Source organism: Primulina tabacum, chromosome 5 (genome assembly GCF_025594145.1).
Source record: "Primulina tabacum isolate GXHZ01 chromosome 5, ASM2559414v2, whole genome shotgun sequence".
NCBI classification, from domain to species: Eukaryota; Viridiplantae; Streptophyta; class Magnoliopsida; order Lamiales; family Gesneriaceae; genus Primulina; species Primulina tabacum.
In genome coordinates, this window is record NC_134554.1 from 24,494,609 (window position 1) to 24,566,697 (window position 72,089).

The 72,089-nt window shown below is 36.8% G+C and overlaps 2 protein-coding genes and 1 pseudogene across 3 annotated transcripts; 2 read left to right on the forward strand and 1 right to left on the reverse strand.

Moving 5' to 3' along the window:
• The first annotated feature begins 8,955 nt into the window (after nt 1–8,955).
• Nucleotides 8,956–18,795, forward strand: LOC142547353 (monosaccharide-sensing protein 2-like; annotated as a pseudogene).
• Nucleotides 18,796–18,902: 107 nt separating this feature from the next.
• On the reverse strand, nt 18,903–27,616 carry LOC142547356 (protein MULTIPLE CHLOROPLAST DIVISION SITE 1-like). The gene is made up of 5 exons (XM_075655611.1): nt 27,431–27,616; nt 27,088–27,339; nt 20,509–20,675; nt 19,529–19,916; nt 18,903–19,410 (listed from the first exon to the last, which is right to left on the reverse strand). Exons 1-5 carry the CDS (start codon nt 27,473–27,475, stop codon nt 19,234–19,236), a joined length of 1,029 nt encoding a protein of 342 aa, XP_075511726.1. The 5' UTR covers nt 27,476–27,616; the 3' UTR covers nt 18,903–19,233.
• On the forward strand, nt 20,900–23,222 carry LOC142547355 (uncharacterized). Of its 2 annotated transcripts, none has more exons than XM_075655610.1 (2): nt 20,900–22,824; nt 22,923–23,222. In XM_075655610.1, the coding sequence occupies exon 1, from the start codon at nt 21,267–21,269 to the stop codon at nt 22,467–22,469; it is 1,203 nt and encodes a 400-aa protein (XP_075511725.1). In that variant the 5' UTR covers nt 20,900–21,266; the 3' UTR covers nt 22,470–22,824; nt 22,923–23,222. The 2 variants fall into 2 exon arrangements, with proteins under 2 accessions (XP_075511725.1, XP_075511724.1); XM_075655609.1 differs by having other exon boundaries at nt 20,900–22,769; nt 22,868–23,222.
• Nucleotides 27,617–72,089: the final 44,473 nt, after the last annotated feature.

A 72,089-nucleotide genomic window follows, 5' to 3' on the forward strand; every position in this document is an offset into this window, starting at 1 on the left:
AGGATTTGCGTGAAGGGAAAGAAAATAATTGGTGAATGAATGGTGGAAGTCAAAATGAGCTTAAAAAATCAATTTTCACATCTTTTAGCGCCGCAACGCCACTTTCTAGTGCCTCCCTCAGTGCCAAATTTTCGTAACTCTAGCGCCGCAACACGTGAATAATAACCTCATGAACAGTATTTTTTTTAAAAAAAAATTTGGGCATTACATTTCATGAATTTATGGAATTAAAAGAAAGATTTGAAAATATAAGGGAAGTTATACTTCCGACCGCCCGTGATAAATGGAATACGTTAGATTCGAAAATTTTAAGAAAGTCAGTGATTACAATTCGGCGATGTATCGAATAATCTCGCAATTAAAATTTTGTGGACATGAGGTTACGGAATCGAAAATGCTTGAGAAAATATTTTCCACTTTTCACGCCAAATATAACTCTAAAGCAACAATATAAAATACGTAGATTTGCGAGATACTCTGAACTTATCGCACGTCTTCTTGTGGCGGAAAAGAACAACGATCTGCTAATGAGAAATCATCAGTCCCGACCCACTGGATCAACAGCATTTCCAGAAGTAAATGTTGTAAGTAAAAATGAATTTAAACCTGGAAACCAAAATCAAATTCAGAGACAAGGTTTTTGTCGAGGTCGTGGACGTGGACGTGGAAGTGGACGTGGTCGTGGTCGCGACCGTGGTTTTAAAACAATCGAGATAGTTACTTCTATAACTCATCTCAAAAGGGCGTCACGAACCACTTACTGAAAAGACATAATGAGAACACGAGTGTTAATGAAAATCACTCAAAATGATTTGAAAGTTCTTGTTTTAGATGCGGCACTCCAGGATATTGGTCTCGTATCTGTCAAGCCCTCGAGCACCTTTGTAAGCTCTATGAAGAATCGATAAAGGAAAAAGAAAAATAGACCAACTTCACTGAACACCTGTGGCCGTTTGAGTTATTCAACTTATTTTGATGCTGCAGATTTTCTGAATGATTTCTCTGAAAATGATCAATATATTGGTGGAACTGAAATGTAAAATATTTTATTTTTCATGTGCTCATATGCTAATGTTTTATTGTATAATTATGATATGCCTTATTTCTCAATAAATTACATATGTATTGTAAGTAATTTTTTTCATTGCTTATTTTTTTGAAGTTCAAATATGGAAACTGCTATGAACAAATCTAAACAAGGAACTAATCCAATGGAAGTTTGCATACCTGATAGTCGTACAACGCACACTGTTCTCCGAGATAAAAGATATTTCTAGGAACTAAAACCAACAAAAAAATGGTGAATACAATATCAGGTCTTGTAGACTTGATAAAAGATTGTGGTAAACCACATTTTTTGTTACCTAATAGTACAAAATTTCTGATAAATGATGATTTTTATTTACCCAATCGAAAAAAAAATTGTTGAGTTTTAATGACATATATTCCCATTGGTATGATACTCAGACAATAAATGAAGGAAATGAGAATTATATATTTCTTACCACATATAAATCAGGAAAGAAATATATAGTTGAAAAACTATCAATGCTCCTACTGGATTGCTTTATACATATATAAGTCCAATTGAATCAAACACGTAGTTGATCATTTTTCAATACTGATTAATTGACATTATCGATTATGACATCCTGGTTCAACGATGATGCGAAGAATTATAGAAAATACACATGGTTATCCGCTGAAAGACATGAAGATCTTTCAAATAATAAGTTTCAATGCAAAACATGTTCTATTGGAAAACTTATTATAAGACCATCACCAGCTAAAATCCAAACTGAATCACATATGTTTCTGGAACGTATTCAGGGTAATATTTGTGGGTCAATTCATCCGCCATGTGAACTATTCAGATATTTTATGGTATTGATCGATGCCTTCAGCATATGGTCACATGTATGTTTATTATCAACTCAGAATGTGGCATTTGCAAGATTACTTGCTCAAATAATAAAATTGCGGAATCAATTTCCCGATCATACAATCAAGAAAATTAGACTTGATAATGATGGTGAATTTATTTCCCAGACTTTCAATGATTATTGTATGTCGATGAGAATCAATGTTGAGCATCATGTTGATCATGTACATAAACAAAATGGATTAGTTGAATAATTGATTAAATATCTACAACTGATTTCTAGACCAATGATTATGAAAACAAAACTCTCTGTTTCTATATGGGGACATGCAATTTTACATGCTGCTGCATTAATTCGCATCAGACCAAGTACATATCATAAATACTCGCCATTGCAGCTTGCCTTTAGTAAAGAACCAGACATTTCTCATCTGAGAATTTTCGGATGTATGGTATATGTGCCTATTGCACAGTCTCAACGAACAAAAATGGGACCTCAAAGAAAGATCGAAATTTATGTTGGTTATGATAGCCCATCAATCATTCAATATCTTGAGCTTCGGACAGACGACGTGTTTACAGCACGTTTTGCTGATTGTCATTTTAATGAGGAAAAATCTTCCCAATGTTAGGGGTAAAAAAGAAACATATCGAAAAGAAAATTACATTGTATACATTATCATTGTTACATCTGAATCCAGGAACTAAACAATGTAAAAAAGATATACAGCAAATTGTGCACTTGCAAATAATAGCAAATCAAATGTCAGATGCATTTTCAGATACAAAATGGGTTATTAAATCATATATACATGTTGTAAATGCCCTTACTCTAATTGAAATTCCAAATAAACAAATTGAAGACACTCATGATGTCATTAAATGCTTGAAGTGTGGAAGGCTAATCGGTTCCAAGGATAAAAATCCTCGAAAAAGAAAAAGCATAGAGAAACACGATGATCACAAAATAGAGAATGATATTCTGGCAGAAATACAAGCTGATGAAAATGTTCCGTCAGAACCATAAACTGATGAGAATCGTGAAATCTCTATCAATTATAGTAATACTGAAAAATATGGAATCGAAAAGATATAAAAGAAATTGATGAGATATTTTCTTACAATGTGGCATTTGACATCATAAATGACAATGAAAATCATGAACCAAAATCTTTTGGTGAATGTAAAAATCGACATGACTGAATAAAATGGAAAGATGTCATCCAGGTTGAATTATATTTGCTAAATAAACGTAACGTTTTTGGGCCTATAGTCCTTACACCTGAAGGTGTAAAACCTGTTGGGTACAAATGGGTCTTTATTCGAAAGCGAAATGAGAAAAATGAAATAGTAAGATATAAAACTCGACTTGTTGCACAAAGTTTTTCTCAAAGGCCTGGAATTGATTACGAAGAAACGTATTCTCCTGTTATGAATGCAATTACGTTTCGGTATTTTATTAGTTTGGCGGTATCTGAAAATTTTAAAATATGTCCTATGGGTTATGTCACAGCTTACTTATACGGATCACTCGATAGTAATATATATATATATGGAAATCCCTGAAGGATTTAAGATGCCTGAAGCACAAAGTTCAAAACTCAGAGAATGTTATTCTTTGAAATTGAAAAGATCATTATATGGTTTAAAGCAATTCGGCCGAATGTACTATAATCGGCTAAGTGAACACTTAATGAAAAAAGGGATATGTAAACAATTCAATATGCCCTTGCGTTTTCATTAAGAAAACAACATCCGGATGTGTAATTATTGTTGTATATGTTGATGATTTAACTATCATTGGAAAGAACAATGAAATTCAAGAAGTTGTGTCGTACTTGAAGGAAGAATTTGAAATGAAGGGCCTTGGAAAAACAAAGTATTATCTGTGTTTGCAAATTGAGCAAAACGAATGTGAAATATTTGTTCACCAGTCAAATTAATACAGAAAAGATCCTTAAACGTTTTAATATAGATAAATCAAATCCTTTAAGTACTCTAATGGTTGTTAGATCATTAAACATAGAAAAGGATCCACACCGTCCATGTGAAGATGATAAGTTATTCTTGATCCAGAAGTACCATGTCTAAGTGCTATTGGTGAAACGACCTCGATATTTTTTTCTAACCTTAAATCATAAATTCTAAATTTCTAAATAAAATAATTTAACATAATCATGGATCATAATAATTTAACAACTTAAAACTTAATTGCATAAAATAAAATCTTAAATCATCAACGAACTAAAACTTCCTAAATTGACCTTTATAAAGATCAACAAACAAATAAATAAAGTATAAAAGTATCTTTAATAAAATCATTAACATAATCTAAAAAATCATAAATCCATCTAGCTAATGCGGAAACATAAAGGTCCCTCGGGTGTGTACTGTTGCACTCGATCCACTCAAATCGTTAGCACCTCCCATAAATCATCAAATCTTGCATCATACAAACCTAATGAGTCTAAAGACTCATCACGTTCTAAACATGGATAGCCAATAATACTTATACAATCACATGCCTTAAAATCATACTTTTATTTAAAATAGCTTTTAAACATAAATAAATCATTTAAAATCATTTAAGCATAATTAAATCATAAATCGTAAAATCATTTTAAATAACTTTAAGCATAAATAAATCCTTCAAAAATCATTTAAAATAAGCTTTGAGCATAAATAAATCATTTTAAAAATTGCTTTAACCCTCATCATGAATCATATATATTAAAATCATTTTAATCACAAGCTTTCAATCATATATCATTTTAGGGTGAATTTTGATCCTTGAAAGTGATTACTTTTATCCTCAGTCGACTGATCAGTCTTCAGCTCCACATGGCCCATGGGGGTGTGCACTAGGCTCCACCATGAAAATACGATCGTCGAAGCTCCCTCGGGGGCCTTCTCCCATAGACGGGCTCCCTTTGAGGCCTTTTTCCCCTCACGACATTCCCATAAAATTGTAAGTTCACCGTCCTCAACATAAACGAATCTCCCACAAATCATATATCATATGTCACAGTCAATTCGCATTCCTCAAAATATTTTTTCTTTTCTTTAAAAATCATAAAATAGCATAACTTCCAAAAATAGCATTTTAAACAGTAAAAATTGCACAGCTTTACCATAAATCATAAAAATATATATTATCATCAAAATCATAATTTTAAATCATATTATATCATTTAACATACATTATGATCCTTCGGGACGCTGCCAAGCGTTTACATATTTTCCGAAGTGTAAAATTACCGTTTTGCCCGTGGACGTAAAAATTCTTGATTTTATATTTTTCTCACTTTTAATGACATGGGCATATTCTAAATAAGTTTAAACATAATTTTCCATAATTTTATAAAGTTTAAAACTAGGCTTTTCAATTAATTCTTTAATTAACGTTTCGTGCGGCGATTAAATCCCGGATAAATCAAAAACTCATTATTTTGATCCTAATATTTTTATTATTTATTATACCCTTGGGAGCCATGAACCACACCCGTGGACCCATGGTTCCAATTTTCTTTTTAATTTTCAAAATAATGACCCTCACTCGAACACACCGAGTCATCTCCCAATTTACTCGAGCCATGCCCGATCCTCTTCGAGCCAAATCCTAGCCAACCCACCTAGGCACCCAACTAACCAAGCCCAGCCCAAAGAACCAGCCCCTGAGTCGCTCAAACTCACCTGAAACTTGGCCCCAAACCTGCATGTGTGTGTGTGTGAGTCTCCCATGAACAATTGGACTCCCACCTAGTCTAGGACTCTTCCAGACCTTAACCACTTGACCCCTCATGACCTTAGGCAATCCCTGGACAATGCCCAGACCCAGCCCAGACCAGCCTAGCCCATGGAACCCAAGCTGCAAACCCCTGAAACCAACAGAAGCTACGCGCGTCACCTTGCAGCTACAAACTCGCGCTTCCCACGTTTTGCTCGAGCCACAGCGCACCCACTTGCACCAACCCTTGGCCCGACCCATACCCATAACCCTATGACCCTGATGTACCACCTAGCCCATCCCACACCGAGCCGCAGCCCCTGGAATTCTCGGCCACACCAGAACCTACGCATGAAAAGTCCCTTCACGCAAGGACCCTTCCTTAGCCTCCTCTCTCGACCCTAGGACCCTACCTAGCTTTCTAACCTGACCCTGGCCAAGCCCCCAACCAGCCCTGGCCAGCCCCGTGACCCCATGCAAAACCACCGAACCCTTGAACCCCAACAAGCATACACACACTTTTTTAAAGAAACTCTCGGCCCTTCTTTTCTTTTCTTTCACGGTTGTCCCAGCTTGTTAATTACTTCTCTTTTATCATGTTTTGGCCAATAATCAATCATATTTTATCATGTTTTGGCAGCGTACTCGTTGGATTCAAAACGTTTTTCAAAACAAGCGTAAAATCAACGTATTTTTGAACATAAACGTTCTACCGTAAAAGTGATCAAACACCTATATTTTTCCTGCATCAACAATTAAATCATGCATAATATGATTTGTATGATGTTAAAAGAGTTTAGGAAACGTGCCTTTGCGTTTATAACGCTTGAATTTTAATCGTGGGGAGGAGGGAGGAACGGGCGACGAAGAACACAAGTTTTCCTTCTCCTTATTTTTTCGAAAATATTGAATGTGTGCAAGGGTGATTCACGGCTGCTTTGGAGTGTTTTTAGAGGTTTAGAAGACCTAAGTAACTTATTTATAATTAATTAACATGTTAATCGGGCTTTGGTTTTGGGCTTCCATGTTTAAGGGTAATTAGACCTACTTAAATTAATTAAATTGGGCCCAATAAAACTTAATTGATTAAATAATAAAAGTTTATAAAACTAGTTTTCATAAAATAATATTTTTGATCTTCTAAAATTCATTATTTGCCCAAAACCGGCTTTCAGGGAAAAATCGAGCTCGACTCGGTAAAATAATTCGAACTCCAATATTTTTAGAAAAATTAAATCATTTTTAATCATAATAGGAAGCATTGTCATTATTTAAATAAAAATACATATTCTTGTCTTGGTCGTCCCCGGTCTCCTTTTCCATGCCTATTATCGAATATTCGCGGTAAAATTCTTAATTTCATGTAAACATGACATATTATCATTTAATCATGCAATCATACATTTTATCATATAATAGATATCATGCTAGCATTTAAAATCAATTAAATAAAACAATTAAGCAATTAAAATAATTTGCATGCATGCAGTTTACGTAGGTTGGTTTTCGGGCGTTACAATTGGTGCCCTTATGTATGTTGCAAATTTCTCAAGACCTGATGTATCTTTTGCTGTAAATTTATTGGTAAGATTTAGCTCATATCCAACAAAAAGATACTGGAATGGAATTAAACATATATTCTGTTATCTACGAGAAACGACAGACTTGGGACTTTTGTATTCAAACGATACCAATCAAAGTATAATTGGTTATGCTGATGCTGGGTATTTATCTGATCCACACAAGACACGTTCTCAAACCGGATATTGATTTACTCGTGAAGCCACTGCAATTTCTTGGCGTTCACATAAACAAACACTTGTAACAACTTCATCAAATCACGTCGAGATTATTGCACTACATAAAGCAAGTCATGAATGTGTGTGGCTAAAATCAATGGAACATATCCAAATCTCATGCGGATTACCATTCGACAAGAAACCTGTGATACTATATGAAGATAATATTGCATGTGTTACTCAAATGAAAGAGGGATACATAAAAAGCGACGGAACTAAACATATTCCCCTTAAGTTCTTCGCATTCACCCAAGAGCTTAAGAAAAATAAAGATATTGATATTCGTTACATATATATCAAGTAAAAACTCATCAGATCTCTTCACAAAGTCACTTTCTACGACAATATTCAGAAAATATATATGTAACATTGGGACGCACAATCTACGAAATTTGTAAGAATCGTTCGCCATAACATGAGGGGGAGTTTACGTGACTACACTCTTTTTCCCTTAATATGGTTTTTATTTCAAGGTTTTTCCTAGTAAGGTTTTTAACGAGGCAGTATAAAAACACATAATGAAGACAATCATTATATCATGATCATCATCACAAGAAAGAGTGTTGAAAATAAAGAGTTTGTTGAAAATAAAGAGTTGAAATTATTGAATGTTGAAAATAAGAGTTGTAAATAGTGAAAATTAGTGTGTGATGATGTATGTAATAATGTATTTATTTTTGGATTATTTCCAAAGAAATTCTATAAATAGGTCTCTCAATTTGTGAAGAAGAACACAATTGAGTGGACAAAATTTTATAAAAGTGTGTAGTTTAATATATTTTATGAGTTTGAGATTTTTTACTTTTTAACGTAAACTTTTACTTTTAACAAAAATCATGGTCAACCCTACCGATATTTACAATAAAAAATAATACCCTTAGCATAAAAAGTAAGACAAAAACTTGTGTGAGACGATCTTACAGGTCGTATTTTGTGAGAAAGATCTCTTATTTGGATCATTCATGAAAAAGTATTACTTTTTATGCAAAAAATATTACTTTTTATTGTGAATATCGATAGGATTGACTCGTTTCACAGATAAAATTCGTGAGACCGTCTCATAAGATACCTACTCGAAAAGTAATATTTTTTTATGGATGACTCAAATAAGAGTTCTGTGTCATAAAATACGACGTGAGACCATCTCGTACAAATTTTTGCCACTTATTTTATTTTATATATTAAAATGGTGATCGTGTGTCATTCTACTAGGGGTGGGAAAAAATACCGAAAAAATACCGAACTTACCGAAAAAATCGGTATATCGAACATTTCGGTACGGTATCATACCATACCGAAATGTTCGGTATCGGTATCGGTATGAAATATTTTTTTTTTCGGTATTTCGGTATATACCGAAAATAATTTTTTATTATTATTTTTTTTTAAATTTAAGTTCGGTATACCGAAAAAATGTCGGTATACCGAAAACATTTTCGGTATACATGTTTTCGGTATACCGACAAAATTTTCTGTGTCGGTACAGGTACCGGTATGAACTTTTTCCATACCGAAATTTCGGTATCCGTATCGGTATGGAATTAACTTGAAAAGGTCCACGTATAGTTTTTGCTCTCGTCTGCTTCCTACGTACTCACTACTCGGGAATGGAAACGCCGTTTTTAATTCTCAAGATTTCTTTTTCCTATTATCCCTTTATTTCCATTCACAGAATTCACCTCTCGATGTTACTCTTAGGCTCTAAAGATTCAATCTTTGTTACAGTTCACGATCCTTTGTCGGTATTAAGCTTGTGGGCACTTCAGAATTTCCGCTATTGTTTTAAATCTCTGTGACCATGTTCGATAGTTAATGAAGATTAATCTGTATTCTGTAGGAAAGAGTTTCTTGAACTCAACGGTGTGTGGTTTTTTGTGTTTTTATTTGTTGGTAAAGTTTGTTGAGGCTTCGGTTTTTGAGGCATTAATTTGTCCTTTGGCAGTTCAAATTTTATTCGGGAGATTCAAGTCAGATTTGCAGTGATTCGGTGGCAAAGTTGTCAAATGTTGGATTCAGGGAATTGTTTCTTTTACGCTTCGCTTCTCTCTGTTTCTAAGTGAATATATATACTGGGTATATTCATTCACCACTCGTTTTTCGCCCTTACATTCTGCTTCTCAAAAGGTATGAAAATTCTTTCCACTTATAGAAATCTGAATGTTCTCCCTTTTGAACTTTCTTTTGGTGTGTTGATTTTTTCTAGTCGTTTGATACCTTTTTTTTCCTCTTTGAATAGCTTGTTGTGTATTAGGATTTCATGAGTTTTAGTTTCTTGTCGTGAGCAGTGTGTTGAAGAAATTGAATTATAATTCATCGGTGAAAAAAGATGAAGGGGGCAGCACTGGTAGCCCTTACCGCTACAATTGGCAACTTTTTGAAGGGTTGGGATAATGCCATCATTGCAGGTAACTGTGCGTTCTCTTCTCCTCAATGTATTGAGGTGTATGCTTGGTTTTGAAACTCCAAGATAATCCATTGAATGTTTAGTTTTTGTGTTGGTTGGTATGAAGGTATCTATCTCGTGATACCACTTGGGCCGTCTTCAAGATATTTTCTCAGACACCTTTATGGAATTTTGTGCCAGAATTCTATTGATTAATGTATCTTCTCTACAGCATCTTCTGAATGTTTATAATGTTAGAGTAGATGTCCTGCAAGCCAACGGTTGGCTAGTGAATTTATTGACTCAAGTGTAATAAACAATTTTTATTTTAATATAATTTATTATTTCATGGTTTGTTATTTATTTATCTGTATATCCATGTTATCAAACATAGTTAAAGACCTTGATTATACTTTAATACAAATGAATCGTAATTCGATGTTGAAACTCATTTGTAAACACTGTATGATCTAAATTATTTCCTAATCGATTCAGCCACCTAAAACATGGATAAATGTCGCTTGAACTCGAGACTAGCATGTGTGATGTTGTATACTGCGTTTCTTAGTAAGGATATAGAGATGTCCAAACATGCAGATGGGTAGTCATATGATGATTATACCGAACAACCCTCCCTCGGACTTTCCAAGTGGTTATCATTCATCGAGAAGATAAGTCCGTGGTTATGATTGTACACCATTAGTCCTTACGACCGCGGACAACACTGAGGCTCTATATGCTAGGGCTGTTCTTTGACTCGTTTACCGGCTCCAGGAGAGTCATCAGGTGGTGAGATTGGGTACAGTTGCGACACATCTAGGAGACAGTGCATTGTAGTCGGAAATTCACCGCTCACCTATGAGTGTGGATATCCTATGTGATCTGATGAAATAATAGTGCGTGGAATCTCTGGCCAGAGTATGAGATGTACGTTAGAGAAGGATTTCTCCAATAGTACATGCGACGCCACTATTTATATGTATCACATAGTTATCGAATTATTATGCAACCCTCGATGAACCAATGGTTGCAGATTCGATCGGGATATATGAGATGAAGGGATCGTACTGTACGTTAATCATAATCGACTGGTTCTTGCATGCACTATCAGTGATACCTAGGGAATCATGGGGCGATGCTACTAGACGCTCTTACCATGATTCGATAGGTTTAATCAAAAATATGATTTCTGACATTCTCATGATCAATTGTTGATGCATAGAATGGGGCAAATTAGGGTAAGCCCGAATAAAAGATTATGTCCTGAATCACAAAGAGTTGTGAACCCAAGCCTAGCTGTATCCCTGAACCATTGAGGGCCACACAAGCACTGGATCATTTGTTCCCGTTGAGAGAATAAATTCAAGGAGTTTAATTTATATTATGATATAGTAAATTCAAGGAGTTGAATTTATGATAATTAAATTTTGAGAAAATAAATTTAAGGAGTTGAATTTATAAGATAGTAAATTCAAGAAGTTGAATTTATTAATTTATAAAATTTGGAGAGAATAAATTCAAGGAGTTGAATTTATAAAATTTGAGAATTTAATTTATTAAACTCAAAAATTGGGTGTATTAAATATTAAATTTTGGAGGTTATAAATTCAAGAGTTGAGTTTATAATTTAAATATTAAATTCAAATGTTGAATTTATAATTGATTTAATTTATTAAACTCAAAAGTTGAGTTTATTAAATATTAAATTAAATATAGTGAGAAGTGTGTTTAATGGGCTTGTAAGAGTACAAAGTCCAACATACTAAATAATTAAAGTTTTAATGGACTTTGATTAATTAATTAAACTAGTTGGACTAGTCCAATTAATTAATCAAGTCCATTATTGTTAATTAAATAGGCTCAATTATTATATTATGGTAATTAGGTCATGGAGGTTTTATTTAAGTAGGAGATTTAACCCTAGCCTCCATAACACATTGGAATTTCGAAATTCCTTCTCCTCCTCCTCTCCAAATTTCGTCCACTTCTTTTTGGAGAAAAGTTTGAGCCGTCTCTTATACTTTGATCTCCAACGTTGAAACTTCTTCCAAATTTTCTAGTGCAATTTGGATGAGGATCAAATCTTCTAGTCGTGGACCTGATTAGAAGAATAAAGAAAGGATTATGAATATCGTTCGTAGGGATTCATCAAGAGCTAGATCCGCCTATACTGGATTAGTTGGAGCCAAGTGATTTAATTCACCAAAAGTATAAAATTCTAACGTCCTATGAATGTTAGATCTTAAAGCCATACGAGTGCCCAAAACAAATATATTTTGATTGTCAAAATAAAATGGAGAAAACCGAGATCTAACATATAGATATTATGTTTTATATCTAGTATTTCTAGATTTAAGTAGGGAGATCCAGACTTAAACTTGATGTGGATTTCTGGTGCCATGCCAGAATGTTTTCGGTTTCTGATATTTTCAGGGTCTGTTGTTTATATTAAGAAAGAGCTTCAATTGGGAAGCTGCAGTAGAAGGTCTTATTGTGGCAATGTCACTCATTGGGGCCACGGTCATAACAACTTGCTCTGGAACGATATCTGACTGGATTGGTCGACGTCCGATGCTTATTTTGTCATCCTTGTTCTATTTTCTCATCGGCCTGATAATGCTATGGTCACCAAACGTATATGTTCTTCTTCTGGCAAGGCTGTTAGATGGGTTTGGTATTGGACTTGCTGTTACTCTAGTTCCCCTCTATATATCTGAGACGGCTCCATCTGAGATACGAGGCTTGTTAAATACTCTTCCTCAGTTCACAGGCTCTGGTGGGATGTTTCTGGCTTATTGTATGATTTTTGGTATGTCCTTGACGTCATCACCTAGCTGGCGACTGATGCTTGGAGTTCTTTCTACTCCCTCTCTTTTATACTTTGTGTTGACCGTATTGTTTTTACCCGAATCTCCTCGATGGCTAGTAAGTAAAGGAAAAATGCTTGAGGCTAAAAGTGTTCTGCAGAAACTGCGTGGCAGAGAGGACGTATCTGATACATTTCTGTCTCTAGTTCCATGTGTTACATTCGTTTGTTGCCAAGCTAATGGTTACCAAATTGTTCAATTTTAGCACTAATCGCCTGCATGTCATTAATTTAAGATAAACCGTGTCTTGTGATTAACAGATTGCACGAGTGTGATATAGTTATAAATGCTTACCTAAGCTAGTTTAGCATAAATATCCCAAACTGTGTTGAACTCAAAAGTTCCTTATGGCATCCAGATGAAGCAGTGATCTTTACTACCTCCATGAGGGTGAGCCGCCAAACAACATTTTGTTGGTGGTTTGCAGATAGTCCTAACGAATCTAAAGGTTGAAAATTATATGCGGGCAGTGGTTTCTGAAAAGCCTAGAATTTATTTTTCATCATGATCTGTTTATTTGAATGCTTTTTCATTTATGATGAACCTAAGGAGAAATTGCAGGAAGTGTCTTGTAGTGAGATTTATTTATTTATGACAAGTAATAAACTTGAATGAAGTGGAAGAGAAAATCCAGGTGAAAGAGCGGTGCCAAGAAATTACTTTACATTTCTCTTGTGTTTACTGAAGTATAGTTAGTAGTTTTTGAATTTCATGTCAAAATCATGATGGTTTGTGCTAGGTCACTATGTTTGTTGTGATCAGTGGATTGGATGCCTATGATGTAATGATGAGGTTTAAGATCTACCATGGAATGCTAACATGATCTGGTGGCTTTAAGAGGTTGGTGCCTTGTCAAAACTCACTAGTTCCGCCAATGAAATCAAACTCCAAAGTCTGAGTTTCTCTTTTGTCTTGTTCAGAAAGATCATGGTCATTCTTAGTTCTCATTTATCTGAACTAGTGCCATAATGGCATATGGACGTTGTTCATATATTAAAAGGTACCTGCATATCTGGCAAGGACTTTGATTTACTATTGGTTTTTATTTTTATTGTCTTTTCTGGTAGCTGGGACATCATCACATGTGATACACTACAAATTAATGACAGAGATCAAACTACCTTACTTTCTCTATTGCTTTTGTTCCTGGTGGGGATGGGGGAATGGAGCAGTAGGGTGTTATTGCCTTTTCATTTAGTTTTGGTGCATTTCACATTATTGCAGTCCCAAGTCTTGCCCAGCAGCTATAATGATAAAAAAATATTTGTCACGTCTTTATCAGCAAATTTCTAGAGGATATTATTTGATTGAGATTATTAAATTTCTGAAAAAAGGAAGTATAGTTGTGATGAAATATTATATAGAAGTTTATCACTGTTCATACTTAATTTTCCATTGTCATTATGATTGCTGCGCTGTGATGGAGGCTGAAAAGTTATTTGGCTGTCATTTAGGGTGTGGAAAGGATCCAAGTGATTAAAGAATACATTTAATATTGTGTCTAACGATGTTTTAATGATATTCTTTTGTTTTTGCCTTCAAAAATAATTAATAGACAAGTGTACTTTGTTTCCCTTCCCAGCTCAACAAGTCAAGATCAGATATATATAGTCTTCTTTTAATTAGGTGGATACATGTATCCATTAAAATCACCTCTGATTCATTCCCAAAAAACATGGAAAATTATTTTGATACATGAAAAATAAGGTCGGAACACCATTTAGAATGTGAAATCTGGAATGATTCCAAAGTATTTAATGTTCTGTTACCAATATGATTTTATCCCTTGCATTCCATTTGATAATGAGGTGTGACTGATGGTTTAAAGACAGATTGATGTGTCCATGCAAAAATATTTCACTTTTTGGTTTCCATATAAGACTTGTTCAATTGATAGGACCATTATTAGTTAGTGACAACTTTTTAAACTTTATGCCAATCCTAATAAATTCAAATATTTTGCCCAGAATATTTATTGATTGAAAATCAAATATGTTACCCAGAATATTTATGATTGAAGCTTCCTTGAATGTCAATTGGATCTACATATTTTCTACACTCGAATTTGGCTCAGCATAAACTAAAATATAGCAGAGCATGTATTTGTCAGCGACGCAGAATTTTTAAAAAAACAGTGATTGTTATATCCATAAGGCATGTACAAATCAAACTCTTATATTTATTATGCGAAACTAGTGATAATATCATTGAGTTTATGTGTCTTGTGCAATAGTTAATTTTGCATCTTGTCTCTGATGTTTGAGGGATTGTTGAAAGCTTGATCCAAAAGTGCCAGTAAGGACCACACTTGCAAATGCCTTCTTTCTTAATTTATTAATGTAGGCCAGCTTTGGTCACAAATTTTTTAAGTCCATGTTTTTGGGACTTCTACTGGCTCAGATTCTTATAATTGGATGATCTTTTCGTGTCGATATTAGTATCTTTTCATTTCCTACTGCATCTGTATCACTAATCACCAACTTACTTACCTTCTTTTTTACCACAAAATATTAGCATAAAAAACTTGTAATAAATTTGAGATGTTAACGAATAGAATCTTCTTAGATATCATTGATGAGATTCAAATTGGTCATGGTTGAACAATTGTTCCGCTCTCTTTGAATGGAAACACTTGATATGCATCTTGGTCTTTCTTTTTGAGCTATTTATGTGCAGACACATGCTCGTTTTTGAAGCATTGTTTATACTTAGTAGTCACCCATACTTTCCGAAACATTTGTAATCTAGATTATTTTGACGAAGTTTGTGAAATTTCAAGTTCATGACACAGCTTGAGCTGATCTTACTTTCATATACAGGTGAGATGGCTTTACTAGTTGAAGGTTTGGTAGTTGGTGGTGAAACTTCCATAGAAGAGTATATCATTGGTCCAGCAAATGAGCTTGATGAGAATCAAGACCCATCAGTTGATAAAGACCGTATCAAATTGTATGGCCCCGAGGAAGGCCTCTCATGGGTTGCCCGTCCAGTCACAGGTCAGACTTCAGAGTCGTCTTAGCCTTGTCTCCCACCAAGGAAGCATGGTAAATCAAAGCATCCCGCTAATGGATCCTCTCGTAACGCTCTTCGGCAGTATTCATGAGAAACTCCCTGAGACAGAAAGTATGCGAAGCATGTTATTCCCAAATTTTGGCAGCATGTTCAGCACTGCTGAACCTCATATTAAAAATGAAGAGTGGGATGAAGAGAGATTGCAAAGAGAAGGTGAGGGTTACACATCCGAGGTCGGTGATGGAGATTCAGATGTACAATTTGCAGAGTCCATTGATTTCACGTCAAAATACGAGCATGGAGAAGGACATGGTCAATCCTCAGTCCCATGGCAGCATTTTAAGCATGAGGAGGCATCATAGTACTCTAAATGCAGGAGAAGCAGTTAGTGGTATGGGCATTGGTGGTGGTTGGCAGTTAGCATGGAAATGGTCTGAAAGAGAAGGTGAAGATGGAGCAAAAGAAGGAGGGCTTAAAAGGATTTATCTACACCAAGAGGGTACCCATGGCTCAAGACAGTGGCTCTCTTGTTTCAATCCTTGGAGGCGATGCTCCTGTAGATGGTGAGTTTATCCAAGCTGCTGCTCTGGTCAGCCAGTCAGCACTTTATTCGAAGTAACTTATGGATCAGAGTCCAATTGGTCCTGCAATGGTGCATCCATCAGAAGCTGCTTCAAAAGCACCATGCTTAGCTGCTCTTCTTGAACCAGGTGTTAAACGAGCATTGATGGTTGGGATTGGGATCCAAATACTGCAGCAGGCATTGCTTAAATCTTTTGGTGTAATTATGTGAAGAAAGATGTTCATAGATGGCATGCACCATCATGTCCTTAATCTGTTTTTATTTCCTATTAGATGGACTATTCCTTGGAGTGCCGAGCAACATAACTTCAATTTCCATCAATGTATGCATTATGTGTTTCTTTGAGATCTCTTAACATTCCTTCATCCACTAGGAATATGGTTTAGGGAGATGGTTGACTTTTTTTTGGGCATCGAGAATCATAGTTTTGAAAAATTACACATGAAATGATATTATTTCCATATGATATATACAATTGTTTGTCTTACTCTCCCATGGGTGTACCCTTAATTCCGTTGAGGATTGGTTGGGTATGCATCTTTCTATTTTCTTGTACTAGTGTGACCTCTCTCGACTCTCATCAGAAAAATGTTTTTGGACTTGTCACCTCTTCCATTTATGGGAGAGGCTGTTCGCTCATGGGATAAATGGATTATGTAACCAATCAAGCATCCCAATAATAGAGTTGTTGATTTTGAAGCACATAGGTTTTTGTTCGAATCACACCAGGTGCTAGAGGCAGTGGGTTGGTGTCATTGACTTGTTAGTTGAGGCTTATGTTTTACCATTTCTGAAAGTTTGCCATCTTGGAAAGCATTCATCTCTAAGTGGCAGTTGTCAACATTTTTATGGTTGCTTCTTGTGGAGTGCGAGTGTGCAGCTTGCTTATGTGCACATGCCTTTCATCAATGCTGACTCACAATATTATTTCTACAATTACTATATTTAAAAAAATTGACTCAAATTTCATTTTTCTTATGTTTTTTGCAGTTTTCTGGTATCAATGGAGTTTTGTACTACACTCCTCAAATTCTTCAGCAGGCAGGCGTTGGAGTTCTACTAATCAAACTGAATTCGATACCCTTTCATTGCTTTGTATTTGATTTCCTATTCGATTTTCTAATCTTGGCTCAGACTCTGCATCTTTCCTTATTAGTGCCTTCACCAATTTTTTGATGCTCCCTAGTATTGCTATTGCTATGAGGTTCATGGACATAGCTGGTAGAAGGTAAATTTTGTCCCTTTTGCCGCTTCTCTTGCAATGTTTCTCACATTTTTTTCGACATCGTATATGATTTTTATTAAGAAAAGGGTTATATTTATGAGTCTATCGTTGTTAATCTTGGAATTTGTATGAAAAATTGCCTAGGAGTTCAACATCACAGTTATGATTTAACTAGTAGCCCCAGTCTCGTAAATTTTCTCATGATACTTGTACGATTTGTGACTAGATTTAGCCAGAATTGGTTCCAAACTCTTGAAAATGTGATCCAACCCATTGATTCGTGGATCTTGAACTATGTTTATGTGCATATTATTTCCAAATAATTTTCTTTATTTGTAATTGTCTCACTTCCAGCTTCCTACTTCCGATAATGTTCCGGTTACACCTGGCACTCAACTAAACACATGAACAACATTCGAAACAGAGTGTAGACTGATAATTTTGTGTTTCAATGGTAAAAAGTGTTTATGTATGTGTAATATATTGGGTGGTGGGGTGGAGTGTGGACTTTATGACAACCATGTAAAAACCGCTCAATGTGCAAGTTGAGCCGGTTGAATTCTTGATGCTTGTATTGACATCACTTTGTGCATCTTTCTCCTTGAAATTTGATGTCTAACTACTCACTATGTTGGTTTAGGTACCTTTTGCTGAGAACCATTCCGGTTTTGGTAATATCACTGGTTGTCCTGGTTATCGGAAACGTGATTGATCTTGGAACTGTGGCTCATGCTGTGATCTCAACAATTTGTGTTGTTCTCTACTTTTGCACCTTTGTTATGGGGTACGGACCGATCCATAACATTCTCTGCTCGGAAATCTTCCCCGCAATGGTTCGCGGCATATGCATTGCTATTTGCGCCCTGGTTTTCTGGATATGTGATGTCATCGTTACCTACTCACTCCCTGAAATGCTTAGCTCGATTGGTTTAGCTGGCGTTTTTGGCATTTATGCTGTTGTTTGCGTGATCTCGTTTATTTTCATATTCTTGAAGGTTCCAGAAACTAAGGGTATGCCGTTGGAAGTGATCACAGAGTTTTTTGCGGTTGGAGCCAAACATGCTGCGAAACTAGAGCAATGAGGGAATCTTGACGTCCATTTAAGTTGATCTTCTCTTGTGCTACAGTTAGCTTTGTTGCAATGTTGTTTCCTAAGGAATTTCTGTTTATTAGACACGCTTGTCTCTCTTTTTTCTTTTATAAATATCTTGGCTATATACAATGTCTAGAGCTTTCATTAGTTCAATCCATTTGTAGAACTACAAGTGAGTTAAATTTGCTTTAAAAAACTTATGAAATAAAAATTAGTTATTTTCATTTGAAGATTCACTTTCATGGTCGCCCCCGTCTGACCATGATCGGGACCCTTAAATGTTTGATGGGATAGATGAAAAGAGTCCCCAACTAAAATTACTATACCAAAATTGGATGCAACAAAGATAGCATTTTATTGTGAAAGGATTCAAATTACTACGTAAATATTGTGCGATAAACCACAAACATATCGAGTTTGAAAAAACCAGCAGCTGATGCGTTCAAACAAAGGCCAGCAAGTCCCAGATTCGCGTGCACGTCCATGAACCGAAAAAACTAGGAAATTGTATTTACAAAACCCAAGTTCGTCATTTAAACTTCGGAACTCCACGAAGTCGCTTCAGAATTAGCCAAAAAGGCTCCATGCAATGGAATTAACTAGCAAATTTCCTCTCCACATTCGTATCTTGTAGCTAGAAATAGTGACTGACTGAAACAGGGTTACATGTCTTCGGATGGTGGTTTGTTCCCGGAACTCTGAACCCGATCAGATGCAGACTGATTAGAGTCCAGTTTAGAATTTGCAGTATTGTGCACTATCTGATTTTCTGACTTCAATGGCCTCTCAAAGCCTCTGGCTGCAGCAGGATCTATCACCAGTTTGCTGAGTTTTTGCTCCTGCAGCTCAAACAAAATTATTGGCTCATCCTCAAAAAAAAAAGAAATTATATATCATTTGCTTTTTACATGAAATGGTTCAGGGGTTTTTTATCAGATTACAGAAGTGAGAGCTTACATTTTGCAGCACTTCAAGCTTTCTCTGCAATGCCTCGTGTTCAGCCTGGATACGGTAGGGGACACCACTCTTCTGGTACACATTATTTTGAGCCAAATCTTCGTCAATATCACTTGAAGTAGTTGCAAAGGGATGATTTGTGGGAATCCATCTGACGGTATCGGGGTCGACATCAGGAGGAACTGACTCTCCTTCCCTGAGAAATACTGTTGGTCTCTTCCACTGGTATGCCCGGGATCTTCGTTTCTGATGGATTGTTTGTTGCTCACCTGTAAGTGTCACAGGAGCTAAACGATACACTTTTCCGCACATCTCAACTATTGAATTGTTTTTGCTGACCTTAATCATAGGATTATTAAATGGATCATCATACTTGAGAGGCGTAGAACTGCGGAGAAAGATGACAAGAAGAATCAAATTATGAAATGAACAAGGAATAATGAAACACCTTAACGTCAGCTGACAATCAATCTGAAAGGTTTCTACAATTCAAAAAAATGCATCACCATGGAACGACAGTAAAATAATACCATTAAAAAAATTAGTAAACAAATATATATAAATTAGAAAAAAATATCGCTCTTATGCTAGATACCATCAAAATATATTTGGACTGTGATCAGATAAATTCATACTTAAATTATTACTAGTAAAATATGCACATCCATTGCATATGCTATTATTATTTTTAATTTGATAATTTGATCAAATAATACTAAATAATTAACACAAAATTATTTTCGATTTAGAAAAGTTGTTCGATTTAAAAGGGAAGTTTTGTTTTGATTTTTTTTATTTAAAATATGGAGTGACTTGAAAAAATTTCTAGTAGAATAAGAAGGGTAATTATGGAATTAAATATTTTGGTGTCCTCAAAGGTAGTTATTCTAAGGCCCTCACACTTAATATAATAGTATAGATAACTAAAAAGGCTTGAGCATGTTTAAGACTCGATGGTTACGTTAAAGTGAGAATCATACATGCCTCTTCTATCAGATTTGAGCTGTCCACGGCGCACAAGATCAGCTAAAGAGCCAGAACGACTGTTTCTGGACTTCCTTGCTGTATAACCTCTCACCACGATAATCAACATGGTGGCAACAATAGATATTCCAATTGTGATATTCATACCAGGGAATTTCCCAGTCTGAAAAATGACAAAAACAGAGAGTCAATATAAAGCAGCTGCACATCTCAGAAACATGTTTCAGCCCAAGCTAATCTCAAAGAGCCAGTGGCCCAATACAGGAGAAGCACTATTTTCAAGTGAATCACTTGACTTGATTCAACTACTTTTTAACAATCAAACTTATCTCCTGTGGTAATGCCAACTAGTGAGCAATTCAACATGCAAACAAGCATTTCATGGAAAAACTGTGTTATGGGCCCAAACCTATTGAGCCCAGTGAGTCCAAGATTATCAAGCCCATTACCTGAAGAGTCAGAGAAGATCCGGCCCAAGATAGTTAACGTATATGTTAGGAGAGGGAAGGGAACACGTGAGAAGCAAGTACAAAAGGAGAGGGGAGGTTGGGTAGGTGAGGTATTCAGTTAATATACAGTGAGTGAGTCACTAACAAGTTGTTAGTGTGAGAGAGAGAGTGGTTGTAACAAGATTCTGTTATTTCCATTTACAATTTATATTATTATTTCTATTTAGTAATCGGAAGTCTTACTGGAGGCTGTAACATTGGTCCGACACTCCGACCTGCCGGATCCGAGGGAGCGACGGAATACAATGGCCAGCACACGATCAGAAGCCAAGATAGAAAGCATGGAGAAGGCATTGATGGGAGTGCAAGACAACATGTCACAAGTGCAAGGTAGGTTGGATAAGATCGATAAAGCTGTGGAGGGATTATTAAGTCTGAGAGAAATGATGGAACAAATGATCAAGGCACAAGGAGGAGCAACGGTAATGAGCAATGAAGGGGGAGAACAACCAGGGGTAGGAAGCGAGATGCACGGGAAGGACGAGAGCGTTGCACGTCAGGTGAGAGAACAGGAAGAAGGCGCAAAGGAAGTGAGAATGGCATTGAAAAAAATTGAATTACCTGTATTTGAAGGGGAAGATCCTTTGGGATGGCTGGGGAAAATCGAGCAGTATTTCGAAGTCCACGAAACCCCACGAGATTGCAGGCTCAAGTTAGCTTACATTTGTATGCATGGTACCACGGTACATTGGTTCCGATGGATGAAAGTAAGGATTCCAAACATGGGTTGGGATAGGTTTGCGGAAGAACTGATCAAACGCTTCAGTGAAATTGATGCCAACCCTTTTGAACTAATGGCATCACTGAATCAAGAGCAGCAGTCGGTGGACGCTTACATCGAGCGTTTTGAGATGTTGATTGCGCAGCTGGGAGAGGTTCAGGAGGATCAAGGCCTCGGCTATTTCATGAGTGTGCTGAGGGAAGAGATACGGTTGAGGATGATTGTGCACGCACCCCGAACGGTGGATCGTGCGATGATGTTGGCAAGAGGGCTGGAGAGGGAATTGTATGGGACAGCGGTGGATCGAGGAAGAAGTAAATTCGGATTGGGTTTGGGGTATGCGCAGAAACCGGTAACTAATGTGGGCTGGGCCAATCAGGCTCCAGTGCATGATAGGGACCGGAATAAAAACTACCCACAGCCCAATAATAATATGCGAACACTGAGCCCAGGAGAGCAGAGGGCACGAAACTCGCTTACACCACAATCTCATGGTGCTGGGCCTCGAGGTCAACCGGGAGGAGGGGCTGGAGGGACGATGAGGATACCAGATCAAAAAAGTCGTGATGGCAGAGTGGTATCTCATCAAGAATTCTTAAACAGACGTGAGAAGGGATTGTGTTTCAAATGCGGAGAACCCTACCACCCGATGCACCGATGTGCCAACAAGAGCCTGAGAGTGACGATTCTAGCAGAGGAAGAAGGAGAAGATGGCGAGTGGGAGTAAGTCGAGTTAGAGGAAAAAAACGAAGTAGAAGAGACGGGGGAAGCTCATGTGGAATACAACACCCTTGAGTTACCGTTGTACTCTGTCAATGGCATAAACCTCCCACAAACATTGAAGATGAGGGCGAGGGTGGCTGGAAGGGAGGTAGTAGCAATGGTGGACAGTGGCGCGAGTCACAATTTCATCTCAAAAAAATTAATAAGCGAATTGGGGCTAGTAGTTGACAGGAACGTGTTTTTTGGGGTGTGTCTTGGGGACGAATGTCGGGTGTCATGTCAGGGGGTGTGCAGGGAGTTGGAGGTAGATATGGGGCAATGTCGAATCCAGATTGAAGGATATTTGTTTGAGTTAGGAGGTATTGACCTCAGTTTTGGGAGTTGATTGGCTTCGATTTGGAGGTAGATATGGGGCAATGTCGAATCCAGATTGAAGGATATTTGTTTGAGTTAGGAGGTATTGACCTCATTTTGGGAGTTGATTGGCTTCGGACATTGGGGGATGTTGTGTTGAACTGGAAAAAAATGGAGATGCGATTTAGCTGGCTTGATCAAGCAGTTGTTTTAAAAGGGGACCCATCCCTCAGCAGATCCATGGTATCCCTCAAAGGGATAGCCAAGGTGAGTGAGGTCGAATTCTATGGAGCAGTGTTACTCAAATGGAGTGGAGAAAAAGGGGGTGGGGCAGAAAAAGGAGAAGGTGAGGGAGCAATAATCAACATTCTGGCCAACTACGAGGAGGTATTCCAAGAACCTTGTGGACATGTTATAAATATAAAGGAGGGTTGTGGGCCGGTATCGGTAAGACCATATCGGTATGCTCACCATCAGAAGGATGAAATTGAAAAGATGGTGAGGGAAATGCTCACTTCAAGAGTGATACAAGTCAGCAACAGTCCCTACTCAAGCCCAGTTATATTAGTGAAGAAAAAGGATGGGAGTTGGCGTTTTTGCATCGATTACCGAGCATTAAATGACATTACCATTGCTGACAAGTATCCTATTCCAGTGGTGGAGGAGTTGTTTGATGAATTACATGGAGCGACATACTTTACCAAGCTGGACCTCAAATTTGGATACCACCAGATTCGAGTCCAAACTGTCGATGTACACAAAACGGCATTCAGAACACATGAGGGCCACTACGAGTTTCTAGTTATGCCCTTTGGGCTAAAAAACGCACCAGCCAAGTTCCAAGCTACTATGAATGAGGTATTCCGCCCTTATTTGCGAAAATTGTATTAGTTTTCTTTGATGATGTCTTAATTTACAGTAAGGGTTGGGAGGAACATGTGCAACATGTGGAAGTGGTGTTACAAGTACTACAGCAACACCAACTGGTATTGAATAAAAAAAAATGCCAGTTTGGATTAAAACAGGTGGAGTATTTGGGGCATGTCATCACAACCCAGGGGGTAGAAGTGGACCGGAATAAGGTTGAAAGTGTGATACATTGGCCACAGCCACAGAACACCAAAGGGTTGAGGGGGTTTCTGGGGTTAACAGGATATTACCGAAAGTTTATTAAGGACTACGGTAAGATTGCAAGACCACTCACCGAGCAGCTGAAAAAGAACAACTTTGGGTGGGATGAGAAAGCCCAAGGAGCCTTCGAGAAGCTCAAGCAAGCTATGGTTACTGCCCCCGTATTGCGGATGCCTGATTTTTCTAAAGGATTCGTGATAGAATGCGATGCTTCAGGAGTGGGAATAGGAGCATTGTTGGCCCAGGAGGGCCAGCCGATTGCCTTTTACAGTAGGGCATTGGCGGATCGAGCATTGTCCAAATCAACATATGAGAGAGAATTAATGGCCTTAGTCTTGGCAGTCCAGCATTGGCGTCACTATCTGCTGGGACGTAAATTTGTGGTGATAACTGATCATAAGCCCTTGAAGAATCTGTTGCAACAGCGTGTAACCACGCCGGACCAACAATATTGGTTGGCCAAGTTGTTGGGTTATGAGTTTGAGATCAAGCACCGAGCGGGAGCAGAAAATGGGGCAGCAGATGCACTATCAAGGAGAGAGGACATGCGAGGGCTGAATGCTTTAACAAAAACAGAATGGGTGGGAGTAAAAGAGATACAAGAGGCGGTGAAAAATGACCCTGAGTTCGAACACATCATTGAAAAAGTGAGAAGGGCTCCAGAAAGTAGCAAACATTATTCATTGATTAATGGATGTCTGCTCTTCAAAGGCAGAGATTAGTGGTTCCTCCGGCATCAGCATGGGTCTCCAAGTTGTTGACTGAATTTCATGCTACTCCTATTGGGGGACACTCAGGAGCTTTTCGAATGTATAAAAGGATTGCCAATAATTTTTTTTGGCCAAGGATGAAGAAGGATATCTACAAATTTGTAGCGGAATGTAGGATGTGCCAGAAGCGAAAGTATGAAGCTGCAACACCATCAGGGTTGCTGCAACCTTTGGTGATTCCAGAAGCTATCTGGGAAGACTTGGCCATGGATTTCATTACGGGACTGCCAAAATCGAAGGGTTATGAAGTGATATTAGTGGTGGTTGACAGGATATCTAAGTACGGACACTTTCTACTCCTTAAACGGCCATACACTGCCAGTTCTGTGGTAGAAATCTTCACACGCAATGTGGTCAAGTTACATGGGGTTCCAAAGACAATTCTCAGTGACAGAGATGCGGTGTTTATGAGTATATTCTGGTCTGAGTTGTTTCGACTACAAGGAACTCAACTCAAGATGAGCACGGCTTACCATCCGGAGACAGATGGACAAAGTGAAGCCTTGAATAAATGTGTGGAAACGTATCTGCGTTGTTTCTGCTCCGAACAACCCAAAAGTTGGTCACAATGGTTGCACTGGGCAGAATATTGGTACAACACTTCATATCAAACTGCTGCTCGAATGACTCCATTTGAAGTGGTGTATGGAAGAAAACCTCCTACCTTAACTAAGTTTTTACCGGGAGAAACTAAGGTATATGCAGTCTCGCAAGCATTAGAGGACAGGGATGAACTCTTGAGACAGCTCAAGTATAACTTGGAGCGGGCTCAACAACGAATGACCAAATACGCCAACAAAAAGCGTAGGGAGGTTCATTTCCAAGAAGGCGATGTGGTGTATCAGAAGTTACGACCACACCGCCAAAATTCTGTTTCTACAAGGGTGTTCCAGAAACTGGCAGCAAGGTATTATGGGCCTTATCAGGTGCTGAAGAAAGTAGGGCAAGTGGCTTATCGTTTGAAGCTGCCCGAAGGATCCAAGATACATCCAGTTTTTCACGTGTCGTGTTTAAAAAAGGCAGTGGGTCGAGATCCTGATGAAATTAAATTGCCTAGTGAAGTGGATACTGATTTGTTTCTCACTTTCGAACCTGAAAAGATTTTGGCCGAAAGAACTAAGCGAGTACAAGGGAAGATGGCCCGACAGTTGCTGGTACAGTGGAAAGAAAGAACGGTTGAGGAAGCCACGTGGGAAGACAAGGAAAACTTCATAACACAGTTCCCTGGATTTCGCCTTGAGGACAAGGCGAATTTTGATGAGGCAAGGCATGTTATGGGCCCAAACCTATTGGCCCAGTGAGTCCAAGATTATCAAGCCCATTACCTGAAGAGTCAGAGAAGATCCGGCCCAAGATTGTTAACGTATATGTTAGGAGAGGGAAGGGAACACGTGAGAAGCAAGTATAAAAGGAGAGAGGAGGTTGGGTAGTGAGGTATTCAGTTAATATACAGTGAGTGAGTCACTAACAAGTTGTTAGTGAGAGAGAGAGAGTGGTTGTAACAAGATTCTGTTATTTCCATTTACAATTTATATTGTTATTTCTGTTTAGTAATCTCTCAAATGTTAATGAATAATGTCGCACCAAAACAACATCTTAATTAACTTTCCCAGGCTCTCAAGCAAAAATACTAGGATGAAAAGCAGAAGAATGTCACTCAACTGAAAATACAAGGATGAAAAGCAGAAGAATGTGACTCAACTAAAAATACAAGGATGAAAGCAGAAGAATGTTAATCATTTTTCAAGAAAATGGGACAAATTCAGACCATCATTTGACAACATAGTCTTCCCTGTTCCCTGGGACCTAACAGCCCCTGATTTCACCATCTTTCATAAAGCAATGATAACGCTTAATTATCTTCGGTACTTCTGTTGATTGAAAATTTTCTCCTTTGATCAGTCACGGGAAAACCAAGCAAATTACTAGACAACTAATTTCTAATTAGCTTTCCTACTGAGAAGTTCATACCCCTATTCCTTTCATTTTGCTGCTCTTCGAAGAAAGTTTACATTTTCCAAAATCTCTCCTAATTGTGGCACTTCTAAATACATGAAACGACAGGTCTTTCAACGTTGATTATTTGATTCAATCTAGACATTGCAACGGCATTAAAACCTTCAATAAATCCTACCGTAGGATTGATAGTTGGGACTAGATAATTTAATCCATCCAGGCATAAACATAACAAGACTATTGGCAGCGCGGAATCGGCATTTCTTTAAGTTGAGAAACAATCCTCGCATATTCAATAAATAAGCTCTCATAATCCACCCTTGAAAAGCAAAATGAGGGCATATCTGAAAACAAATAATAAATTATTTCCTAAAAAGCATGATAAAGCAAGCGAACCGAACAAGAAATTACCGCGATCGTCAGTAGAGAGAGACAGCTAATTGTCTCTTGTAACTTATACACTGGGTTTTGTTCAAGCTTCTCTGCGACATCTTCCCGGGACTTCTCGACAACAACGGGATCGTTTTGGTGGCGCCTGTCTCCATCTGAACTAACTGCTCCCAGTACAAAACTCCCGCGCTTGATTCTTCGATTCCATTTCGTGCAGAAAAAATCACGCCCTGATTCCGCCGGACATTGCAGTTCATTGGACCAAGTACGAAGCTTTACTCGAAACAGAAATTTTTAAAAATATATATTATATAAAAAACACACAGAAGACCGAAGGAAGATAGGGTTCCAAGAATTAACTTACGTGAAATGACGACGCATAACGATGTATGGTCAAAATAGAGGCCATTGTTGCGGTACTGCTATTGCTGGATAGAGAAATGTGGAATCATTGCGGCGAATTGGTGAATTTTTGGGGAAATTGAGCTGAATTTGGGGTCAGATATAATCGAAACGACGATATGGTGTCAGAGCCGTTGTTCAGTTAACTAGTAGCTTATTGAGTGTAATAAAAAATTAATTTTTATTTTTATAATATATTAAAATTTATTTTATTATGATATTTATTTTATCATTATATTTATGCAAATTACATAAATAAAATCTCTGTTTCACAACGTAAGATCAAATAGATGTTGTACGAGTGATCAATAGATTGTTTATAAATGAGTTTTAAAGTTAATTACATATAATAAAATATGTGGAAGTTCGATTAAGAGCTAATTAAGTTAATAGAGTGGAAGTGTCTGTTTTAGTAAGTAATTCACAAATCTTGCAGCTGCAAAAAAAAGATCAGTCGAAAATTTTTACCCTCGAAATTTTCATTTTAAATTATATGAATAAGATTTGTACATTTGATACATCTGCTATGTCTGAATGATCGAGGTTACAATTAATTCAAAATTATTTATTTAATAAATTTAAAATATACTAATCAAATAATTTTAAAATATTAGTAGTGATGACTACTAAATGCAAAATTCTCATTAAACATTCTAGAAGATTTTAGAATAGATTGCTTAATTAATTTGGTAATTAAATAAAATTTATTTATTATAAAGAGCGCGCACGCATGCACGCACACATATATATGGTTTATATGGATATATATATATATATATATATATATATATATATATATTTCATTAAAAGTTATATGAAATAACATAATTTTTACAAACACAAATTTTCCTCTCTTCTCTCCTTCTCACAAAGCTTTCGGCCATCCCATATTTCAGAGAGCAAGATTTTGGTCACCACTCTTCCACCGCATCGCCCCCTGATGTCGTCTCTGGATTCTTGCAATCTCGACTCAAATTTCGTTTAGATATCTAGTATGATCTACACGAGAAACAAAGTTTTTGATCGTGGACTTGATTTGACGATCGAAGAGGAAGATCCATTCGTAAGAAAATACAATAAGAACTATCTCCACTTAAAATCCGGAATAGTATGATGTCCAGTTTTTAAAACATAAATATAAATATTTTAATTACCTTATGAATGTTTTAAATCATACTAAGACTAAAGAACGTTTTGAACGTTAAAACAAAAAAATTTAAACTTTTGTTGCGCATTGGGAGGGAGAAAACGGTACTTCAACTGTGGTATCAGAGCCAATGTTTCTCAACCGTATGATTTATGTTGTTTAAATCGTGTTGAAAAATTTATTTCTAGCCGCGTTTGAAATTCGAGAAAATTCGGTCCTTGAAAAAAGTTTTAGAAAACAAAAATAATAAATAATATTTTTGCTACCCAAAATAATTCCGAGCAGCGGGTAATCGGGCAACCACTGCCCAGGACAGGCAGTATACTTCGTGCCCAGTTTTTAATTAAATTTTTTTTTGTACACAGCCCTGCACTCGCGGCGTTGTCCGAACTGTTCGGGCAACAGGTAACCAAGCTGCCCGAACTGTTCGGGCAATGTAAAGAAGCACGTGCAGAGTACCTGAGATGGTCTCGGACATCCCTGTCCCACTGGGTCAATTTTGAGGACTTCAGGATAATATTCTGATTTAAAAAAAAAAAAAAATTTGGTCAAATTGATATTTTATAAAAATTTAATCAAATTAATCTTTGAAAATAAATTTTGATAAAATTATAGAATTTTCTTAAAAAATAAATAATTAGAATTATATTATAATTATTATAATAAAACGTGTTTTATGATAAATTTAATTATTAATGAATTAATTGAAGATAAATAAATATATATATTTAACTTATTAATTTATTTCAAATTCTTGTGGTTACTGATAAATATACAAGATGTATGATTTGTCTATAATATGTGAATATTTGATATTATATGGTAAAAAGATGATTGAGAGCCATGAATAATTTCCTAGGTGTATGTTAGATTATTTTTACATGTTATGCTTTTAATTATTTGACAATTATTTAAAATCTGGTTTATGACACGTTATCACTCCTTAAATTTGTATCTCAATGTGCCGTAAAAATTAATGTAAATATTAAATTAAGTGGGAGATTAAGATTTGAAGATGATGAGCCTAAATCCTCGAGAATTTTGAAGATCGAAGACATGTAAAATATTGGGAGCTTATATAATATTTCATTTGCATCCTTGCATTTAGCTATGTTTTGGACGTGTATCCATATATGCATCATATGCATCAATTAACTCTCGGTTATCATTTTTTATTATTCATAATGCATGTAATATATTATGAATAATCACTATGCACATTTTTATTAATATAATAACAAGAGTTCATGAATCCAACAAACATACAATCAAATATGACATGAGATTTTAAAATTAATGATGAGACAAATTTTAAATTAAAGTATCTCATTTTGGATAAGATTCAAAATTTAAATCAAACATACTTAATATTTCCTTGTCTTTCATCAACAGTGATTGAATGATAAATGCTATCTATTATCCATAGTCAGTGTCTGACTCATATTATTGGAGAGGCCTGGATACTAGAAAGCTGTGACTTCTATTGACATATTTGATGTGAACTCCCATGAACTCCAATGAATTGGGCTTATATTATTGGGAGATCTCATGACGACCGTCCAGTAAGGTTCAACGTTAATGGGTCGGGCTTGAATGTGAAGAGAAAGGTGATCGATCATATTATTGAGACCTCATCAAACGTGAATCATAAATAGTGAGGGTTGCAAGGGGTTGTAATTAGCCTTTACCTTTTGAAATTTTCAATGACTGATATTATCGAAATCATAATTTAGAATTAATCATTGCGTATTCACTAAGAAAATTGGATTTCTTATTTTTATGAGGGGATAGTGAAAATGTCAAAATAGTGTGAGACAATTCTTAAAAACAAATTTTCATATTTTATGATAAAATATTTTAAAATAGTTAGTAACTTTCATTTTGTTTTCATTTCAGTATATTTATCGTCGCGAAATCTTCTATCTTTTATACTCGATCAAAACAAGCTATCTGGACATAATTACCAAGACTGGCTAAGGAATTTAAAAATTGTTTTAAATTCTGAGAAAATTTCTTATGTGTTCAATAAAGCACATCTGAAAATGGTTGCTGCCAATTCCCTTGTTGAGGAATTGGCTAAGCTTGAGAAATGATGGGACCATGATTTGCAATCTATATGTTGGCTTCTATACCAAACGAGTTGCAAAGGCAATTTGAAGAAGCTGTAAATGTTGCTGACATTTACGGTCTCCTTTAAGAGTTGTAGGTGAATAAACACTGTCCACTAAGCTATGCCACTATCAAGGAGCTCATGATATCACACCTGCAAGAAGGGGCCTAGGTCCATGAGCATGGTATGAGGATGATTGGACTCATCGAGAAGCTATTGGGTCTTGACCTTGTTATTCCAAATGAATTGTCTACGAACATTGTACTATTGTCACTATCGCCGTCATTCGATGAGTTTTTGGTGAACTTCAATATGAACAAACTGAAGGCCACACTTGAAGAGTTGGTCAACTTGTTTACTACCTATGAAGCCTCCATAAAAAAGATGTTTTCCTAGTGGACTCCTCACATGGGACTAATAAAGGCCCAAAAGGGAAGGGAAAGAAACATTATGCTCCTTCCAAGAAAAACAAACCAAGTAAGAAGCAAGCTCCATATACATCTAAAGAACTTACAAAGTCTGATAAGGTAGAAGATATTTACTTCCACTGTAAAAAACCTGGACATTGGAAGTGTAATTGCAAGAAATATCTAGCGCACAAGAGTTCTAGCAGTGGTTGGTTTATATTAAAGTAAATATCTTAATTAATTCAACTTTTTGGAAATTAGATACTAGATGTGAATCTAATATATACAATGATTTGCAAGTGATGACAAGAAGTAGAAGATTAAGGAATTGTGAGACCTTCTAAGGATGAGCAATGGAGCAAGAGTTACTGTGAATGTTGTGTGAGACATTTACATAGTATTAAACAAGAATTTTAAGTTACTTTTAAGATATGTTTTATATGTTCTTGACTTAGTTAAAAACATTGTTTTCATTTCCATGCTTGATAAAGATGAGTTTTCTTGTTTATTTGCTAAAGGTATTTGAAATATTTACAAGAATGAATATTTAATTGGAACATGTGAATTACAAAATGATATCTATAACTTAAAAATAAAAGATATTACAACCAACAATGTCCAAGTAAACATTATATCTCAACAACAAACAAAAGAAAATAAGATAGTCTAAATCAAGCACACTTGTAGCATGCTAGGTTATGACATATTTCCTAAAGAAGAATTCACGAACTAGTGCGAGATGACATGTTTGGCATGTCAAATATAAATTCTCTTGAAATATGTGTCATGTTTGAAGGAAAGATGACCAAAGCCCCTTTCCTAGGAAAATGGAATGTGCATATTGTCTATTGGATTTGATCCATACATATGTGTGTTGTCCACTAAGTGTTAGCACGAGATATGATCAATCCTACTTCATTACCTTTCATGATGACTTCTCGATGTATGATTATGTGTATTTAATGAAATAAGTCCGAATCATTTGAAAATTTCAAAGAATTCAGAGCTGAAGTAGAGAAACAATTAGGAAATAGTGTTAAAACACTTTGTTGCCTATTTTCCACTCGCAAGTGCAAGGTTTTCAAGTTTTAATATAAGATATTAAAGCATCGTTCTCACGGGGAATGTATATATAAAAATATATCAGTGCTTGTAATTAAAATAGTCACGATTTTATCTAGAAGAATCAATAGAGGTTTGGTCTACTTAACACGAATTAATTAAAAATAAATATGAGTCAAAGAACCGAATTTATGCAAATATCAGTCAGAGAAAATATATAGATGAGTGATTTCACTTAGTTTCCACAATAACTATTCCCGATTACATTTATATTCATGAATTCCAGTCTTTGTAACATCCCGTAACAAAATAACTAATACTACTTTAAAATTTATGGAAAATAAAAATTTTTCTTATTTAAATAGTAAACTCTCGCCTTATGAAGTTAAATAAAATGATCGAATAAATTCTTAAAAATAATTCAAGTACAAAATATTTCCATGGCCTAAAAAAATATATCATTCATCACTACTGTAAAAGCATTATCCAAAACGAGTATTTGAAAATACTTTTTCCCAACAAAATTTTGAATAAATAAAAATCAGAATAAAAGTTTTAACGTGTATAAAATCCTTTCATAACAATAGCAGTCCTCGGGTTTGCACTACCCACAGTCCGAGCAAGATCACCGGTCAACACCTACTGTCTCCTCAAAAGCATCAATATCTGCACCGATCAAGTCTAGTGAGCCTAAAAACTCAATACGAATAAAACATGAATAGCAAATAGTACTTAATAAAATCACATGCATTTAAAAGGTAATGCGTACGAAATAATAGCTGAACATACATAAACATAGACGTGCCATAATTGCATAAAAATTTTCATAAAAATGCTTCCATCGTAACATACATAATTTTGTGTATAAATATATTCAAAGCAAGTGGCTCATAACATAAATCGCCTGATCATATTAAACCACAGTACTGGGCTGCAGGGATCACCACAGCCTTTCGACCGAATTTTCACTTCCACAGACATAAATCCGCGGTCATACCTTACTGGGTGGAGAGGTCCCCGGTCATGCTTTACCATTTTCAATCCCATAATCATAAATCTCCAGTCATGCTTTGCCGGGTGGTCACAAGACAAATCACACACCTCCAAAATAAAATATTTTTCCACGTCGATCATACTTAAAAAACATCGAGGGCTTCGTTGGAATGCTCTGGACATGCTGCCCCAACCACAGTAGCAAAGATCCAGGAGATCCCAACGAAGTCTGGAACCAAAACTTGAGAAAACGTGAAGAACATACACAAATTTTCACAGCTTGAGCGGTTTTACGATAAAAATCTTATCTCTCTCATTTCTTATCAGAAATTACGAATTTGCTATCGAATCGGAAGATAACAAAGAGTACAACAAATCATATGTTGAAAACATTTCCAGACAACAAACCAATAAGTCACAAAATTCGAAATAACAGAGGGTGAAGGTTTTGTGACATAGAAATTTCACAGCTTGTGCGATTTTACAACAAAAATCATATCTCTCTCGTTTTGTATCATAAAATTGTGAATTTTCTGTTGAATCGAAGATAAAACAGAGTTCTACAAATCATATATACTGAAATAATTTCCAGAAAAATAACCTATAAGTCACAGAATTCGAAATAACAGAGGGTGACGGGTTTTGTGACACAGAAATTTTACAGCTCGTGTGGTTTTAAGATAAAATTATATCTCACTCGTTTCTTATCAAAAAATTACAAATTTACTATCAAATCGAAGGTATTACAGAGTAATACAAATCATATGTTGAAGACATGTCCAGAAAACAGGCCTATAAACCACCGGAATCGAAATGACAGAGGGTGACGCGTTTTGTGACACATAAATTTCACAGCTTGTGGGGTTTTACGATAAAAATCATATCTCTCTCAGTTGCTTGTCAAAAAATTAAGAATTTGCTATCAAATCGAAGGTATTACAGAGTAATACAAATCAAATGTTGAAGACGTTTCCAGAAAATGGACCTATAAACCACAAAAATCGAAATGACAGCTAATGGCGGGTTTTGTGACTCAAAATTTTCAGAAATCGTTTAAATCATAACCCATCATACTTCGCATATAACAAACAAATTTTCATGCACATTATACATCAAAATACATAATATGACGAGATCGATGCGTAAAAAAAAGTTTATACATGTCTTTGCGTCTAAACGTTCCGAATAAACGAATACCCGCACGAGGGTACGTGGAGGATGAACGGAGGACGATTCCTTGACGTTTTTCTTGACAAAAGCTCACCAAAATGTCCAGAATATCTCTAGGATGAGTACTCAAGAGGCTGCTGCTCAAGGAAGGCACAACCCTAGCTTTACATGTTATTTAGTGTGTGTAAAACTGTGAGTGTGTGTGTTTGTAGGTGTGCATGAGTTTTTAGAGGCTATCTTCCTTTTATTTTCTTTTTTTTGGTTAACTTTTAATTAAATTAATTAAATAGCTAAACTACTAATTAGACAAATTAATTAAGCCCACAAAATTTATAAAATAATAAACCATGAGTTAAATAATTAACTCCTAATTGTCGAAAATTGCAAATAAAATGCTTAAAGTATTTTAATTCATCTAATAAATTAAGTTTGACCTTAAAATGCTAACATTCATAAATCATTTAAAATAACAAATTTTTCTTGGCTTAAAATAAAAATATACCATTTTATTAAATCATCTACATCGTCTGCGGTCTCCTTTCCCCGATCGCGCATCAAATATTCTCCTGAAAAGCTAAAACTCGAGAAAAAATTTTAATTTGAATAAAAATAAACATATAAACATTTGGAATCAATTAAATCATGTAACATACACCATTAAACTCATTTTAAATTAATTAAACAAGTTAACAAATTAAATCATGCATATGGTTTATGTGTACTGGTTTTCGGGCACTACACATTTAATGGTCAAGAACACTTAATTATTTTTTTTCTCCATTCCCAAATGATGAATAAAATGTATCATTCAAACATTGACTCAAACATTCCTAATAAGAATCTACGTTAAGATTATATATGCAAACAATGTTCTTACCTAAGTCCCCGCTAACGTTATACGCCTTCCGGACAGTAAAAATTTAAGGATGTGTCCCTAATGATCCATAATTCTAGTCCCTCTCCCGAGTTTTATATTTAGTCAGATAACAATCAATTTATTGCCAGTAAATTGAAATCGAATAAAACTAGTAAACACAATTAACCAACATGAATTCAATTATATAAAAAACTGAGTCAAAATTATCGTGTCGACAAAGCTACATCATCATCTAGAATTGAAAATTTAGTGCATAGCGAAATCTAAACAAAAACAAAGCATGTTTGAAGATTTAGACATCTCAACACAAGAAATTAAAGTGGGCGAAAGGTTAGATAACAAATCCAAAGTGGCGTCTCTGTCCCTAGATTCGTCGTTCTTCATCGTGATATCTATCCTTGCGTTCCAATTCCTTCTCCAATGTGTGTGCTCTTTGTCTCTCATGTTTCTTCTCTCCAAAAATGGCTACCCCCTCTCTGAAACACTATTTTTCTTTTTTATTCTCGTCTGAGCCCGTGAGTTAAAGCCCAATTGTATTTTCTCGCCGGCATTAGCGCTGTGACGCTTGTGCATCAGTGCCTAGGTGCCTGTAGAATCCAGAAGTAACGTCGTAGCACCAGTAATGTAGTGCCTAGGCGCTTGCGGTTCGACAGTGATGGCGCTGCGGCGTCTGTGGTTCGAACATTATGGCGCTGCAATGCCTCTTTTCCTCTTGTAAAACCTTGGCACTGCGACGCTTTTTCCTTGGCGCTGTGGCTCTAGTCTATCAACAGTTCAACATAAAAAAATTCCCCTAATCGCCATCATTCATCTTCTGCATGACACGAAAACAACAAATACAAAGCATAATTCTATTCGAAACTAACATAATTCAAATGGATTATCGTATAAATTACGTGCAATTATTTCACTTATCAAACCCCCCAAAAAAAACTTGAACTTTTGCTAGTTCTAAGCAAAATAGAAATAAAAACTCAATCAAGAATTAATGCTAACAACTATAAGTAATGGAAATGCAAACATTGACCTTGGCCTCCAACTTATCCATTTTCATGTACCTCACAATTACTTAAGAGTCATGTGTGTGAAAGGGGATCGGTTACGGGTGGCCGGATGCGCAACGGAAGTTTCAAAAATCATATTTTCAAGTAACAAAACCGAGCACCCTACTAGATGTGTAGCAAATAACAAGAACAAACACAAGATCATACAGTGTGCTTACAATTTTTTTTACCTATCAATCACAAGGATTGATTATTGGCTCCAACTAAGTTGTAAACAACTTAGCTCTTGAAGGATTGACTCAATCTACAAGCTTCCAAGAACACACCTTACTCAAGATGATTCTTTCCTTCAAATTAGGTCTACCACTAACTTCAAAGATCCACTCTACAATTGCACTAGAAAGGTAGAGTATTTTTCTTTGAGAAGTTTATGCTCTTATCATCAATACGAACCCAGAGGTTGACTTTGAGTCATCAATATCGCTTTGGAAGCTAGAGTCAGTATAGCCTTCCAATTTTAATTCTCCAACCCATAGACCAAGAACAACTTATTGGTCATTCTCAAATACTTGAGGATGTGTGACGTCCCGAAAATTTAAGGTCCACGTGACATGCATGCAAGTTATTAAATTTCTTATGTATTGTATTAAATGGTTTTAATGCATGGTTATTTAATTAATTTGGGTTTTTAATTCATGATTTATGAATTTGCATTATTTTAAATTATAATATGTTTAGTTGATCCACGTTAAAATGTTTTCCTTGAGTGTTATGTTTCAGGCGATTATTCGAGGGGGGATCGAGGAAATGAGACCGGCGAGGATTTAGGCGATTTTAAATGAGGTATTTTATTTAAAGTCAAGAAAATGTCATTTAAACGATTTATTAAGTTTTAGAATTTTTAAAGTCTAATTTAATTATTAGGTGATTTTAAGATTTTAAACTTTCAAAAGTTTAACACTTGTGTATTTTATTTTAAATTTAGAAGGTTAGTAATTTAAGGGGGGATTAGTATTTTAATTACCATGTAATTGCTCATCAATTATTTTGTTAAGCTAATTAGGCCCTAATTACCTCTATTTTAATTAGAAACTCACGCATACACCCACTAACACACACACACATTCATGCCTACACACACAATTCATTTCCTCCCCATTTCATTTTTATTCTCTTAAAAGAAGATAGCTAGGGTTCTTTGTTGTTCCTCTAGCAGCCGCCCCTTCTTCTGAAATTTTCCAGCAATTCATCATGCTTTTCTTCAAGAAAATCGTTCCACGTTCGTCCCGAATCAACCCTCGCATCTCTCCCGCTTCGGTGTCGTCGTTTCGGTAACGTTAAATATCAAAAGACATGTATAATATTTTGTTTCTGCATCGATCTTGTTATATTATATGTTCTTATGTTTATTATGCGTAAAAATCCATGTATGTTGTAAAAATTTTGAGCAAAAAATTTGTTGGATCTGTTTTGAAACAATTTTAGATCTGAAAACTCAAAATTTTCTGTCATTTTAAATACTGCGACTTTTTCGATCGATTTTCTGGAAAAACTTTCAACATATAATGTAAAAGGCCCGAAAATTCTTACTTTGAAAATTTGCGGAAAATTAAAAATTTTTTCTTTTAAAATAAATGGAGTGCCTCATCCATAAAATCAACTGATGAATCAAGTTCAATGTTTAAAAAAAATATAGCAGCGGAAGAAAATAAAGTTTGCCAAAAATAACAATTCAAAGAATGTCCAACAACTGGTAAAAATGTTTGAGCATAAAATGACATGTGCTGAAACTGAGGTCCTCGGGTGCCACTACTGCCGACCCAAGCTGGCTCACTGGTCCCCGTCCTCGGCCCTGGCCTCATCAGTACCTACAACAATCAAGTCTAGTGAGCCTAAAGACTCATCATGCAAATATCGTAGGTAACGAGAAAATGTAATTTACATGGATAAAATATCATGTCATGAGGCATACTTAAAATAACTTGTACTGAGCAATTATAATACGTGCATAACTGAACTGAAAGTCATAGTAAATAGAATGTTTGCTCCTTGGAGCCCTGTACTGAAATAACTGATAAAAATTTTCTGTTGAGATTATGGTCTACGCCTGTGGCCCCTGCACTGAACTGAACTGATCGGTAACTGGCTACCGGGGAGTATCAAACTGAACTGAGCTGACCGATCACTGGCGACCGGGTGATACCAAACTGAACTGATCGGTCACTGGCGACCGTATAAAATAATGCTCCCATAATAGTGAATTGACCACAAGCAATATCGCATAAATCTAAAAAATAAGTATTTTCTATTTTCATGCCTGTAATATAATTAAATGGCATAACTGAAAAATCCTGTAATTTTACCAACTGGATTGGATCGTTCCTAGGCTCGCTGCAACCTAAATATGTCATGAAAAATATGCAATAGCTTAAACTTGGCCAACTATGCGCTTTAAGTTCAAAATGCGACTATGACGCCTAATGACTTCGTATTTAATCATGACTCCAAACCAACCCGACCCGACACTGAACCGACGTATAGTCATGATTAAAAATACGCTTAAAATTATGAACTAATGCTCCTAAAATGATGAGGGTCGAAACCTCGGTGAAATGGAGGCCAAAACAAGAAACGCTCTTTCGATAGTCAATTTGGCATATCGCACCGTAAATTCTCGTACGACCTCAAAAATGATCCGAATCACAAATGGTCAAAAACATGACCTTCCTAACTCAATGGGGCACTGTCCAGTCCAAGGCCATAGGCTAAAAGCCGACCGAGAACTTGAACGAGCCTCCGAACCGACACAGCAACTTGCTGTAAATTTCCAGCAGCTGTACCATCGCGTATCTTGTGTTGTTTTCGAGACTACCGGCCATTGGGGCGTGAACCACCGACCAGAGACTCTTACCAACATCCCAAGGAATGATTTGAACCATGGCTAAGGGCCCTAGGCTAGCCACAATCCTCACCATTCCAGCAACCAACCAAAAGCTCTTACCGAGGGCCCTCATGCTTGCGTGTGTGGTGTTGTGCTTCGCTTGCTGTCTCGACTCGTTCCAGTGGCCATTGATTGACCATGGCACGATCTAGACATCTAGAGGCATGGTATGAACCGTGGCTAAGGGCCATAGGCCAACCAAGATCCATACCAACCCAACCAAAGCCGAACTCATATGCTGTCAAAACCGAAGGGGGCCAAGAGGGGAGGGGGGCTGTTCTTGTTTTTAAATTGAAAACCGATGAGCCATGGACCAAGCCACCAAAAGGGCGACTTAGTATCGTCTTAGACATGCTATGGGAGTGATCCAACCATTGTTATAGGCCCCTAGGGCAGCCATGATCAGATCCTTACCCTTGGACAACAAAACTGAATTTTTGAAGCTCAATATGACACTCATGGGGGATGTGCTGTCATTGACAAATTCTATTGTGTATGGGGCTGGAACCAACGTTCTATCATGACCCTAACATGTCCTAGTACATGTTCATATGCTGCTTCGAGCCCCTGGAATGAGCCATCCATGAAATCGAAACATAACATACCAATCGTGAAGCATGGTAGAACCGAAAATCTGTGCAGAATTATTCCTTGTTCTAGTTGCTTAAAATTTCGGTTTTTGCTCATTTAAACATGAACATGTACTGAAAAATAATTGATGATAGGACTTGATTGAGGTTTGAAAGAATCTAGACATGCCTGGTTTCGTTTCGAAAGAAAACTGAACGAAACGACGACGACGCGGCACGGAGGAGACGGAGTTGCTTCTCTTGTTTTCTTCTACTCGATTTTCTCTCTATTTTGCCTCTTGAATTCTCACGGTTTTCAGCTTAAGGAGTTCACTCAGATTTCGAAAAAGGAGAGGGGGAAAGATGGTTAGGGGAGTGAGGGAAGTGGGTGCAAGATATAAGGCCAAATCATGACCAAGTCCACTCTCATTTAAATTTTGAATTGTTGTTGCTAATCAAATAAATCTTGGAGGGATCTAGAATGGTGATGGCCGAATTCTTGAGCTTTTTAGACTAGGATAATGTTCAATATTTACTTAATTATGGTGGACCAAGAATTAAAAAGATCCTTATGCTAACTCAACCAAGAATTGGTCAAAAAGGGGTGATGAGTTGGCAAGGGGTGGTCTAGATGCTAAGGCCGAAAATTCCCAAATAAATGAAGGGGGAAAATGTTAATTATCTAGTAAATTAATAACCCTTAAATGCCTCACTAATCCTTTAGTGAATTAATCCCTTAATTAAGTAACTTAAATGAGCTTATTTCTTAATCACCTCAAGTAACTTAATTAAATCCTCAAACCTCCTTATTAACTTAAATTAACTTACTTGCTAGCTAAAATAAAGTCTGGAAATATTTATCAAATCTTAAATTCTATCTCAAAGCTCCAACTCCAGTCGGCCTCACTGAAATAACTGAAAAATCAAACTACCTGCATGAAATAATAAAATAATTAACTTTAAAGAAAAGTATTAAAATAATCATGCAATGAAGTCAATTTAATTTAAAATACTAGAATTATACATGGCTTATACGTAGACTGATTTACAGGTTCTACATATAAATCGTAGAACTTTTTGTTACCTTCGATTTGACAGTAAATTCGAAATATTTGGATAATAAATGAGTGAGTTATGATCGTTTTTGTGGGACTGCTCAAACCGCATTTTTTTAAAAATGCGTTCTTGGAGTTTTTGAGTTGCAAGCTTCGTTGTGCAGCACTGGGCTTGTGATACTGCATTTAGATATTTTATGGGATGTATTTAGGTGTTATTTGTGGTTCATTTGGGTCGGGAATGTCTTGGATGTAATAGAAATCGTAGGAAGCGAAATGATGTCGAATTACGGGTTATTGTTGTATTGAAGTTGCTTGTCGATGCTTGGGGACGTTTGGGGTGTTTGTACGGGTTTAAATCATTGTAATAACATCCTAGGATGAGTCTCGAGGTGTTGGCTCATGGTCCCTATGCTTGGATTGGAAGAATGAATCAATAAGTTAGTGAATTTTCGCGAGTTTGCAAGTCCAGAGGCTACCTGGACCCATTCCCGGACCCCAGAATGGAGTCCGTGTCCATTTTTCCTTCAAAATAATAATTTCCAGCATCTACATGGACCCCGACATGGACCCTTACACGGGGTCCGTGTCCTTTAATTTTTTTTTATTTTTTTAGGGATTGTTTTGGGGTTTGATGTTATCATTTAGTACGATGAATAAACGAGGTCAAGTCCCGAGAGATTTAGAATGTCATAAGGAAATTTGTCATTATGGGTGTGAGTATACGAAGTTATGCAAGATAGGTATTCGAATTCATGTTAGTATCTTCAGCAGTGGCCCCAAACGAGATCCAACGAATCCCTCAATGCCACGTAAGTGTGTTCGACGTGCAAAAGAAAATATTTTAAGTTTTTGAGGTATTCTAAATGTCTTGTGACCAAATTATGAACGGGTTTGGAAGTCGGTGAACATGGCCGAGGACCTCTCCACCCCGGTAAAGCATGACCGGGTTTAGAACAGGATTGGAAAGTGGTAAAGCATGACCAGGGACCAATCCACCCGGTAAAGCATGACCGGGGATCTCATGTATGTGGCAATGGATTTTCCCTGTCAGCCCAGTACTGTGGTTTAGTCTGATCAGGCACATTTATGTATGGATCACTTGCTTTGAAACATATCTCTACGCAAAATAATGTTATGTATGCTCAAGTATGTATGATGCAAGTATGTTTAAGAAAAGTCTTATGATGATGGCACGTCTACGTTTATGCTACTACGTTCAAGTTTCAAGTATGTTTATGCTATTACGTTCAAGTTTCAAGTATGTAAGCCATACTTTAAAGATGCATGTGACTTTATTATGTAGTACTTCCTATCTCCAGTTTATATATGTTGAGTCTTTAGACTCACTAGACTTGATCGATGCAGGTGAGGATGACTTTGAGGAGACGAGGGGTGGGGACCAATGAGCTGGCTTGGACTGTGCAGGAGGCTAAACCCTGATGACCGCCCATGTTTTTATGAATACTTTTATGCATGTTGTTTCAAATACTCTGATTTTCACGTTATGGTTTACGATGTTTAAACAAGTGTTTTTCTTAGGCAAACTTTATTTGTGATCTCTTTTATTGCAAATATTTTGGATGAACAGTTTATTGATGATCGAAATTTGAAAGTTTATTTTGTATTTAAGAAAATTTTTATTTTTCCGCAAATTTTAAATAGTTTAAAAGCACGGTACGTTACAGAATGTCTTTCACAGCTTTCCAGTGTGGAAGACCAGGGTTCGATTTATATCTACTCACTACACTTAGTGCAAAAGCCACGTCAGGACGTGTAGATATCATATCATACATGATACTAGCAATTGCGTATGCATAAGGAATGCTTGTCATCGTCGCTATCTCTGCATCAGTCTGGGAAGACATAAACTTGGATAGGAACACGCCATGACACATTGGTAGATGTCCTCTCTTAGACTCATCCATCAAACACCGCTTAACAATGATATCAATGTATGTGGACTTGGTGAGACCAAGCAATCTTCTTGATCTATCTCTATAGATCTGTATCCCTAATAAAAAAGTTGCTTCACCCAAGTCATGCATCGAGAACTTACTCGCTAACCATATTTTAGTTGATTGCGACATCCCTACATCATTCCTAATGAGTAGAATGTCATCAACATAAAGTATCAGGAATTTCACAGCACTCCCACTGACCTTTTTATAAACACAGGGTTCCTCAGGATTCTTAGTAAAACCAAATTCTTTGATTGTACCATCGAATCTAAGGTTCCAACTCCTAGATGCCTGCTTTAGACCATAAATACATCTCTGAAGTTTGCATACCATATGCTCGCTTCCGATAGATGTAAACCCTTCAGGTTGAGACATGTAATCTCTTCCTTAATATACCCATTAAGAAAGGCTGTATTTACATCCATATGTCATATCTCATAGTCATACTATGCAGCTATGGCTAGCAATATCCTTATAGAGTTGAACATTGCAACTGGATAAAATGTTTCCTCATAGTCAACTCCTTGTCTTTGAGTATAACTTTTTGCTACCAATTGCTCCTTGAAGGTCAATACCTTCATATCCGCCCCAAGTTTTCCTCTTGTAAATCCATTTACACCATATGAGAACAGTTCCCTCAGGTGGATCCACAAGATTCCACACTTGGTTCGAATGCATGGAATTCATCTCAGACTCCATTGCTTCAAGCCACTTGGATGAATCAGCATCAGATAACGCTTCCTTGAAGGTTATTAGATCACATCCATGGTTAGGCTCATCATGGCCCTCTTCAAGAAGCATACCATACCTCATAGGTGGTCTCAAGACTCTCTCGGATCTTTTAGGAGCTTGTATCTCCTCTCTTGGCTCTTCGGGTTTGGGTTCTACAATTGTGGGTGTCTCTCGAACCTCTTCGAGTTCTATCATCTCCCCTTTTCTATCTAAGAGAAATTATTTTTCCAAAAAGGTTGCATTCCTAGAAACAAACATATTTGTTTCTTGGGGATGATAGAAATAATATCCAATTGAATTTCTTGGATATACCACAAAGTAACATAAAATGGATCGACTATCCAATTTATCCCCCACTACCTGTTTCATATAAGCAGGGCATCCCCATATTCTAAGACAAGAATATTTGGGAGGCTTACCCATCCATATCTCATTTGGTGTCTTATCAACTGGTTTTGATTGGACATTGTTCATCAACAGTGTCGTTGTCTCTAGCGCATATCCCCAAAAGGATGGCGGCAACTCCGTGAACCCCATCATAGACCGAACCATGTCCGTCAAAGTCAGGTTATGATGCTCTGAAACACCATTCAACTATGGTGTAGCAGGCGGAGTCCACTGTGAGAGAATCCCATCCTCCCTAAGATACTCTTGGAACTCGACACTCAAGTACTCACCACCTCGATCCGATCGAAGTAACTTGATGCTTCGTCCCAACTGTTTCTCTACTTCATTTCTAAATTCTTTGAACCTTTCAAAGGCTTCAAATTTGTATTTCGTCAAATACACATACCCATACCTTAAAAATACATCGGTAAAGGTGATGAAGTAGGCATGTCCATGCTTAATGGTGATGCTAAGTGGATCGTACACATTGGCATGGATCAAGTCCAAAAATCCTTTGGCTCGCTCCACGTGGCCCTTAAAGGGAATTTTGGTCATCTTTCTTTTAGACAGAATTCACAAGTTGTGAGAATTAATATCAGACATATCAAACATGCCTACTCCTACTAGCTTGTTCATTCTTCTTAGGGAAATATGTCCTACTCGAGCATGCCATAATTGTGACGTACCGTATTTTGAACAACTTAAAATTTTCGGAAAATAAAAATTTTCTTAAATAAATAATTAACTTTCAAATTGCGATAAAATAATCTGCTCGTCCAAAATATTTGAAATAAAAATATTACAAATATAGTTTGCAAAATGACTGGTTCAAACAACGTAAAGCAATCCCGTGAAAATCAGAGTAGTTGAATCAACATGCATAAATTCTTAAAAACGCAGGCAGTCCTCGGGTTTAGCCTCCTGCGCAGTCCGATTCGGCTCATTGATCCACACCCCTTGTCTCCTCATACTCGTCTTCACTTGCATCGATCAAGTCAAGTGAGTATAAAGACTCAACATATATAAACTGGGGATAACAAGTAATACATAATAAAATCACATGCATTTTAAAGTAAAGCGTACATACTGAAACTTGAACGTACTTGCTTAAACGTAGACGTGCCAACATATCGTAAAAGTTTTCATAAACATGCTTGCATCATTCATACTTGGACATAAATAAACATCATCATTTTGCGTAGAGATATGTTTCAAAGCAAGTGACCCATAACAAAGTACGCCTAATCAGACTAAACCACATTATTGGGCTGGCAAGGATGTCCACTACCACATACATGAGATTCCCGATCATGCTTTACCGGGTGGATTGGTCCCTGGTCATGCTTTATCGCTTTTCAATCCTGATATAAATCCGATCATGCTTTACCGAGGTGGAGAGATCCCCGACCATGTTCACCGGCTTCCAAACACGTTCATATTTGGTCACAAAACAATTAGCGTACCTCAAAAACATAAAATATTTTTTTTTTGCACGTCGAACATGCTATTATATTATGCATGTCTGCCCAAGACAAAAAAATTAATTTTTTAATTATTTTTTTCCCCAATGTTGGACGCTCGGGCGGTAAAATCTCACCGCTCGAGCGCGTCCTGTCCAGAAGGTCTAGCGTTCGAGCGGTAAGATCTTGCGCCCGAGCGCCACCTTGCGTGAAAATTTTTGAAATTGAGCAGTCACACGAGTATGATCATAACTCCCTCATTACTTTTCCAAAAATTACGAAATTACTGTCGATCGAAGGTATCAAATAGTTTTACGTTTTATATGTTCAAGGTTTTTCTAAAAAGTCGACCGAAATTCACAGTATTCGAAATGACAGCAACATCCGATTTTGAGATCTAAAAATCGTTTCAAATTCAATCCAACTAATTTTACTCAAACTCTTGCACAACATACATAAATTTTTACATATAATAAACAACAAAACACATACTATGACAAGATGGATGCAAAAACAAAAGAATATACATGCCTTTGCGTCTAAACGCTCGAAGATGATGAATACCGACGCGGTGGATCACGAGGAATGACCGGGAGACGACGATGCACGATTTTCTTGCCTGAAAATGAGCAGAATTCTTCAGAAATTTTGCAAGGAGACGAGGATGCTGAAAGAACCTATGAACCCTAGCTTTTACTCTAAAAAAAATGAAATGAAACAATAAAATGTGAGTGTGTGCATATCGTGAAAGTGTGTGTGTGTGTGAATGTGCGTGTGCGTGTGTTTAGATAATCAGGGATAAAACTGTCATACCCTTACACTATACTTAGCATAATTACCATAATCAAAATAGGATTTGAATGATATACCTATAGTATGAAGCAGATCAAACAAGGGCATCAAATTGACGGTTTATAAAAATTTTGGCATGATGTCCCCTATATTTTGTATAAGCCCAAACCCAAGCAACAACATTCATATATACATAGAAACATATTTACATATACAAACATACATTGTATCCTCACACATATCGTGGAACTTGTTTCAAACCCTGACATTCAATTCATTATAATACATATGCGGAAGCTACACAATAAGAAGTCCCGGTTCTTGTCGAGGTGAGGCACGCTACAAGCATCCATTGGCGAACCGGCATCCTATATATCTTCATTACCTGATCCTGAAATACATGAGCTACGTGAGTTTATAAAACTCAATAAGTTGGCACTTATACGTATCAATATGCATCGAAGGAACATACATATCAAGTCGTGATCAATAATGAATCTTAAAAACATGTCATACCGTAGCATATATTCAATGTTCATTTTTGTACTTGAGCCTCATTAGTTGACCTGTACTACCGTGCTTTCTTTATTATATAACTACTACTGTGTTGGGCGTCAGGGAGCAACCTTTGGCATCCCCACGCCCCATGAACATATATTGGCCAATAGCTTTGATGGACTTAAAACCACCCATGATGTCAACAAGCTCTATATCATGTAAAATCAGTCCTTTTCTTTTCATGTTCATGTTCGTGTTCATGACATAGCACCCCTCTTCAATATTCATGAGTTCCTTACGTATTTAATACATAACAATGGAATATGGTGCTATGTTTTCATCAATAAACATACATACAATGTACATATAGCAATAATCAATGGGAAGTATTTGAAAACATAATACTACTCATGTATTACTTCAAGAACATGCAAACTTACTGTCCAAGCTTAAGAACACTGGTTTGAGACGGTGTTTCTCGCTCCTATACTGTCAAATACATCAATAAACCCATCACTATGTATATACTAGGTGAAAATCACTCCTCTACATGTGGAACAACTAAAAGAGAAGAAAACTTACACCTATATGATGTTCTTGTGATGGAGAATAAACTTCTAACCTCAAAATGATGATGAAGAAAAAGAGATGAGCTTTTGGAGGAAGATTTATTGGTGTCTTTCGAGTTTTGCTGTGGAAAAGGGGTTGTGGAATGGTAAATAAGGTCAAGGAAGTCGAAACTTATCTTCTTATATGCAAGGCGGCGCTCGGGCGGTCATAAATTACCGCTCGAGCGCGGCACTTTCTGTCCGAAACCAAAAATCCAGAACCATTGGCGCTCGGGCGGTAATTTCTTACCGCTCGGGCGCCACTCTGCGTACAGCCACCTCAAAGATCGCTTCACAAACGGCTCTTCCGTTCATAATCTGAAAAAATGGTAAACAGGAAAGTTGTAGCTCTATGTCTTGGCTTGAATCTCCCACTAGTTTCATGTCATTTAAAGGTTTGAGTAAAAAGTTATGCCCATTCTCCCAGCATGTGTCACTTGTAGGAGTGACGATACACACGACCCACTTCGGGGCGCTTTTGGCTTGTCTTCCACAATGATTTGGACAAAACTCAAAGCATGAAAGTTGTAACCTTATATATTAGCTTTCTAATGGTTATGGCCTCACACCATTTGGATCAATATTCCAATGATTATGATAAAACCCGTATGAACTACCATATTTTCATCTCATTTCCCACCACTTCTATTACACTATTTCTACGTACACATCTTACTATCACTATTTAGACACATATTCATTCTCAATACACCATGGACAATATAAATATCATGTTCAATCTCAATATTGTTACCTCAATCATCACGTGAAATCTAATGAGCTAAATAACTACGTAATAAACAACATAAAAGCATTATTATCATTTGTACGAGTAACCGGACATTACAAAAACTGTGCTTAATTAATAATTAATAAACTAATTAAATGTTAATCCACACTAATTTAACAAATCTCTTAATTAAAATAAAATACAGACTTGATAGAACTAAAAGTTTTGAAATCTTAAAATCACCAAGTAAATGAATTAGGCTTTAAAAATACTTAGAAACTAAATAAATCATTTAAAATGCTTCATTCCTAACTTAAAATATAATATCATATTTTAAAATCGTCAAAATCATCGCCGATCTCTTTTTCTCGATCCCGCATTGAATAATCGCCTGAAACATGAAACTCAAGAAAATATTTTAATGTGCATCACATATACATAAATAATGTAAAATAATACAAATTCATAAATCATGCACCGCTAAAATCATTTTAAACTTAATTAAATAATTTCACAATCTAAATAAATGCATGTGTTTTACGTGTACTGATTTTTAGATGGATCTACCTCAATACCACCAGAATACACACTTACTAAATTTTGCAAACAACTTGTGACTCTGCAAGACTTGCAAAACTGCACCCAAATGCTGACTGTGCTCCTCATGGGTTTTCAAGTAGATAAGGATGTCGTCAATGAATACTATGACGAACTGATCTAGGTAGGACTGAAATACTCGATTAATCAAGTCCATAAAAATCGCTAGAGCATTCGTCAGTCCAAACGACATCACTAAGAACTCGTAATGCCCGTATCTGGTTCTGAAGGCTGTCTTATGAACATCTGCATCCTTTACCTTCAGCTGATGATACCCTGGTCGTAGATCTATCTTAGAGAACATTGTATCTCCATGCAACTGATCAAACAATTCCTCGATCATTGGTAGTGGGTATTTATTCTTGATCGTTACCTTATTCAGTTCTCGGTAATCGATACACAATCTCATGCTCCCATCTTTCTTCTTTACAAAGAGAACTGGTGCGCCCCATGGTGAAAAACTAGGGCGGATGAATTCTTTATCTAGTAGATCCTGAATTTGTTGTTTGAGCTCTAACATCTCAGTTGGAGCTAAACGGTACGGTGCCTTCGAGATTGGCATGGTGCCTGGCACAAGTTTGATGGCAAACTCCACCTCTCTCTCTTGTGGAAGACCTATGACGTCATCAGGAAAAACGTCAGGAAAATCTCTGACTATTGGTACATCAGATATCGATAGAGTGGGCATGTCAGATGCTGAAATAATGCTGGTCAAGAAAGCCTGACACCCCTTATGAATAAGTCTTCGTGCCTGCATGCAAGAGATCATGCGAGAGAAACTCTTCCATCTATCCAGCTCAAAGAGAAATTGCTCCATGCCCAGCGGTCTTACCAACACTGACCTTTTCTGAAAGTCAGTAAGAACTCTGTTCTTCGTTAGCCAGTCCATTCCCAAGATAATGTCAAACTCTGGCTTCGGCAACACAATCAGATCGGCATACACTAGGTGGCCCTGCAGTTCAAGATCAATGTCTCTGACCATGCTAGTAGCTGATAACTCTTCCCCTAACGGACTGTCATTGAGTAGCTCACGTCGAGTCCAATAGACTTGACGTCCAGATGATTAGCCAACGTCTCCGAAATAAAAAGAGTGTGTGGCCCCAGAATCTATCAAGGCCTTCGTGGCGACTCTCTTCATGAAGATATTTCCAGTCAACAGGGTCGTGTCTGGGTTCACCTCCTCTGCCTGCATGGCAAACACTCTTCCCTGGGTCGACTGCCTCCACTGTGGGCAGTCTCTCAGCATATGATCGCTGGCTCCACACTTAAAACATTTGTCCCGATCCTCATAAACACTGTCCTGGATGCTGGCGGTTGCACTTCGGGCACACCGGGTTCTCACGGGCTTCTGATGTGCCTGATAGGGCCTCTTTCCCTGCCTATCACTCTCGATGTCCCTTTGGTCTTGTTCTGTCGCCAAGGCTCTAGATACAGCGATGACATAAGTAGTAGGACCAGCCACTCGAACATCACGGCATAAGATCGGCCGCAACCCATCAACAAATGCCTCAGCTTCTCCCGGACATCATTTGCAATTTGGGGCACAAAGTGACACCCCCTCTCGAACTTTCTGACAAATTCTGTCACGCTGTTGTCTCCCTATCGCAGCGTCATGAACTCCCTGGTTAGTCGGGAGCGTACTTCCTCAATGAAGTACTTGGTGTAGAAGACCTCCTTGAAACCAGTCCAAGTCAGTGTTTTCAAGTTCACTGACACTGAAAGTGGCACACCTGACCATGTCTGCATCCTGTCGATGCAAAAACAAAAGAATATACATGCCTTTGCGTCTAAACGCTCGAAGATGATGAATACCGATGCGGTGGATCACGGGGGATGACCGAGAGACGACGATGCACGATTTTCTTGCTCGAAAATGAGCAGAGTTCTTCAGAAATTTTGCAAGGAGATGAGGTTGCTGAAAGAACTTATGAACCCTAGCTTTTAGTCTAAAAAAAATGAAATGAAACTATGAAATGTGAGTGTGTGCATATCGTGTAAGTGTGTGTGTGTGAATGTGTGTGCGTGTGTTTAGATAATTAAGGGATAAAATTGTGCTTAATTAATAATTAACAAACTAATTAAATGTTAATCCACACTAATTTAACAAATCCTTAATTAAAATAAAAAACACACTTGATACGCTTAAAATTTTTAAAATTTTAAAATCACCAAGTAAATGGATTAGGCTTTAAAAATGCTTAGAAACTAAATAAATCATTTAAAATGCCCGTTGCTAACTTAAAATAAAATATCACATTTTAAAATCGTCAAAATTGTTGTCGGTCTCTTTTCCTCGATCCCGGATCGAATAATCGCCTGAAACATGAAACTCAAGAAAATATTTTAATGTGCGTCACATAAACATAAATAATGCAAATTCATAAATCATGCACCGCTAAAATCATTTTAAACTTAATTAAATAATTTAACAATTTAAATAAATGCATGGGGTTATACGTGTACTGATTTTGGGCTCTAAAATAATTGTGCCGAATTTAGAATATCTTATTTTTCGCTTGTTTGTTGTTGTTATTGCTTGGACATTGTTTAGTGTAATATCTTTCAATTGTAAGTTATAAAGATCGTTTTCAAGTTCTCCCGTACCAATCAAACATTCATTCTTGTAAATGTTGCAAACATCTTTGCTAAATAAACAATAATATCCATCTTTATCAAGCATAGAAATGGAAACAATGTTTTTCAACAAATCAGGTACAAACTAAACATATCTTAAAATTAACTTAAAATCATTTTTCAACAATAAGTAAACATCTTCTATAGCCTTGGCAGCAACTCTTGCTCCATTGCCCATCCTCAAGAAGGTCTCACCTTCCCTAAGTCTTCTACTTCTTCCCATCACCTGCAAATCATTACATAGATGTAATCCACAGCTCATATCTAATACCCAAGAAGTAGAGTTAATTAAAATGTTTACTTCAATGTAGAACATACTATTTCCAGAACCTTTCTGGGCAAGATATTCTCTGCAGTTACGCCTCAAATGTCCAAACTTCTTGCAGTGATGACAAATATCACCAGTCTTGTAAGCCTTAACTGGTATGGCTACCACAGCAGGACTCGAAGCTTGCCTCTTCAAGGGCACATTCTTCTTGGGACGTTGGAAAGAACGCTTCTTTCCCTTCCCATGTGGACCAGTCTTCGTACCAGATGAAGAACCCTTATAAAGAACCGACTTCTCTTTCTTGATGGTAGACTCAAACATAACAAGCATGTTCACCAACTCCTCAAGGTTAGGCTCTATCTTGTTCATGTTGAAATTCACCACAAAAGAATCAAATGAGCTAGGCAGCGACAAGAGCAACACGTCAGTGGTCAACTCCGATGGTACCATAAGATCCATGCCAACGAGCTTGTCCACAAGCCCAATCATCTTTAGGCCATGCTCATTAACCGAAGCCCCATCTCTCATGCAAAAGTGATTAGCTCCTTGACGGTAGCATGCCTAAGAGGTCGTGTTTGCTCACCAAAGTGCTCTTTGAGATCATATGAATGTCAGCAGCACTCTTTGAATCCTCAAAACGCTTATGCAGCTCATCATTCATAGAATCATGCATATAACACTTGTCTTTCAAGTAATGGTCACACAATTCCTTGTAAGTCTGCAATTCCTCAGGAGTGCAACTAGTCGGAGCCTCAACAGGGGGCGACTCAGTGAGTGTATATGCTATATTTTCCGAATTCAAGACGATTTTAATGTTTCTTAGCCAATTGAAGTAATTAATTCCGGTTAAAATGTCTTCATCGAGTATTGCAGATAAAAGGTTGCGTATCGAAGACATTGTCAAAATTTGTACTAAAAAAACAGAACAGATAAATGTTAAAGACTATTTTAAAATATTTTGTAAGATATAAAGTATACGCTTTTACTTCATAAATTTTCAATCCCACTGTTTTGACATTTTTCACCTACCGTCTAGTGAAAACGGGAAACTCCTTTTCTCAGTAGGTACATAAGGTCCAATTATCAAATTATGATCTCGAATAATATCAGCCAATCATAATTTCTAAAAGATAGTTTCCAATTGCATCTTCATCCAACCCTCTACTTAAATTTTTTTGTCTCACGTTTGATTAGGACACAATAATATGATGTCGTTCATCTTTACGTGTCAAGCCTTACCCATCAATATTGAACCTTAATAGAAGGTCGCCATGAGTTTTCCTCAATAATATGAGTCGAAATCATGGGAGTTCCATGTTGTTCACATCACCATGTCAATGGATGTCACAAATTTCTGGCGTCCAGGGCTCCCCCAATAATATGAGCCGAGCACTGAGCATGGGTAGCGTTCATCATGCATCCATTGTCGATGGAAAACATGGAAATTATAAACACCTTTATAATTCCACTTTTCGGGCTTGATATTAATTTTGAATCTTATTCAAATTGAATGTTTTGTAATTTTGAAAAGGTCTCATCATTAACTTTATTTTAAAAGTTAGCCATGTTTGATCGTATGTTTGCCGGATTCATGCAACTTAGTTATTATAATAATAACGCACATACTCATTATTTATAATATATTATGCATAAATTATAAATAGTAAACCAATAAGGATGATAAATTGCCCCAATACTAATGGCCCATGTGAGCCAAACACGGGCCTAGGTCCAATCCTAGGGAATGCATGGGATGTAAATGGATAATTATATAAGCTTCCAATATTTACATGTCTTCGATCTTCATAATCATCAAGGCACAACATCTTTCAGTCTTGATATTCCACTATACTAATATTTATAAATAAATATTCATGGCAAATAGGGATACATCTCATGGGGTGGGACGAGCTATAAACCAAACCCACTTACAAATTGATAAGTATTACAATCATTCAATACAAAATATTCTAGCATATACCTAGCAAATTGGGCTTGGGCTTTTGATCATCCTTTATGCATAATATCACATATCATACACCATCAATTAATTATCACAATAATCAATTGATCTAATATTATATATCATGATCCAGTCACTAACCACCACGATTATAAATTAAATCAACAAAGTAAAAAAAACTCTACTTTCTAATTAATTTATATATAACTGAATTTCTTTTAAATTACCATTTACCATAAATTAATTAAAATCCAACTTCAATTGTTTATTTTATGAGAAAATATATACATATTTTATAGATTTAAATTTAAGGGTCCAAAAAGACAATTTTCATCAAAAATTATTGGCCCATTAAAATTTCACAAAATATCAACCATCCTAATGGTCCAAGAAACTTAGGGCCCATGACACTTTGATATCCCAAAACACTTTTGGAAAACCCTAGCTGTCATCGTCGTTGCCGGAGTTCCGTCGCCGGATTCCGGCCAACAAATTTTTTTTTAACAAAATTGTTGGGGGGCGTTTCGGGCTGCCCGAAATGTGCAGCCCCTCGGGCAGCAACATTTCGCCCAAAACAGCCACTCAACCGGCCCTTGATTTGTTGTGTCAAATTTTAGCATACGGTTGAAATAGTCCTCAATATAATATCAAGTATTTGCTACACAAAAAGTAACCTAATCTCTGATACCACTTGAAAGAGGATCGGTTACGGGTGTCCGGATGCGCCACGAAGTTTCAAAAATCATATTTTCAAGTAACAAAACCGAGCACCCTACTAGCTGTGTAGCAAATAACAAGAACAAACACAAAATCATACATAGTGTGCTTAGAATTTTTTACCTATCAATCACAAGAATTGATTATTGGCTCCAACTAAGTTGTAAACAACTTAGCTCTTGAAGAGTTGTCCCAATCTACAAGCTTCCAAAAACACACCTTGTTCAAAAGGATTATTTTCTTCGAATTAGATCCACCACTAACTTCAAAGATCCACTCTACAATTGCACTAAAAAAGGCAGAATATTTTTTTTTGAGAAGTTTATGCTCTTATCATCGAAATGAAGGAGCAAAAATTCTACGAAAAATGGGGATAATTTTCGGCCATCTCATGGAGGAGAGAAGGAAGGAAAAAAATTTCTTGGTGCTTGAAAAAGTTAAAAGTGCATGTGCATGACATGCCTTATTTATTGAAAAAGTTGTCTCCCAATTCTTCACCTCCCTTGCATGCAATTCGGGCTTGTAACATGTACAAAGCCCATTGACTATTATTTAAATATCTAAAACACATTTGAGATCAATTAAATTTTTACTTGAATTTACTCAAGCACACTTGTTGAATGATGTTTCTAATTGGGCTTTACAAAACCCAATGTAATTTAATCAATTCAACACTTGAATTAATTTAATTAATTGAACTCTACTAAGTCCACTAGTGTTTAATTAATTCAACATTGAATTAATTTAATTTAGTCCATAAGAATGTTTATGAAAATCACAATTTCCAAATACATTATTTATTTGAGCTAAATTTTAATTTAGGAACCCTTCCACTAATTAGAAGTTACATTCCCCATAATCCTCTTATAGAAGTCATACTTCTATTTTTTTGCGCTTATAAATTCCTTTATAAGCTATTCAACATTGAACTATTTTTCTTCTCAACGTGATCTAGAAAGTTAGTACTTGTGTGACCCTCAATGGTTCAATGATACAACTAGTAGTGGATTCACATCTCAATGTGATTCAGGACCAAACATGTCCTTATATGAGCTTAGCCAAGCTCCTTCATTCTTATTTATCAACTTCTTGATAATAAGAAATAAATAAGAACGTCAGAACTCAAGTCTGATAATACCCAACCAATTATTTTAAACGCCTAGCAGCATCGCCTGCATGATTTCCTAGGTATCAAATGATAGTGCCTGCAAGAACCATGCCATTATGGTTAGCTTACATTACGGTCACTTCATCTCATATATCCTGACCGATTCGACAACTATTGGTATACGAGAGTTGTCAAAGAATCGATACTATGTGTCATGTCGTAGTTGCATCAATGGTGTAATCTAATAAACCCCTTTCTTAACACTCTAATCAGAGATTTAAAACTGCATACACATGAAATAACATAGGATATCCATACCTGAAGGTAAGCGATGAATCCCCGACTACAATGAATCGACTCCTATATGTTTCGACAAAACATCTAACTTTGCCACCTGATGACCCCATATGAGTCGGTAAACAAGTCAAAGTGCAATTCTAGCATATAGAGTCACAATGTTGTCCCGGGTCATAAGGATTAATGGTGTACAACCATAAATAATGACGTTTCCACTCGATAAGTAAGAACCACTTGGAAAGTCCTTTATGGAGGGTAGTTCAGTACACTCTACAATGAGCACTTATCTGCATGCTCGGACATCACAATGTCCCCTACCAATGAACATGGTACTCACATCACATATACTAGTCTCAAACTCGAGCGGTCTTTATCCTTCTTAACGGCGGCAGAATCGACTAGGAACTGTTTAGAATATACAGTAATCCAAATATGAGTTTAATGATACTCATCATATGAGCATCTCATATTCTTTCTTCTATTTGTATATTCAAAGATTTTATCTATGCAACTAACATGAGTATACAGATAAAGATGTGCCAAAACTATAATTTCAAATATTATTAAAATAAAGATTGTTAATACATAGAGTTTCAATGTGAATCCTCGGCCAACACTTGCCTCGACGGGCACCTACTCTAACAGTGTATGAGACCCTTAACTCATAATAGTTATTACAATGAAATTTGATTAGTATTAATTAATTACAGCGGAAAATCGAGTGAAAATTTTCTTTACAATGACCCCAAAACGTGTCAACGATAATTATGATACTAAAAATAGCATATAATAAAGTCTCGTCTAAACATATCACATCAGAAAATAAGCCCACGCATAATCAAAATCAACTACATACAATCAACTCATATCCTCAGGACATGCCCCGGTATATAGATACATATATACACTGGGATAGACCACTAAACCTCAACTCAGATGTGATTCCCTCCAGAAGTAACCTCTCCGGTCTCCTGATAACGTGGAGTACCTACCATTGTCCACACACAAAGTAAACAACAAACCTCTTTGGTGGTAAGCAAAACTCCGTATGGAACAAACATAATATATACAACATGTTTCTACACAATGATATATGATATGCAATGCATGTATGTCGTGGGGATATCAGGTCAAATGCCCATCCACTGAGCATGTATCAGAACCAATCGAATCGCTATCAAATCAATGCTCGAGCTGGCACACCGGCCTCAGTCAAGTATTAGGGATAATCGTATGATAGCGTCGGCAAAGCGCCATCAAATCCTAAATATCAATTAATCAATCATTGGGGCCACAAATGACTATGTTTTAAGGGCCACGTAATGCCAAACATAGCAGCATGCTCACAAACCCTAGAATCAAATCCAATTATATCAAGGTATCCAAGGATCATAGCTCAACGTGCATTTCATATATCGATGTATGAATAAAATTATGTGTGTTAACAAAATATTTATGTTATACATCGATATCCAATCATGAATGTCATGTATACCACATCAACTCAACAAATAAGGCATATAGACACATATTCTCAGTCAAATCAATCAAACATATATCATATGACACAGATACATGTCGTATGTTACTCGGTCGGAACATACCTCAATTCTTCGTCTCTAGTCAATGTAGCTTGATCCACAAGTAGAATTTTAATACAGATAATCAATCTACATCCTTAAAATATTCATTCAATCAGTGAATTCATTCAAAATCAACAATTCAAGTCCCAAAAATCTTTTGAAACTTTGAAAATTCATATCAAATTGAAATCATAACATAATTAAATTCCGACTTTGAACAATATTTTCTTGTCGGTAATTCTATCAGATATATTGAAATCAACTTCAAATACATGATATTTCAGTATTTCAAGAAATAAAGGTACTGAAACAAAAAGAAACTTAGCTCAAAAGAACGCTCTCGACACCAGATTTCGAATATATAATTTGTTTCAAGTTTTAACAATGTTTCAAGGTAGATTCGTACAAGTAAAACTTGATTTCTTCTTTTATCTTGAAGTTCAGAGAAAGAAATGTGATTTATTCTGTAAAACTCGTTCTTATCAACATCATATATTTGTGTGCGTGCTGGGGCGGTCAAGTAATAGTGCCCTAGCGTGCCGAGCTGCCCGGAGCAGTTTTTATCCTGCAGCGCTGGGGCAGTCAAGTATTTGCTCCCTAGCGCACAAGGTTCTATCCAAAAATCTTCCTAATGTCGTGCTGGGGCGGTCAAATAATGGCGCCCTAGCGCATCATGTTTTGTCCGGAATGCAATATTTCGAATTAGCAAAAGTGGTCAACATGAAAGTTGTAAATCTATGTCTTGGATTTCATTTTCCACTGACCTCAGTCAATTTGGATATCATACGCAAAATTTACGCCCATTCTTTCAAAATGTGTCAAAGCAGGAACTTCAATGCACACGATACACTTCGGGATTATTTTGCCCCTATTTCCAAATGGATTTGGACAAAACTCAAAACATAAAATTTGTAGTACTATGTATTAGCTTTTTAATGAAATTGGTTTCATTTCATTTGAACTAATACTCAGTACTTATGCTGAAAACCGGAACATGTGTCACTTTTCTATTGTGGTATAGCATATTCGTCAAACACAAATCAAATACTACTACAATCATTCATTAACAAAACATATTTTCCCTAACAACATGACAATATCAGAAATTATCGATAGTCAAAGTATGATTTACAATAATACGATACACGGTCCTTATAACGTGTGTGTGATATGTCAATGTTCATTTACCCAATCGAATGCTCAAATAGATTCACAACACCCACTCTCCTTATAAACTCAAGAAATCATCGACTCAGTTCAACGCACACTTCATTAAGATGCAATTTCACTTACACACATCACAAAGGACTTTAATGGTGAATATTTAGATCATAAGATGTTCAATACAAGTACACTAAAAATTTGATATCAAACAATGAGATGCTTACATGCAAATGATTAAAATCTATACTTGCTAATCATGTTTCTCAGGTATCCATAAGCTTGATTTGAACAACTTCTCCCCACTAGTATATTGGATAAATGTGACAAGGTTATTAGGTCTTGCAGACTTATAAAATTATATATGCTACGACTCATGGCTACAATAAAAGATAATGGAAATCAAAATTTGAGAAAAATAATTGAATTGCATCATTTTCACATTTCATTCACTATCCACTTATTGTTTTCTTATAATTCACATCCTCTATTTCTCTTTTTTTTCTTCTTCACCACTTTTGATTCATTCTTTTTAATGTTTTTATTCTTTTTGTGTTTTTTTCAACTCATTATACACATTTGTTTTTTCTTTTTTTCTCAAGGAGTAGTTGAATTATTTCAACACCAATGAAATTGTTTATCTCAAAGTTAGGTTGGATAGCAAGTGTATAAGATTCATTTGGTAGTTGTTGTGAGATATAGAATAGATATGTCATTGACACACTACACTTGATTTTTAACAAGCTCAACGGCGACACTAGGGATATTTATGATGCATTAGTTAGGCTCGAAAGGCTCAACCAGTTCAAAAGATTGCCTAAATCATTCCTATGTCGCATATTATTTGTATTTCGCCTCAAAAAATGTTCAAGCAAGTTCTAGATAACTCTCAATCATCAGTTATCTCATACAGATCAATCAAATGCTCCATTCAACCAAAATTATATCTGAGATAGGCACACAAAAAATTCAAGCATCTCGATCAACTCGAGGCTCAATGGGCTAACAATCGGCAATAAACAATGAAAACAAGCCCAAAGATACTGAGAAACATTGCCTAGATCATCTCTGTGTTCGCAAAAGTGTCAGTCAATGTCATGCGAGAATTACAAAAAATCACGATCTTCATTGTCTATTTAGCATCACAAGTATGTAAATTTTCTCTAAACATTGATAGCAACAACAAACATGACAATGCAAAATATATGACTCCCAAGTTATCATGAATACGTTCAGAACCACAACTTCATTCTCATCACCGGCCACACAATGACTTATCCATGACTCTTTTCTAATGAATCTATCATGCATTAATCAAAATGAATTTTTTATTATTTATTTATTTATTATTATTTTTTAACTCAAAAGGACTTTACTAGACTCTCTACGAAATTAAAAAATTTAACTACTGTGCAGTAAATAACTAATCATGCAGGCCTCAAAAAAAAATTAATCAACTTAAACCAACAAACAAATTCACACCCTCAAACTTAAATACGTGGATTGTCCCCAATGTACAGTAATAAACCAAAAAAACATGGGATCATGTACCTCTTGCAGTGAGCATCAGGACTCGTTGTGCTCGCCTGACAACTCATACTCATCATCATTCTCGATGGATCGGTGTGAAAAAGCTGGCGGAGGAGGGAATGGCTCGTTGGCGACGCTGTTCGCAGGAAAGCGTTGTGCAAGCACACGAGTAAAATCGTGCATATAATCCATGTGCTCGCGAGTAATCCGCCATTGTATCCTCATCATGCGCTCCAGATCATCGAGACGATCGTGCGTGGTCTGTCCCCTCACCGTACCTGCCTGTCATATCTGCGGTGGCCGTGGGGTGAGATGCGACTGTACTCCACTCCCTGAAGCCTCGCTCGGACTACTAGAAATTTTTCTCCGTCTCTTGTCTCGCGGGAGGTATCCAACCAGTAAGATATCGTCTTTTGTGCGCAACACCTGCTCATTGTCATCCCATGTGACACCCTATGTGACAGAGGTCCGTGATGGTGGAATAATGGTGCATGCTAACGGTGGAAGTGCCCCGAGCAGCCTGAAAGATCTAACTCATAATCACCCGGCCCGCATAAAATGTCTTGCCGGGGATGATACAATATATACTAAAGTTGTCTTATTCTTCGTCACATCGGACACATGCCCAGATGGCATCAATATCGAAGCGATAAAATGATACCAATTATACGCCTCCCTCTTCATGGATGTAGCTAGGAATGTGACCGGGGATAGTTTATTATTGAGCTTCTAAATTGTTCCTGGCTCACAAAGGGTGGCATGAATAGTCTCGTATGGATATGCCTCTCATATACATTGTATACTCGTCGGTTTCATAGTCGGACATCGAGTACAACGAGTTAATCATCCGACTGTCAAATCAATCATCCGCCATCTGATCTTCTCATGATAGTCCTTGTGCCTTACCTTTAAATTTACGTAGAATTCCCTCACAAGGGACATCACAGCATCCGCATACGACTTCACAAACTCATCTAGTGTAACCCCTGAGCAAGAACCAATGTATCACAATCCGGGTAACTCTGATCCAACCCAATCTCACGATGCATACTCTTTTCTTGTAATTTCGTATAGTTCTCAGCGGCATTAGCATCTCAGAATCGTCGTCTATCAAAATCAGCCAAAGACGACTCACCATCCCCACCTTGACCATATTTACTTTTCTTCTTCGGCGGCATGACTCAACTTGGATAACAACTCCACTCAATAACAATTGTCCCCACAACAACAATTCCAACAATATAGCTATCACAATATCAATACAATATTTCGATTACTAGTTCCTCTACAACATGCAATATCTCAATCCAATAAACACCAAGAACAATTTCACTCAAACAATTTATCAAACACCTTGCGGGCGGAAATCAAACAACTCAATCCATCAAATTTGAGCATGAAATTCGAGATTCACAACACCAAAAACGATTACCTTCTGATAGAGGGTCAAAATATGCTGCAAATCGCTAGGGGTCGACTCGATTTGAAAACTCTCGTTGAAATCCTTAAGCCACATGAGACCTTGCAAATGATATATGAACATGAATTTGGCTTGAGAATGATTTGTGTGGAGTATTGTAGTGTTTCAAAGAACAAATTTTTGGGGAGGAACGATTTTTGTTGGTGGAGTGGGAGGGAGAAAGTGCGGCGCTGCTTGAATGTGTTAAGGTCGAATGTTTTCGGTGTCCTCTTTTTTTTCCTTATATATAGTCCGACCTAGCGCCGCAGCGCTGCTTATGTAGCGCCTAGGCGTTAAGCATTCGGCCTGCTTAGCACCTAGGCACTGGGTAAGTGGCGCTGTGGCGCCTGTTCTTCAGTACATATTGGTGCTGCGGCGCTGATTTAGTGGGATGTAGGCACTTGTACTTCCAAAATTTTGAACATTTGAGCTCCTTTCCACACCTTTTGTCAACTTTTACTTGCATAATAAAAATAAGTATCAATGTATAATCTTCACATACATAATTCAATAAATAAAAAACGCAACAACAATTATATTACTGAAAATAAAGAAAATAACGAAAGAATAAAAATATACTGACTGGGTTACCTCCCAACAAACGCTTGGTTTAATGTTGTCATCCTGACTGTCACCAGTCCTTCTCAATTCGGTTCGCCCAAACTAAAATCGTCGATATTCCTCACTTCAGTCCCATAATAAGGCTTAACCCGCTATCCATTCACCTTGAAGGTTCTTCCATCACTGCACTTTTGCTCGATGACCCCATGAGGATACACTGTCTCCACAAAAAATGGCCCTGACCAACGCAATTTCAGCTTACCAGGAAACAATTTCAGACGACAATCGAATAATAACACTTGTTGTCCTTGGTTTGAGTTCTCTTCATACGATGAGTTTGCCATACCACTTTTTGGTTTGTTCCTTATAGATATTTGCACTTTCATATGCATCATTGCGAAACTCCTCCATCTCAGACATCTGTAACTTTCTCATATCTCCATAAGCTTGCAAATCAAAATTTAATTTATTCACCTACCCAAAATGCTCGGCGCTCCATTTCTAGCGACAAGTGATACGCTTTCCCAAAGACCAACCTATAGGGATACATCCCAATAGGTGTCTTGAATGTAGTTTGGTATGCCCACAACGTATCATCCAACTTGAGTGCCCAATCTTTCCGGTTAATTTTCACTGTCTTTTCCAAGATTTGTTTCATCTCCCGGTTGGATATTTCCGCTTGTGTGTTCGATTGTGGATGATATGCTAATGCTACTTTATGCTTCACATTGTATTTAGCCAAAAGTGAATTGAAATTTTATTGCAAAAATGCGTACCTTCATCATTTATAATGGCCCTTGGAGTTCCAAACCTGGTGAAGATATTCTTGTGCACAAACTTAGCTACAACACGAGCATCATTAGTACTGGTGGCAATTGCTTCCACACATTTTGAGACATAATCAACAGCTAATAAGATATAAGAATGACCAAAAGAAGGGGGAAATAGTCCCATCAAATATATGCCCCAAACGTCAAAAAGTTCCACTTCCAAAATATTTTTCAGTGGTAATTCGTGATGCCTAGATATGTTTCATAACATCTGGCATCTATCACATAATTTTACTAAGATATAGATATCTTTAAACAAAATAGGCCAATAAAAACTAGATTGCAATACCTTAGCCGGTGTTCGTGATGATCCAAAATGTCCACCATATGGTGAAGAATGACACTGCTACAGAATTTCCTGTGCTTCGGCAACATCCACGCATCTATTAATAACTTTTTCAGCACACCTCTTGAACACATATGGGTCGTCCCACAGGAAGAATGTATTCTTTTGATGATGGTGTAACTCTGGAGAAAGAGCACCACAAGACAAAAAATTAGCTATACCAGCAAACTAGGAAAGTACAAAATTTACCTCGAAGAGCTGTTCATCTGGAAATGCTTCTTTTATGGCTCCTTTGTCTTTCTTATTTTCAAGTTCAATCCTCGACGAGTGGTCTGCCACTTGACCTCAAAGTCAAATTATTGCAGTAGCAAAATCCACCTTATCAAGCTTGGTTTTGCATCCTTCTTGGCGAATAGGTAGCGAATGGCATCATGGTCAATAAAAACTACTACCTTTGTGCTGATGAGATAAGGCCTGAATTTGTCAAAGGCAAATACTACTGCAAGCATCTCCTTTTCAGTCATTGTGTAGTTCTACTGTGCTGCATCCATGGTGCGACTCGTGTAGTAGATTGACCTAAACATATTTTCTCTTCTTTGGCCCAAAACAACGTCAACTGCATAGTCACTAGCATCACACATTAATTCAAAGGGTTCCTTCCACTCCGGCACTATCATAATTGGTGTTGTCACCAATGTTTTCTCGATCTCAAATTCCTGCAAACAGTCATCGTCAAAGATAAAGTATACTCTTTTTAAGCTAATTACATAGGTGTTTAGTTATTTTAGAGAAATCTTTAATAAATCTACGATAAAACACTGCATGTCCTAGGAAACTTCTTATTCTTTTGATGTTCTTTGGTGGAGGAAGCTTTTCAATTGTGACGAGGAATATTTTCAATTGTGACGACCTTGGCTCTATCCACCTCTAGTCCCCTAGCAGACACTTTATGTCCAAGAACGATAACCTCTTGGACTATAAAATGATATTTCTCCCAATTAAGAATTAAGTTCTTTTCTTGACATCTCTGCAATACGAGGGAAATGTTATGTAAACAGCGATCAAAAGAAGATCCAAATACCGAGAAGTCATCTATGAAGACTTCTATGATTTCCTCCACCATATCTGCAAATATATTCATCATGCACCTCTGGAAAGTGGCAGATGCATTGCATAGCCCAAAAGGCATCCTCCTAAAAGCGAACGTGCCATAGGGACACGTTAACATAGTCTTAGCCTGGACTTCTGGTGCGATAACAATCTGGTTATAACCTGAATAACCATCTAAAAAGCAGTAGTGACAATAACCAGCAAGTCTATCAAGCATCTGATCGATGAAGGACGATGGAAAATGATTTTTACGTGTGGCATTATTTAACTTCCTATAATCAATGCATACTCGCCAACAAGTCACAGTGCGAGCAGAAATCAATTCATTATTTTCATTTGTTACCACAATTATTCCATCTTTTTTTGGCACTACTTGCACAGAAGACACCCAAATACTGTTAAAAATAGCATATATAAAACCAACATTTAACAATTTCAGCATCTCATTCTTCACTACCTCTTTTATCGCTGGATTCAGCCTCCTCTAGTGATCCACATAAAGAGTATATGACTCCTCCATCAGAATTCTATGCATGCATATCGTGGGACTAATTCCCTTAATATCATAAATCGACCATCCTAATACAGTTTTAAACTTCCTCAACACTCTTAACAATTTATCTTTTTCAGCCCAAGTAAAGGATGAAGATATGATTACCGGATATGTCAACTTCTCATCTAATAATGCATAGCAAAGATGGCTTGGCAATTCTTTCAAATCAGGAGAAGATGGTATTACCTTTGTTTGCTCTTCTATGTTCAAATCCTCAAGCAGTGCATTTGTTTCTTTTTTTCTGCAATCTATCAAGAGCCACAAGTTGTTCTTTCACTTCCCAATCACCTTCCTCAGTGGTTCCAGTATCACCAACCAAACTTCTCTCCAAGGGATCCCTAGTTCCTGCACAATCAAGAGACACACATGAATCTATAACATCAATGCTTTTACACGTACTTACCTCATTCGATCCTTTCATGGCATGATAGATATTAAAAATAAATTCTTCTCCACCAACTCTCAAGGTGAGTTCTCCCTTATGCACATCTATCAATGCTCTTCCAGTCGATAGAAAAGGTCTCCCAAAGATTAATGGAGCATCGTGATCTTCTTCTATATCTAAAATTACAAAATCATCAGGAAAAATAAATTTATCCACTTTTACCAGTACATCTTCAATGATCCCACATGGATACGTGAGAATTATGTCTACAAGCTGCAAGGTTATAGTGGTTGGTTTAACCTCTCCAAGCTCCAACTCCCTATGAATAGAAAATGGCATTAGATTAGTAATTGCTCATAAATCACATAAAACTCTACTACATTGAGAACCACCAATAAAGCAAGGAATAATAAAACTCTATGAATCTTTTAATTTCTGTGATAGCTTCTTTTGCAGATTGATGCTATACTCCTCAATCAACTTTACTGTTTCATACTCCTGCAGCTTCCTCTTCTTAGACAACACATCTTTAATGAACTTTACATAGTTTGGAATTTGATCCAACACATCCGCAAATAGAATGTTGATGTGAATCTTCTTGAAAATCTCTAAGAATTTTGCAAACTGAACATCTAAAGTTTTCTTCTTGAACCTCAGAGGGTATGGAAGGGCCGGTTTTTATATAAGAGTCAGTTCAACTTCAATGTTAGACTCCTCAATTTTCTTCTCCTTTTTATCCTTGCACTCTTCCTCTTCAACTATCTTCTCATTTTTCGCTGTCTCCGTAGGTCTTTCGACTTCAAGTTCTTTTCCACTCCTCAAAGTGACTGCCTCGCACTGCTCTTTTGGATTAATTTCTGTATTACTTGGGAATTTACCTCTATTATGATCTCTTAATGCATTAGCCAACTGTCCAATCCGTGTCTCAAAATATTTCATCGTGGCAGCCATATTTCCTATGTGAGTCTCCATACTATCAAGACGAGACTCAATCCTAATCATCCTCTGAAACGTCTGACCTTTTTATTGCTTTAAAAGTATTAGAATTTTTTTTTTAAAACCTCCCAAGCATCAGCCGAACCACCTTAAATTACATAAAATATTTTGGACATCATTTTAAAATAAAACAACCAACTTTATAATTGAGAAATACAGCCCATACTATAATCTCTCAAAAACCTCTCAAAACATAAATAAATAGTCTTAAAATCTTTAACGTAAATCATGAATCATAAATTGTGGGGACCCGAGCGCTAATTATCTTCTTAATCGTTATTAGAATCAATTTACTAATCAAGTAATTAGGGCCATAAAATTTTTTCTTTAAACTGCGGAACGTAATGGGATTAATCTAATATACAAACAGTATAAAACTACAAGTTTTGTACAACATGCATTCTAGTTCCAAATTAAGGTTCAACTACTACAATCAAGTAATGAAACCTATCTACATCAAAGTCCGGAATCACCACTCTAATCTCGATCTCTCATCATCTTCTCGACCCTGATCTTGTCCCACCTGTTGTCATGCAGACATACAAACAAGACAACAGTCGGATAACTCCGGTGAGAATAAATCCCAGTATAAATCATGTATACATGCATTTCATATAACAGCATATATAAAAGCATGAAATAGATATCAAGACATGTATCATAATCTGAAATCATAAATTGATATCAAACAGTAATTCATACTCTGAACATGTATCACCTAAGAAATATGAATCAATATAAACTCTGAATCACACTCTGTGATTCTAAGACTCTGACTCAATCTCTCATCTAGGGATCCCGGTCTGAATAAGAACGTAACAAGTCTCCCACCTATCTCTTACGTTCGTGGTGGTTGTAATTGATACGTCCCTATTCCTGGACTTTGGTCTGATCTATATCGAATAGTCTGCAATAAGGGCTGCTCTGTCTCTTAAGCACATCGATACACCAAACGTCCAATGTCTTGGCAGATCTGCCAAAGACTTGGCATGTCTGCCAATCCTATTCTGACAATGTGCAATGGGCCAGTGATCGCTCTGTCAAAACCTAGCCCCTCTGTCAGTGACTCTCCCTCAATAGCTATCTGCTATCCACTGCTTTTATACACATCAATAAAATTAGCATACTCAAACAAAGCATACAAAGGTATGAAAACAATAACATACAAGTATGTGGTTTAGGGAAACTCGAGTTAAATCTAACTCCAGTCGATCTCCCAATTCACATCGATTTATACCTTTCTTTCCGTTGGTCTGTCGAAGTCAAAGTCTGGAATCTGAATCTGTCAATGTCAATCAATCTGAAATGACAATATCGAGGAGTATATATATCAATACACAACTCAATTCAAAACATGTTCTGATCAATACTCAAATCAAACATAATCTGATCCATATCAACGATATCATGATACAATCGAATTCATTACTGAATCTGATCAATCTAAATCAACTGATGTCTCGACGGCATAACAATACAGTCTCGCTAATCCCGTCAATGCTCAACATCACAGATATAATACCAGAGCTCATAATCAATATCAATACAAATCGTAATTTCAACGATAATACAAATCTAATACCAAATCTCAATCAAATCGACTCCGAAAATCATAACAATTACGTAAGCAATCTGTTCTTTAATCTGACTTCAAATATACGATGTCTATTGTATCAAAAACACCATATATGATTCATGCTCAATTCTTACAATATCGTAATTTCAAATCGTATTTAAACGTAACAAAACTTACGTCCAGTTGTAGCCTACGTCGATAGGAACGCAGTACTGAAGTCGGATTAAAATTCTAACGGACGGATCTTTCACAATCACAATCTAAAAGGCGCAAGGATTTTCTTCTCAAAATCTTTGACCCTTTTCTGAATTTGTGAGGGGAAGACGTGTAATTCTTATATATATATTGCATGCAACACCAGGAAACGTGGCTTATTTTTCATGCTGCACGTCACACCGCGGGTGCGCTCACTTTTGCACCGCTGGTGCGCTCAGTGTACGGATATACATCAATTTTTCCAGAAGCTTGGACCGCGGGTGCGCTCACTTTTATACCGCGGGTGCGGTGACCTCACTGTAGCAACACCGCGATTGCGGTCTGTCTAGCACCGTGGGTGCGGTTACCCTCCAGTAGCAAATCTCATACCCTACTGGGCCATACACCGCGGGTGCGCTGCCTCTGGGACCGCGGGTGCGGTGACCCTACTGTAAAAATGCCCAACTCTCTGTCCATCAACCACGGGTGCAGTAGCTTCCTAGCGCGGGTGCGCTCATGCTACTGTAACTCTTCCATATTTCATGAACTACAACCGCGGGTGCGGTCCGTTTCTTACCGCGAGTGCGGTGGCACTTTGCCAATAAACTCAAGTTTTGCAACGTCGTTTCTCCCCTTCTGTTCTTGCATTTCTTATTCATACTATATATATATATCATTTCAGACATATCACCAAGAATCTCGGGCATTACATAAATCATAAATGCGGAAAAAGTAGAAGCGCTGGTCCTCGGGTTGTGTGCGCCTTCAGTCCAGTCAAATCATCTGTCAAGACCTCCCTCAACCTCACCTGCATCCATCACACCTAGTGAGTCTAAAGGCTCAACATACCATCATCTTTATAGCAAGTAATACGTAATACAGTCAACATATAACAGTGAAAAATACTTGTACTTAAAATATCGTTTTCATAAAGATGCATAAACTTCAAACATGAACATTTTCGTAAACTTTTTTATGATGCATGAACTTCAAATAGAAACATTTTCATAATGATGCATCAACTTTAAGCATAAACATTTTCATGACATGCATCACATAAACCTTAACCTTTTCCTTTCTTTTTCCTCAACATGACATAACATAAAACCTTTTTCATGATCATAAACATTTTTCCTTTTCCTTTTCCTTTGTTGAATTCAGATCGCTAATTTTGACTTTCCTCAAACCTCAAAAAGTCGATGGATCCATCTACATGAAACCGCAGTACTGGGCGGCGGGGGACACCAGCAACACTCTCAGCGGTCAACAGGGCCCTGGCCTATCCTCTTTCGAATAGAATACGATCGTCGGGGCTGCCTCTGGGGCCTTTTCCCATAAATGGGCTCCCTCTGGGGCCTTTTTTTCTCTCGATATTCCATTTTTACCGTTACCATATACCGTTACCACATATTCGTAATAATGGAAACACGATCGTCGGGCTCCCACTGGGACCGTCACCCTCACGATATCTTCAACATTATCGAATTAGTCACAATTACTTCACTTCCTTCAACGTTTACATTCTCATTACTTTATAAAAATCATGCATAACATATAATTTTGTTTTTAAAACCAAGCATGCAAAATGTCTTTTAAATGTCTTCCTTAAATCATAAAAAATACCATAGACATTTAAAATTAATCATGAACATTTCATAAACATTTTAAATGACATTTTAACCTCAAAACATTTAAAATAACATTTTGACATATTAAATCATAAACATATAAAACTCCCTAAACATTTAAAATATAATTTTGACATATAAAATCCCATAAACATTTAAAGTATCATTTTAACATAAAAAATTCCATAAACATCCATAACTATAGAAAATAATCATATTAGCACATAAAACAGCATTAGGGCACTGCCATGACGTTTACTAATTTTTTTTGGTGTAAAAAGACCGTTTTACCCCTGGACTTCACATTTTACGTTTTTGACTTTTTATTTGATTTCTTGACTCCAACATGTCCCAAATAATTATTTAAGCTTACATGAATTTTTCCATAATTTTATTTAGCTTAAATATTAGACTTTTTCATTTATCTTTAACTAATTGTTTTGCCAAACTTTAATATAAAATTCCTAAATTCAAAATTTAGTCTTTTTATATTAATTTAGCCCTTATGAACCACGACTCAACCCCCGTGAGCCATTTTTCGATTTTTATAAGTTAAAAACCCTAATTTGACACCTAAACTTCGACCCCGAGCCAACTTTCGATTTTCACGAGTCACCCCCGAACCAAGTTGATCCAAAACTTGAACAACATCCTAGAGTACTCTAATGAACCCTTAAATCACTTAGTAACCAACCCAAACAACAAAAACGTGCAACCCCCAATAACCCCTATGCTGGCCGAGAGTTTCACCTAGGGAGGACTCCACGTTTTGGTGCTTGCGGCTCTAGCCAACGCCCCGACCCTTGAACCAAACCCATTTACACTTGCTTAGGACCCTAGGGACTCCTTCTAACCCAGCCCGTGACCCCCAACCTAGCCCCTCGACTCCTGGACACATGCGCGAACCCTACACCAACCTGTGCAGGTTCTCGGGTAGAGTCCTAGCATGGCTAGGACTCTTTCCCCAGCCCCTAGCTCGAGGTCTAGCTTGGCTAGGACTCTTGCCCTGACCCAAGACAGACCCTGTCCGAGCCCTGGCCCAAGCCAGAACCAAGCCAGCCTCTCCCTCGTGAAACCCGTACGCCCCCAACCCATGACAGCAGAAATCGTTTCCAGCTTGTTCTGCTTGTTCTTGCTTCGACTTTGGTGTTTAAGGTGAGTATGTTATGAACTTAATTCATGTATAGACATCACTGGTTCCAACCTATGTTCAATGCAGCCCTCTTTTTCATAAAAACTTTAGGAATTTGCATCAAAATATCATGGTTCCTCAAGTGTGCATGCAATAATCCGAAAATACTAGAAAATAAATCATGTTCTTCATGCATCCAATAATTAAAACAATAATATGATATGATGGATGAGAAAAGGAGATGTATGGCGAGCCTTTGCATTTTATACGCACGAAAACCGTTGACGACGAAGAACGGGACGGAACCTAGGCTATCTTCTCCTTGGACCCCTTCGAATTTTTCTTCTAAAATTGTGAGTGTGTGCCGTGGGGTTTGTGTGGTTGGGAGAGAGTTTTTCAGAATTTAAAAAGTGTGGCCGTGAGTTTTGGTTTGTAACCTCAAGGGTTTTGGTGCTCAATAATTTTAAATAGCTAAATAATTGGCTAATTAGGATTAGGCCTATTAAGCCACTAAACTAAGCCCATTAGCCTAAATTAGAATTTAATAAAATGCTATCAAAGTTTTTGTTTAAATAAATTTGTGAATTTATTAGCCGGGTTGCCAAAAAGCTCGCATTTTTGTTGAAAAATCAACACCGACAAAGTTTACGTCCCTGGCGTATAAAATCACCTCAAAACCCCTTATTTTCAAAAATATGAAAAACCATCAACCATATTTTAAATAATTGAAAATAATTATTTAATAAAAACATTTTTCATCTTTTAGTCATCGGTCTCCGTTCCTCGATCGCAACTCGAATAACCTTTAAAAATATATTTTAATGCAACCATGAAGAAAATATATTTTATACATGTCACACATAATTAATTAATGCAATTAAATCATATAATTAAAATACAAAGGAATTTAATAACTTATATGCATATGGTTTGCGTGGATCTTTAAATTTTCGGGGCATTAAAATCTTCCCCCCTTAAATTGAATTCCGTCCTCGAAATTCGCTTATCCTTAATAACCCAAAGTTTAGTCTTAGTTCTAGTATCCCAAAAATCCACGCTTCAGATGCGCTACTCTGTTAAAACTTAAATTCTAGAATGTCCTTACGTCTCCTTGATCCCAATTAAATTTTCCTTCTAAATCCTTATCGTCGAATTGTAACTTAAAAAGACCCATAATGACTTAATTTTTTATTATTATAACCTCGAATTTCAATTTTTCTTACAATTCTCAATATTCAAAATGGATGACCACCTTTATTGTATATTACTTTCCTTATTTTGTTCCCAAAATGTTCTTCAACTTATCAAATTTCAATCTTAAAATCTCAAACGCATACGCTAACGCTTAGATTTTTCAAGCTTATTATTGATTCATCCTTAAAAACCCATGATCAACATTCCTTATAACACTATAACCAAGATATCCCAAGGTTCTAAGTATTCTTAAAAGTCTAAATCATCGAAAACACTTATCAATTAACCCATTCAATTCTCACTTATTGATAAACTAGTCCCAAAATTTCGTAATAATTGCAAAATAAATTCTTAA

Coding starts and splice junctions, on each gene's coding strand:
- LOC142547355 (XM_075655610.1), top strand. CDS start 21,267: ATGGCCAGCACACGATCAGAAGCCAAGATAGAAAGCATGGAGAAGGCA.
- LOC142547356 (XM_075655611.1), bottom strand. CDS start 27,475: ATGGCCTCTATTTTGACCATACATCGTTATGCGTCGTCATTTCAC. Junction 27,340..27,430: donor GTTATGCGTCGTCATTTCAC/GTAAGTTAATTC, acceptor TTTCGAGTAAAG/CTTCGTACTTGGTCCAATGA. Junction 19,917..20,508: donor AAATCTGATAGAAGAGGCAT/GTATGATTCTCA, acceptor CTTTCTCCGCAG/TTCTACGCCTCTCAAGTATG.